This window comes from Ipomoea nil, unplaced genomic scaffold, assembly GCF_001879475.1.
Source record: "Ipomoea nil cultivar Tokyo-kokei standard unplaced genomic scaffold, Asagao_1.1 scaffold0176, whole genome shotgun sequence".
Lineage (NCBI taxonomy): Eukaryota > Viridiplantae > Streptophyta > Magnoliopsida > Solanales > Convolvulaceae > Ipomoea > Ipomoea nil.
The window spans coordinates 1,524,827-1,596,915 of NW_017616604.1; the positions used below are offsets into that span (position 1 = coordinate 1,524,827).

At 31.3% G+C, this 72,089-nt stretch overlaps 5 protein-coding genes and 2 long non-coding RNA genes across 7 annotated transcripts; 3 read left to right on the top strand and 4 right to left on the bottom strand.

The window, feature by feature from the left end:
- The first annotated feature begins 16,934 nt into the window (after positions 1-16,934).
- On the top strand, positions 16,935-18,768 carry LOC109177926. Its single transcript, XM_019327428.1, has 3 exons — positions 16,935-17,331; positions 17,435-18,652; positions 18,743-18,768. The coding sequence occupies exons 1-3, from the start codon at positions 16,935-16,937 to the stop codon at positions 18,766-18,768; spliced, it is 1,641 nt and encodes a 546-aa protein (XP_019182973.1).
- A 42-nt stretch (positions 18,769-18,810) lies between these two features.
- On the top strand, positions 18,811-19,755 carry LOC109177935 (ATP-dependent DNA helicase pif1-like). Its single transcript, XM_019327440.1, has one exon. It carries the CDS (start codon positions 18,811-18,813, stop codon positions 19,753-19,755), a length of 945 nt encoding a protein of 314 aa, XP_019182985.1.
- Positions 19,756-26,177: 6,422 nt separating this feature from the next.
- On the bottom strand, positions 26,178-28,936 carry LOC109176934. The gene is made up of 3 exons (XR_002053488.1): positions 28,926-28,936; positions 27,638-27,641; positions 26,178-26,324 (listed from the first exon to the last, which is right to left on the bottom strand). It is a non-coding gene; the product is annotated as an uncharacterized LOC109176934 (long non-coding RNA).
- Positions 26,514-39,190, top strand: LOC109176925. Its single transcript, XR_002053487.1, has 3 exons — positions 26,514-26,591; positions 31,376-31,386; positions 39,179-39,190. It is a non-coding gene; the product is annotated as an uncharacterized LOC109176925 (long non-coding RNA).
- Positions 39,191-39,469: 279 nt separating this feature from the next.
- Positions 39,470-40,093, bottom strand: LOC109177942. The gene has a single exon (XM_019327453.1). The coding sequence runs from the start codon at positions 40,091-40,093 to the stop codon at positions 39,470-39,472; it is 624 nt and encodes a 207-aa protein (XP_019182998.1).
- Positions 40,094-41,571: 1,478 nt separating this feature from the next.
- On the bottom strand, positions 41,572-42,290 carry LOC109176916 (defensin-like protein 4). Its single transcript, XM_019326329.1, has 2 exons — positions 42,146-42,290; positions 41,572-42,044 (listed from the first exon to the last, which is right to left on the bottom strand). Exons 1-2 carry the CDS (start codon positions 42,210-42,212, stop codon positions 41,842-41,844), a joined length of 270 nt encoding a protein of 89 aa, XP_019181874.1. The 5' UTR covers positions 42,213-42,290; the 3' UTR covers positions 41,572-41,841.
- Positions 42,291-67,091: 24,801 nt separating this feature from the next.
- Positions 67,092-67,825, bottom strand: LOC109176907 (defensin-like protein 4). The gene is made up of 2 exons (XM_019326319.1): positions 67,669-67,825; positions 67,092-67,573 (listed from the first exon to the last, which is right to left on the bottom strand). Exons 1-2 carry the CDS (start codon positions 67,745-67,747, stop codon positions 67,362-67,364), a joined length of 291 nt encoding a protein of 96 aa, XP_019181864.1. The 5' UTR covers positions 67,748-67,825; the 3' UTR covers positions 67,092-67,361.
- Positions 67,826-72,089: the final 4,264 nt, after the last annotated feature.

A 72,089-nucleotide genomic window follows, 5' to 3' on the forward strand; every position in this document is an offset into this window, starting at 1 on the left:
TCATCGACTGCATGCTATCATGTTGTTCTGGCTTGTATGGTGAGGAAGAAGACAATCCAAGTAATGAAAGGACAACTTTACCCCTAAAATTAACATCTAAATAAGGCTGAGATAACGGAAGGACCAATGGTGGAAAGATTTTGATAGTCAAGTGTCAAATTTATCCAAATTAAAAGACAAGGACTAAATTTGGAAAATCACTATAGTCGGAGGACCTTTGCTGGAATTAACACAAGAAATAATTCTATGGAATGCAATTTTTGCAGAAGTTTAGGATGAAGAAGACTGCAACTTTTCAGAATATATGTTTATTTGATTCACTCATTCGCATCCACACAACACTTTCTAGAATAAATTGCATCCACAATAATTGTTCCCAACTTATACAACCATTTTTACCCTAAAATTGCATTGATTTTTAATTTAATTTTCAAAAAAAAATTACAATTATATATTAAAAATTGTACATTAAATATTGCTTATTTCAACAAAAATAATAATTTTTTTTTTTAAAAAGACACTTTTTCTCATGAATTATATGAATATAGCGCCTTTCCCCCATAAATTATATATGCAATGAAGGTATAAAAGTATAATTACATAATATTAGTATAATTACCTAATAATTATTATGTTAATTAAAATATTAATTGCACAAATATTAGTATAGTCAATTAATAATCTATCAATATAATAAAGTAGTAACTTTCTACTACAACTATTATCCCGCCCAAACAATACGGCACCGTTTAGAGTATGCAGATTAGAGTGTGCGAATCGATGGTGTTCAAGTAACGTTTGGATTTCCAATGACAATTAAACGGCTAATATGTTATGCTACCAAGGATATTCAATAGACTTCTAACTATGTAAGACTTCTAATCATAACCTATATAAAATCTATTTCCAAGATTGCTTGAATCGATTTAAATATATACACGTAAAGACCTTAAGATACACACATACAGATTTAAAAATGTATTTAAAATAAATGCTTCCAAAAAATCTGCATGATTATTGAGATTAAATTCTTGGAAACTCAAAGGTTTCCATCAATATTCCGGCAGCAAATAATGGCAGGTTCAACTTTCGAATTCCACTTCTTCAGCCTATATAAACCTCACTGTCAAGCTTTTTTCACCCACCATTGTTCCAAATCAGCCTTTAAGCAGTAAACCAATTTGTAAACCCCTGCATATTTTAAGATGCCAAGTCAATATATTTTGGTTAAAGATGTTGTCCCTCTAAATAGAGAGAGGGCCATTCTAATTAGGTGTGTCAGAGTTTATGAAATACCTGAAAGGAGAAGTGCGAAACAGATGAAGAGTAGAGAGCTTGTGGTATGCGATGAAGAGGTAAGCACTATTTCGTACACACTGTTACATTTTCCTTTCTTTGTTTTCACACTATAAAATCTGTTCACTATTCTATCATGAAATACAGGGAACATTTATTCATGTAAACATGCAAAACTCGGATGTAGACAAGTACAAGAATGTGTTCAAGGAAGGGAAGCTATATTCTCTAAAAAATTTTCTGGTGTTCAGTCAGTACTATATGTATAGGACTTGTGACCATAAGTATATGATAAGGTTGAACTACAATACTCAGGTCAAGGCAATCAAATCCAGAGGGTTTCCTACCAACATGTTTCAGCTTAAACCCTATCAATGTCTTAAAGATCCAACATTAGTGAATGACAAAGTCATGTTTGGTAAGTAATTTTTGCAGATTTCATTTTTTTACTTTGCAGATTTCATTTTTTAACTTTGCAGATTCAACTTTGCAGATTTCATTTTTTAAGCTATATAATCTTCTATTGTTGTATTACAGATGTTATAGGCAGAGTCATTGAGATTCATGCACCATTAGACAAAATAATAGGGGGGAAACCAGCCAAACTAATAGATTTCAAGATAGCAGACAATGAGTAAGTTTCATACACTCTATAACGTAAGTTAATTCCATCTTATTTCCATTTTACTAACTCATTTCAATACAGGGGAAATCAGTTGAAATGCATGTTTGGGATAACCATGTAGCTTCCATGCTACCATTCTACAATTCAGATCTCAAAGAACCAGTTGTTGTGGTTATTCAGCTATGCAGGGCAAAAATTGTAAATGGTAAGATGTTTAATTATTCCTAATATATATTAGATTTATATAAATAATGGTAAGACTTCTCTGACTTTTTTTTTTATGTTGTTTTATTAGGTGAAGTCAGGATCTCAAGTTCCTATGATGCTACTGAGCTTTACTTGAATGCCTCTTATCAGGAAGTTGAAGATTTCAAAGCCAAGTAAGTTTCTATTATTTTTGTGTAACATTGAAAAACTGCACTGTGTTGTATTTTTTTTTTTTTTTTTGGTTACAGTGCTGTATTAAATCATTTTTTGGGTCTACACTGATGTATTAATTTATTTTTTGGGTTTCTGTAGGATAACAACAGTTCATAGTCCTTTGAGAAGTATTACCACAAGTGCAGTTATGTCCCAGTCCACTGGCATTTCAGAATTCAGGAGTGGATCTCTGACTGTCACCTCAGTTGGTGATTTATTGGAAAGCAAACAGGTTTAAGTTGTTCTACTATTCTTATATTTTTAGATTTCTTACCAGTGATACTAATTAATGGCCAATGCTACTAAACAATTTCTTTGTTCAATGCAGGATGGAGATTTTTATGTTCCAGCACAAATTGTAGGAATTGAAGGTTCATTTGGTTGGATGTACATATCTTGCATGACCTCAGGTTGCAACAGAAAACTGAACCCAGATGGTGAGGATCTAATTTGTTCTAATTGTGATAAAAAGTTCAAGGAAGGAATGGCAAGATTTAAGGTAATTGTGAGGGTTATGGATAAAGGATTATCAGATGCTCCCTTCCTTTTATGGGATAGGGAGTGTTCAGACATGGTAGGAATCCCTGCTAACCTCCTCTACAAGAAATATAACATGGTAACCTCACTATCCTAAAGACATATCTTTCTTATAAAAAAGCTAATACATCCACACTATATTTCTATTTTAACATTTCCTAATATGTATTTGTTTTGGTTATAGGTTTCAGATATTTCCAAAGAGTTGGAATCACTTATTGGATTGTCAATGATATTTAAGATAACATTGAAAATCAATCAAATGAGGGGAGCAAATCCAGCTTATCCTGTGATGAGATTGTTGAGGGATGAACTATTGGTTTCTACCTACTGTTCAAAGCTGAAAGACAACCAAGAGAAGGATCTTATATCTAAGATGATTGATGAAGATGAAGAGGAGGATGATGAATCTGACCAGGTACTACTATTTATTTTAGTACGCATTTATTTTTTTTAGATCTTTTGCCTAACTATGTGTAACACCCCGTGTTACGACCCCTAAAACCAATTAATCAGTTAACCAATTATCCAAAGAAAGAATTAAATTACAATAATTAATTAGGAAAAGTCCCACCATAGTCCGTGGGCCCTCATCTCTAAACCCAACCCCTAGTCCTAAAAGGAATAGAGTTAGCAAGCCCATAGTATTTGGACCCTAATTAAGACTCTTAGATATATAAATAGGGGACATATGAGGCACCTAGAACCCACACCACAATAATCCCTCACCACACAAGGAGCTCCAAGAATTCCCCTAGGAGAAATCAAGAAAGAAGGAAGACTTAGAAAAAGATCCTTCATAGCCAAGGAAATTAGTTAAGGCTAAGAGGTAACCCATGTCTCAACAAAACCTATTTTCTTAGCTATGATCTCCCGCTAGGCATCCCTCTACATTCTTGTGTATTGATGATTCGTTTACGATATTGATTGTGTGATCTTGATAATTGATGTTATGATTTCTTGGGTAATCTTGATAATCTTGATGATGGAAAGAGATTCTTGATGATTGTGTGATATTCTTGATAAACCTAGATTCCTAATGATTGTGTGATATTCTTGATAAATCACATTGTTGCTTAATGTTTAAAGATGAATAACGTTCTTAATAATTTGAATATGATTAGAGCCCTAGGATGTATCGTGAAACTCGTATGGTGTTATTCTTGTTATATTGGGTGGGAATTCGCATGTTTGGGTGTTAATTATGTTTAGAAAGCATGATAGGATATGTGCGGTATGTTTCTTGCTTTTGATCAGCTAATTGTCTACGTGTTGTCATCAATTGTGTTTAAAGGTGTCTAAGCATGGTTTCGGGTTCCACAAAGGTTCCCGGGGCGTTATTTGTGAAAAAGAGTCAGTGGGGGGTAGGGGACCCGCCACCTACCCGCGGCCAGAATGGACGTTGCCGGCAGCGGGCAGCCGGCGGCCGAAAATTTGTCGCCGGCGGGTTTACCCTTCACCCACCGGCTACCCGCTGGAAATAGTCCCACTTCGGGATCCCGGCTTCCCCGTTTGATGTTCCCCCGACCCCCGTGGTGTCCCAACGGACGTCTATTGTGCCTATGTCTAGTTTGATGTTTCGGGTGCCATTCGTAGGATGAATGAGTCTTATATATTACATGCTAGTTGAATTGGTATCCCGTTGGCCTAGGTGTAAGAAGTATGAACCCCTTAGGATTATTCTTAGTATGTGGATGATCACGCATAGGTTTCGTTATACGATTTCTCCCCCTTCCCAATGTGTCAATGTGGGTTGCATGTGTTTGCTATGTGTTATGTGTGCATGATACCCCAATTTGGTTGCGATCAAATTGGTTATTCCTGATCTGCGGTTCAGAAGCTGGCTGCGGTCAGATTTACACTCTCGGGCTGCGGTCCACCGTTTGGTTGCGATCAAACGTTTTACATGAGCTGCGGTTCATATTCCTGGCTGCGGTCAGATGACTACTCTTGGGCTGCGGTCCACTGTTTGGTTGCGATCAAACATTATGATGAGCTGCGGTTCATCGGTCGGTTGCGATCGACCCCTCCGTGTTGCGATACGGGGCAGGGTGCTGCGGGGCCGTGTCAGAGCTATATGCGCTGACCCTCATGTATGGGTATGCGATTGGTCCTGTGGCGCCATCAAAGTGTGCTATGTGACGAGATATGGATGGTTTGATGTTACGAATGTTATGAAAGCGTGACCATAGGATACATGCAAGCAAACCGTATATGCTTGGTTATGACTATTGGCTGTGCTTATCTCTATCTGTCGAGTCTGTTCCCTATGCTTGTGAATTATATGACTGTGGACTGTGCTTATCTCTATCTGCCGAGTCTATTCCCTGTTTTTAAAAGCTAGAGTCTCTTAGGATATATCTTCATGCTTCGAAACGGTTTTTCTTATATCTATATATATGCCTATATGCATTGTATTTCAATGCGTTGGAGTGGGTTACCAGCATCTCTCGCTGAACAGATATATTTGGCTTTCAGGCACAGAGGAGTAGACACTGGAGCGCGCTAGAGTCTTGGAGCGCAGAAGTAGATAGTTTCCCTTTCGGCCTGCGTGCCACGCTTATGCATTTACATTATTGAGGATATTAGTTAGTTAGCCTGTGCACCTGAGTTCTCTAGCTCAGGTATGGCATAGCACCCCGTACTCTTTATATTATGTTTTGGGATTTAACGATAATTTACCTTTATTATATAAGTCTTAAAAGTTGAAAAATTTCGGGGTGTTACACTATGAACACTAAATATCTGCTTCCATTTGCAGGAAGCCTCAAATGGTGAAAATGAGGTGAACAGCCCAAGTACTGGTCAGCAGACTCAGAGCCTGTGGTTGATTTGGAGCAATGCACTGTGGTTAAGAGTTCACTACTTGATGAGTTCTCTTCTTCTGGCAAGGTTAAGAAGCCTAACGTTGGTCTGTAAAACAAAACAATTTGATATTCATGCTCTGTTGGTTTGTAATGGATAAAGTTTTAAGACAATTGACCACCTTGGTGTGGTTTTGGATATGGCTTTTGGACAATCAGTTTTTGAACTAACTTTTTATGAGTAATTTCGTTTTTTTTTTTGGTATTTTGGTATTGTATTGTGTAAGTGACTTTATGCAGGTTGAATATCAAGAACCAGCAATGAAGGTTACCAGTTTTCAAGGAATCAGCTAAGAGCACAATCATATATTGTATTTCGTATGTAACTGTCTGAGTGTGTTGTATTTTTACCAAGTCTTTTGTAGTTGGAAGTCTTTTGTAGTTGTAATTTTTTTTTAGTATTCTTAAGATTTTTAATAGACTTGGATCTTATATATAGAAGTTTGTGGAATTATAAAGTGGGATCTTATATATAAAAGATTGTGGAATTTAGTCAACTACATTTACCTAAAACAAATGCTTAACATACCAAAAAGTTGATGAAAGGTTAAACTACAACAATTCTTAGTTAAACAAAAGCTAAAAGAAAAACAAACACTGCTGCAAGTTCTCTGTAACATCCAACCACACAATTATTATCTAAAATAAACCTTAGTTGACTAAATATTTTCAGATCAAATTAGCTACTGTTAATGTTTTTTTTTTTTTTTAAACCTAGAGGAAAAACAGAAGTGATGTATGCAAGTTTTCTGTCACATCAAGGACAATTATTATCTAAAATAGACTATAGTGCACTAAATATTATTAATTTTCAGATGAAATAAATCTAAAGTTAAAATATGTTACAACCATCATTTGCAAATAAAATCAAGAGGTAAGAAACAGATCTGTACTCATCATTTGCAAATAAAAGAACTAACTCTGGAAAGTATACAACCATCATTTGCAAATAAAATAACTAAGTGTGGAAATACGACTGGCTCCTATAAGTGAATTTAAACAATCCTGGATTTAAACAGTCATAGAAATGGACTAATAAGAGACTTACATTATACTGTAAATCCCTAAAGCCTAAAAAAAACAAACGACAATTACTAATCTAAGAAAAAGAAAGTGAAAACATTTTGGCATAAGGTTTGTAACATCAGTAGTTGCCTATCCAAAAAACTGATTAGTAATACCACTTTTAAAATTTCATATAAAGGAACTCATATAAAGAATTTAAAGTCATTTTAAAAAGACATTTGTTATACAATTATAACAAACAGATGTATCTGTTATCTAAGAAACAGATATTTAATTGTATAACACTTGGCATCAGAGTGTGAATATCATCATTTGCCTATAAAACTAAGCAATTAGTAATACCACTTATACCAATTTAACATCATTTTAACATCAGCCAATTCATATGATAAACCAGACAAGTAATACCAATTTATACATTAATATCAAATTCAACTGTTCCCAAGAAAAACTCAACAGTCATACTAATCAATTACCGCTTAAGCATTTGGCACACAGAACACCCTTTTTGAGACAAACAACACAATCAAATAAATGATTGTGATATAAAACCTGAAATTAAACACACCCAGACAGTTAAAATATTTGCAGTTTCAGTTTTACCACACAAAACAAATTCACTCAGCAATCATGCGGAAAATTCTAAGTTCTACGATTATAGGTAGCAAAAGGAAGCAGCCAATTAATACTCCAGGTAACCTACGCACATTAATATTTGAGTTTCAGAATTACCTTTCGCAAATGTTGTTGTATGTACACTGTTGAGACAACTTTTACACCAAAACGCCGTTGTTATCATTAATCTTGCTGTTATTGTTCTAGAAATTCCTGAAACCAAAATGACGATTAAAAATTCTTTCAAACCCTAACTGATTTTGTATGTATAACTAATCTATACACTAAGTAAAAGTGAAACTAATAATTTACACAGATTAAAGTATAAAAACACAAAATGGATCAAAATTTTACCTGTATATTAGGTTTTCACACAACCGGTAGAATTCACAGTTAGGGTTTTTCAATCATCTCTAACCACTTAGTCTAAAACAACATAAATGATTCTTAAACAGTAGATCGAACAAAAATTTGTGAGTTCGAACATTGTAAATGAGGTTGGTGTATAGACGAAACAATGGCTTTCTGTTAATAGCGATAGTAGGCGGTCACAATCAAATTGTGATAGAAATAGAGTAGATGTAACACCCCAGATTTTCAAGACATTTTAAGCTTATATAATAAAGGTAATATCTCATTACATCCCAAAGTATATCATAAGTGTACGGGGTGCTATGCCACACCTGGGCTAGAGAACCCAGGTGCGCAGGTTGTCTAACTAATATCCATTGAAACACAATGCATAATATGGCACGCAGGCCGAAAGGGAAACTAATCTACTTCTACGCTCCAGTTCTAGCGCGCTCCAGTGCTCTAGTCCTCTGTGCCTGAAAGCCAAATATATCTGTTCAGCGAGAGATGCTGGTAACCCACTCCAACGCGTTGAAATACAATACATATAGAGATATATATAGATATACGAAAACCATTTTGAGCATGAAGATATATCCTACGAACTCTAGCTTTAAAACCGGGAATGACTCGACAGATAAGGCCCGACACAAGCGACAGGTATAACGAGCATATGCATTTCACAACAGATAAGGCAGATAAGGCAAAGCATAAACAATAATCATAACCCAACATGAACAATCCCCAATATAAATCCCATAGTCACATCCCCCAAGACACTCGTAATCACAACTCGTCCATGTCACAACACATAACACACTTTGTTGGCGCCACAGGACCAATCGCATGCCCATACATGAGGGTCAGCGCATATAGCTCTGACACGGCCCCGCAGCACCCTGCCCCGTATCGCAACACGGAGGGGTCGATCGCAACCGACCGATGAACCGCAGCTCATCATAGTGTTTGATCGCAACCAAACAGTGGACCGCAGCCCAAGAGAATGTCATCTGACCGCAGCCAGGAAAGAGGACGAACCGCAGCTCGTATAGAAACATTTGATCGCAACCAAACGGTGGACCGCAGCCCAAGAGTATCAATCTGACCGCAGCCAGCTTCTGAACCGCAGCTCAGGATAACCAATCCGATCGCAACCGAATTGGGGTAACACCCACACATAACACAAAGCAAGCACATGCAACCCATATTACACATTGGGAAGGGGGAGAAAGCGCATAACAAAACCTATGCGTGATCCATCACATACTAAGAATAGTCCTAAGGGGTTCATACACTACAAGAAAAATAACGAATCGCGACGGAAACATCACGACGGAATGTAATCCGTTGTCGATTTGCGATGGTTTTTTCTACGGAATGTGTTCCGTCACGATTTTGCGTCGGAAATGGTGACGGAATTCATTTCCGTAGGGATTTTTGGCGCAAAGTGAGAAAAAAACCTTGGAAATTTTGGCGCCCATATTTTGATGACGGATTTTGCGACAGAATTATGTTCTGTCACCACAACGGCGACGGAAAAGGCAACGACCGATGGTTCCATCGTCGTTTTGCGACAAAATCGGCGACGATAATCAATTCTGTTGCGATATTTTGGGTAAAGTGGAAAATATTCTCATGTAATCTTTGCACCAATGAATTGACGACAGAAGCTGACGACGGAAATTGCGATGATTTTTTTTTCTGTCGCGAAAATAATTAAAATTTGAAGTAAAATTTAGTTTTGCTACAAAAAGGGATGGCAGAATCAATTCCGTCGCCAATATGTTGACACATTGGCGACAGAAAATACGACGCCCTACATGCTTGTCGCGCTATGGTGATGAAATCGACAACAGAAATTAATTCTGTTGCGATGTTTGGCTCAAAGATAGATTTGACGTTTGAGGTTGGCGACGGAACTTGCGACGATCGTTCTTTCCGTCACTAAAATATTTAATTTTTAAAGTAAATTTTATTTTTGCTACAGAATGAGATGACGAAATCGATTCTGTCGCCAATATGTTAATATATTGGCTGTAGAAAATCCACGCCCCATATGTGTGTCGCACTATGGCGATGGAATCAGCAAATAAAATTAATTTTGTTGCGATGTTTGGCGCAACGATAGATTTGAAGTTTGAGGTTAGTGATGGAACTTGCGAAGATTGTTCTTTCCGTCACTAAAATATTTATTTATGTTTTAAAGTAAAGTTTATTTTTGCTACAGAATGAGACAGCAGAATCGATTCAGTCGCCAATATGTTAACACATTGGCGACAGAAAAAGTGACACCCCACATGTCCGTCGTGTTACGGCGATGGAGTCAACAATGGAAATTAATTTTATTGCGAAGGTTTGATTGCGCAAAGATATATTTGACTTTTGAGTTTGGCGACGGTACATGCGACGATCGTTTTTTCCGTCGCAAGAATATTTAATTTTTAAGTAAAATTTATAATTTTTTTATGGTCGAATTTTGCACTTAGACTTGGTATTACAATTTACAAGAAGTAAATTTTCAAAATTTAATTTAAAATTGAAATTGCATATGAATTATTAAAAATTATTAATCTTATTAAATTTTATATGTAAAAATGAAATATGAAGTTTATTTATTTATAAAGTTTTTTGTTTAATAATTATATTGATTTGCTAAGATAAAGTTACGGACATAAATATTTGAAATTACAATAAGAATTGATATTTAAAATGGGTAATTACTAAAAATAATGAAATATATTAAATCATTAAAACAATGTATTTAAAATTTCAAAATTTTAAGAATTCCTTAGTAAATTAAGTTGGTAGTTAAATTACAATTTGTGAAATCATCACAAAATAAAAAATTGAGACTCTTTTTGGCAAAATATATAAAATAATTATATAACTGAAATTTAATTTGATCTAGCAAAATAATTATACTCGGACAATGAATTCATATGCTATAACTAAATTGCATAACTCTTTTGTCACTACTCCCTCCATCCTATTTTACTTGTCTTACTTTCCTTTTTAGTTTGTCACGAAATAGTGTCTTCTTCCCAAAATTGAACATAACTATTATTTTACATTTTCCGATTTTTCAATTTGTCCTTTTGACTTGTTCAAATTTCTTGACAATTAATGAGACAAGTACAATTGTACTTTGTACAAATGACACCTACTTTTGAACCGCAAAATTAAAAAATTAGAAACATTTATTTTGTTGCATTAAAAACCATGCATAAAAAAATAAATGTGACAAGATATTATGGACCTGTGGATTATTTCACAACATCAGTAAACTTATTAGAGTAATTTCACTTTTAACATATATTAAGTTGAGTTTTACTGTCTAATCAATACTGCATTAAGAAAATTTAAATTATTTTAATATGAAAAATTGTTAGAATGTCATTTTTATTATCAATTATAACTATGTACAACAATAATCATCTTTACTACTACTTTTTACTACAAGTTTAAAAAACTCTTTTTAATTATATCGAAAATAATCATTTTTTATTTTATATTAATTATTTAACATTTAAAAATTATTCTAAATATTTACATATTTTAATTTGTGTGTTGGATATCAATTTTTAACGCACAATATATGCATGATAACAATATATATAATCGTGCAAAAGGAACCATCGTCGTAGAATTTTTAAAATTATTTTAAATATAAATACATATAATATGTCAGGTTTTGTAATCCACCGTATTATTATTATTATTATTATTATTATTATTATTATTATTATTATTATTATTATTATTATTATTATTATTATTTAACAAAACATGAAATAATAAACCGGCAACGTCGGTTCCATAAAGAACCCACATCTTAGGTTTAATTTAAAAAAAAAAAAAAACGACATCGTATATATGATTAAGATAAAATATAATATATTTTTAAAAAATTTATATACATATGTGTTTTAAAAAAAACTTATTATTATATACATATGTATTTTTAAAAAAATTATCATAAGGCATACATCTAAGTTATTTTTTTTTTCAAAATATTTGTTTATATATTTTTATGTTTTTATTGAATTTTAATAAGGTATATAACGTTTGTTTTTGAAAAGATTTGATTTAATATTTTATTATATATATATATATATATATATATATATATATATATATATATATATATATATATATATATATATATATATATATATATATATATATATATATATATTCATATTTTATTTTTATTATATGGTATATAACATAGGTTAAAAAACATAAAATCTTATATATTGTATAACATCATTTTATTATTCGAATTGATTAGAATTGATTTTATAACTTCAATTATATATATTAAAAAATTCCCTCCAAACTTAAATCCAAATTCCCCCCAAACTTAAATCCAAAACCTTCCAAAAATCTTACAGTTTCTCCCAGACCTAAACCTAAACCAAAACCCTCTTCATCAATCGCCACAGGAACCCAAGTTGCCGCAGTCTTCGCTACTTGCCAACGCCTCCGTCACCATCAGCCGCCGTCGCCGTCAGCCGCCTTCCCCGTGAGCCGTCAGCCGCTGCATAGAGTCTCTGGTCATCTTCTCCGATCGCCTCCGAGAAGGCCTCTGTAGAGTCTCCCCAGATCTGAACAGGTTCCCTCGCCCTCCTCTCATTTCTCCGTTTATTTTGTTTTCTTTTAGGTTTCTCTCTCGTCTGTGCTATTCTGGTGTATTATGTCGATCGTCCAGTGGCCATGAATTTCTGCCGGCGTGGTCAGAAATGTGCCGTCGTTTGTCGTCTCTCGGTTGCTTGTTGAGAAAATTAATTTGTTAGTGTAATAGGAGAATTACACTGCCGTCCCAAAAAAATTAATTATTTAATCTGTTAGTGTAAATGTGAAATAGGTGTCTACTCCTATATCTATTTGTATTGTAACCAGAACTGGAATATGTAATGGGAATGTATATATATGGTTTTGTCAATGTTGCATTCTGAAGGTTTTATATGGATAGCTCAGGTTCAGGTAGTTACTATATATCTTTGTTTAAGAGCTGATTATATGTATATATACAATGTTGCAAAAAACGTTAGGCGCCCCCTAGGCGCCAAGGGGGCGCCCGCGCCTAGGGCGCCTAGGCGTCGATTTTTTATTTTGTTTTTATTTTTTTTTTATTTTTTTTAATTAAAAAAAATTTTAAAATTAAAAGTTTTCAAAATTTAGTACTAAAACATAAGGTTTTCATAGTTATTTCTTAGAAACTATTTACAAAAGTGGTTGTAAGATTGTTTAAAAAATTGTTTAAATCATCTAAATAAATAAAAAAAAAAACTAAAATTAAGAGCTAAAGAAGCATTTTTTTGAGAAATTAGTGGACCAAACTGCCTTCGGCTGTTTGCGGTGTATAGATCTTGAAAAAATACGCGATTTAAAAAAAAATTGTCCAAATCGGACAACCGAGTCAAAAGTTATGCCTTCCGAAACTTTTCCGACATTAAAAAATAAAAAAATAAAAATTTACCGAACTGCCGAACCGACTGGCCGCTTAGGAGGCCGCCGAGACCATTCCTCGCGGTGGCCTCCTAGAGCCTAGCGCCTAGGCGCGATTTTTGCAACCCTATATATATATATATATTCCTCATGAATGCTTGAAATTGATTATGATTGCTACTGCAGATTGCACAACATAGTTTGTACGTTCTGCATGTATGTCCTTGCATGATTGATATTGATTTATAGGGAAACGTATAATTCTAATTCTCCATTTCTAATGTTAAATATTGTAGGATTTATCTCTTAGCCTCTCATATCATATTAGATCGTAGTTGTTATAGCTTTTTTGTTTTTGAAAAACGTAGTTGTTATAGCTTGTTTAAGGAAATAACTAATAAAAAAGTGATTAGGTTCAAGTAAATTTGTAAATTTATAATCTTTACATATAGAATAGTTAAGTTGTTTTCTTGACTTCTTCCCAAGAGTCTTAATCATTTTTTTTTTTTTAAATCAGGACTATGTTGCGGTTGGCGGGCATGATAAGTATAGAAGAGTTTATAGGCTAATATGGTAGCATCATTTGTGGTCCAATTAATGCTAACACAATAGCTTTTCTATGCTTCAGTAAAGATTGGATCTCTTGAATGTGAGAGAGCTGGTACTTCATCATCACCCTCATCACAAGTGGATTAGACTTGATATTCATATTTTATGGATTATTGGATTATTATATTGTTGTTTAGACATGAATTTCATATTAAGTACACCATTAAATTTGTGAATTATAAAGCACTATTACTTTTATATTACAAATTATATTGTATTTTAGTTTTAATAGTGCTTTTGTTTATAAATATAATTGCATATTAACATTTTATATACTCACCTTTGAATTTTAACATAATAATAATAATTACTGAAATATTAAAAAATTAATAATTTAGAAGAATAGCAATTAAATGTGATTTTAGCAATAGAATATTCGTTGTCGTTGTGACCACGAAATTGGTGACGAGAAGATTACTGTCGCCCAAAATGTAATGAAATTGCGACAGTAATTAGTTTTATTACTTTATTACGACGAAATGTCGGAATGGAAAACAAATTTTGCGACAAAATATCTAGCGATGGAATTGCGACGACAGTTTGTTATGTTGTTTTGTTACGGCGGAATTTCGTGACGGAATACAAAATTTACAACGGAAAGGTTAGCGATGGAATCGCGATGACAATTATTTTCGTTGTTATATTTCACGACGATGTGCGACGGAATATGAGTTTCGCGACGGAATATTTTCTCACACGATGGCGACGGAAGGAAAGATTTCCGTTACCAAAATCGCGACAGACTCACGACGGAATGATTTTCGTAGCCAACTTCACGACGGAAAATTCCGTTGCTGTTTTCTGTCGCCACCGCTTGTGACGGATTATTTCCGTCACGGAATGGAATACTACAAGCCTGGAGACTACGGAATGAATTCCGTTGCGAAAATGCAAAATTCTGTTGCAAAACGCGATTCGCGACGGAAAAATTCCGTCGCAAATCGAGATTTTTCTTGTAGTGATACTCCTTCCACCAAGGTCAACGGGATACCAATTCAACTAGCATGCAATATAATAGACTCATAAACCTACGAACGGTACCCGAAACATCAAACTAGACATAGGCACGATAAACGGAGTCCGTTGGGACACCACGGGGAACAGGGGAACATCAAACGGGGAAGCCGGGAACCCAAGGTGGGGGAAATTCCAGCGGGTAGCCGGTGGGTGGGGGCCACCCGCCGGCTGCCCGCCGGAAAGTACTGTTCCGGGCAGCGGGTCGCCGGCGGGCAGCTGCCCGCCCGCCGGCTACCCGCTGCCGGGCGGTGTTTCACGGCCGTGGGTAGGTGGCGGGTCCCCTACGCCCCCACCTACCCCCCACTGACTCTTTTCATCATTTTTGCGCCCCGGGAACCATTGTGGAACCCGAAACCATGCTTAGACACCTTACAACGCAATTAACGACAACACGTAGATAATTAACGGATCAAATACGAGGAACGAACGGCACATAACCTATCATGCTTTTCTAGACATAATCAACACCCAAACATGCGATTTCCCCACCCCACAATCCAAGAATCATAACATACGATACAACCTAGGGTTCTAATCACTTTTATATCAACAAGGATACGATTCGTCTTCTAATTGCAAGATTCGGTAAGAATAACACATAACCATCAAGAGCATCACACAATTATCAAGAACAACACATAATCATCAAGAACTCCATATAATCATCAAGAACTCCATAATTATCAAGAATCTCCCAATATCAAGATTATCAAGATCCCTCATGGGATCATCACATCAAACATCAATAATTATCATCATATCTCGCCAATCACAATAATATGGGGGAAACCCTAAGGGTGAATCATAGCTATGAAAATAGGTTTTGTTGAGACATGGGTTACCTCTTAGCCTTAATTAATTCCTTGGCTATGAAGGATCTTTAAGCTTTCTTGATTTCTTGATTTCTCCTAGGGGAATTCTTGGAGCTCTTTGGGTGGTGAGAGATTATTGTGGTGGGGATTCTAGGTGCCTCCTAAGTTCCCTATTTATAGATCTAGGGATCTTATTTAGAGCCTAATCCTATTGGGATTAGGGGTTGGGTTTAGATATGAGGGCCCACAGACTATGGTGGGCCTTTTTCCCTAATTAATCATTATAATTTATTCTTTCTCTTGGGCTATTGATTAGTTAACTAATTGGTTTTAGGGGCCGTAACACGGGGTGTTACAGTAGAAAACCTAAAGAATAGAGCAAAATGAACAAGATCGGAGTGTTTAGGAGCGATTTTACAGAGCGTTAAACACAGAGAGAGCTGAGGGAGTATGTCTGCGAGCAGAGTGAGTGTTAGAGAGAGAGAGAGCTAAGAGGTTAGAGATGGTGTTCTAGGATGTCCGAATGCGTAAGTCCGGATAGTCAAAGGGAGAAGCGGGTCGGGTATAAGGAAATGTTAACGGGTCTGGGTTGTAGGGTCGGGTTTGGGCTGAGTGAATCTGGGCTTATTAATTTATAGATATTTTGTTCTACATTGGCTAAGTAGGTATTATGTGTCTATTACAATGGGCTAAGTATATATTAAAAGATTGATATAACTGGGCTAAGTATGGTCCAAGTAAATGTATACTCATCACAAAATTATGGTACATTTAGCCATGGGGATGTACATTATGGTTGCATTGAGTATACATTATATTAGGTAATGTACATTAAGTACAAAATTAATGTACATGTAATATATTTTAAATGTATTTTTGTTATGGTCCACATAACATTGTGTGGACCATGGTGTTTTACATTATTTTTGTTCTTATTCCGTACATTATATTAAGTAATGTACGTTAACTATAAAGTGTATGTACATTAGCTATATATTAAAAATGTATTTTGTTTATGTTCCACGTAACCATGTGTGGACCATGGTCCACACAATAATTTGTCGTATTTTGTCATGTGAACTAAACCCAGCGTACTTACCAATGCAATACCCGTTATTGTTTCCTTATGGTGAGGACGGTTATAGGGAAGACATCCAGTTCTCAACATTAAAAGGAAACAGTTCAGGTGCTCGTCAGAGGATTAGTCCGCGGGAATACTTCTCATACCTCATCCAGTCAAGAGTGACGTAGCTTTCTACTTTACTGCATGCAAAAAGGATTTTCCAACAATTTTTGGTCGATGCCTACACAATGGTGGAGTCAGGCAGGTTGATCTATATAAGGACCCACCAAAAAAGTTTGAGGTGCGAAACATATAATTGCTTGAATGATGCAATAACACGCGGTGAAGTGGATCCTCGGACTCAAGGGAAGAGAATAATATTGCCTTCAAGTTTTACTGGTGGTGCTAGATACATGATACAGAATTACCAGGACGCTCTGTCTATATGTAGATGGGTTGGATACTCGGATCTCTTTATCACATTCACATGCAATCCAAAGTGGCCGGAGGTTAAAAGCTTCTTGACTGATCGTAATTTAAAACCGGAAGACCGGCCTGACTTAATATGCAGACTATTCAAGATGAAGTTGGATGCTTTAATTTCTGAATGCAGGAAGAACAAGTTGTTTGGACCCGTCATTGGAGGTACTTAACTATTTGTTTATGCCTATGAACTTATCAAAGTAAGCAATCTGTTGTATAACGTTGTTTATATTCTAACTGAAAACCCATTTTTCCATGTTAATAGTTATCTATACCATCGAATTTCAAAAGCGTGGTCTACCGCACGCTCATATACTTTTATTTCTGGATAAGCAACAACAAGCATCACATGGGATACATTTGGACAACATAATTTCTGCTGAGTTACCTGATCCAATACAAGATCCAGAATACTTCAAATTAGTGGATGAGTATATGATGCACGGTCCTTGCGGTAGAGCTCGGTTGAATTCTCCATGCATGGCTAAGGGTAAATGTACTAAACACTTTCCCAAAAAGTTTGTTAATGTTTCTAATTTTGACGATGATGGTTATCCTATTTATCAAAGACGTGACAATGGTCGTTCTGTGGTGAGAAATGGGATTAATTTGGACAATCGCTATGTGGTGCCACACAATAGGCATTTGTTGCTAAAGTATAGAGGTCATATTAATGTGGAATGGTGCAACCAATCCCGTTCAATAAAGTACCTGTTCAAATACGTCAACAAGGGTCACGACAGGGTGACCGCAGAGTTCTACCGTAGCAACAGCGAGGGAGATGAACCGCAAGTGATTGATGAGATAAGTATGTATTATGATTGTAGGTACATATCTCCATGTGAAGCTGCCTGGCGTTTATTTGGTTTTGAAATACAGTTAAGAACACCAGCGGTTGAACGGTTAAGCTTTCACTTACCCAATCAACAGAGTGTAGTTTTTGCAGATGATGATCCGGTTGATAACATACTCAGTCGACCAACTATATTACAAAGCATGTTTTTGGAATGGTTTGAGGCAAACAAAACATACCCAGAAGCAAGGAAACTGACATATGCTGAAATGCCAACGAAGTTTGTATGGAAAAAGGATATTAGAAAATGTCATCCAAGGAAAAGAGGGTTTTCAATAGGTAGAGTTTTCTATGTGCCGCCTGGCAGTGGCGAGATATTCTATTTGCAGTGTCTTTTGAATAAAGTTCAAGGGCCTACAAGTTTTGCAGATATCAGAACAGTAAATGGTGTGCAGTACGAATCCTTTAGGGACGCGTGTTCAGCTAGAGGATTAGTAGACGACGATAAAGAGTATGTTCATGCTACTGAAGAAGCAGGTCAGTGGGCCACATCTGCTAATTTGAGAAGATTGTTTGTGACTTTGTTGATGTCCAACTCAATGTCAAAACCTGAAGTGGTGTGGGAAGCTACGTGGAACTATTTGACTGAAGATGCAGAATTCCATATTAGACAACAGACGGGACTTGGAGGTATTCAATTTTTGTTAATGTCTTTCTTCATGTTATGCAATATGTTTTTATAAGCACACTTATACTATTTTTTGGATAATGATACCACAGATTTAATTTTATCTGAGGATCAATAAAAGAATTATGCACTTTCGGAGATCAAACTACTTCTGACAACTATGGGAAAGAGTTTGAAAGACTTTCCTTCAATTCCCTCTCCTGATTTACAGCTTCTGGACAGATCAACCAATAGGTTAATACAAGAGGAATTGTCATATGACATTAATGCAATGAAGGCAGAGAATGATAGTTTGGTGGACCAACTCACTGAAGAGCAAAAGGCAATATATGATAACGTATTGGACGATGTTGAGAATGAGTTGGGGGGATTGTTTTTTGTGTACGGATATGGTGGTACGGGTAAAACCTTCTTGTGGAGAGCATTGTCTTCCGCTTTGAGGTCAAAGGGTGAGATTGTTTTAAATGTTGCATCGAGTGGCATAGCTTCTCTATTATTACCAGGGGGAAGAACAGCGCATTCAAGGTTTGCAATACCAATCGCTGTTAATGAAGATTCTACTTGCAATATCAGTCAAAGTAGTCCGTTGGCACACTTGATAATGCAAAGTCGGTTGATCATTTGGGGTGAGGCACCAATGATGCAGAAATTTTTCTTTGAAGCTTTGGACCGAACTATGCGAGATCTACTGCGTGTTCAAAATCCAAGAAGCTTTGAAATGACGTTTGGTGGGAAAACCGTTGTGTTAGGTGGAGACTTCAGACAAATTTTACCAGTAATTCCAAAGGGGACCAGGCAAGATATAGTGGGTGCAAGTATAAATTCATCATATCTTTGGAGAAGCTGTAAAGTATTTAGGCTTACAAAGAATCTGCGGCTTAGAGCATTGCAATCAGAGTCTGGAGTTCAAGATATTGAAGAATATGCAAAGTGGATTGCTAATATAGGTGACAAAACTATTGGTGATTCGTTGGATGGTGAATGTGAGATCAACATTCCAGAAAAATTCTTACTCAGGTCGGTGGAGGATCCTATTTCTACGATTGTTGATAGAATATTCCCGGGCCGGGGTTTCGTAATGGAATTCGAGATGTCAAATATCTAAAAGATTGTGCAATTTTGGCACCAACTTTGGACGTGGTAGATAACATCAATGAATACATGAATGAATTTAATACTGCCGAAGGAATGACATATCTAAGCTGTGATTCGGTGTACAAATCGGATTCCAATGTTGACATGCTTGCTGATCTACACACACCGGAGTTTTTAAATGGATTACGATGTTCTGGAGTGCCAAATCACTCATTGACTTTAAAAGTTGGATCACCCGTTATGCTATTGAGAAATATTGATCACTCATTGGGGTTGTGCAATGGTACAAGAATGATCATTTCAAAGTTGGCTACACATGTTTTAGAAGCGCAAATATTGACCGGAACAATGGCTGGTACAAAGGTTTTAATACCAAGGATGTCCTTAACACCGTCAGATCCTATATTGCCTTTTAAGTTTCAAATAAAACAATTTCCGCTAATGTTGTCATATGCCATGACAATAAACAAAAGTCAGGGTCAAACATTGTCAAGCGTCGGTTTATTTTTAAAGAGGCCGGTATTTAATCACGGACAACTATATGTAGCGGTGTCAAGGGTTAGTAATCCTAGCGGATTAAAAATGTTGATTTGTGATGAAAATGTACAATCCAAAAATATGACTACAAATGTCGTATATAAAGAAGTTTTCAATAATGTGTAATAAAAATAGCAGTTCATACTATTACTTTTAATTGTAAGGCATTACGTATTACTTCTTAGATTTATAACCGTGCATCGCACGGGTGCAAATACTAGTTAGTATGTTAATTAAACTAATAATTACAAGGATATTAGTATAAACATGGGTTGTTGAATTTTTTTTATATAATAATTACAATTAATCCACACACACACACACACACACACACACATATATATATATGTGTGTGTGTGTGTGTGTGTGGGGAAGAAAAAAAAAAGTAAAGGCGATATGGTGAAAAGGAATATACTTAAAGTATAAAAGTATAATTGAACAGATATTAGTATAATTGATTAATAATAATTATGATAATTAAGTTAAAATGGATCATTAGAGTTATTTTTATAATAATTATAATTAAATTATTTATACTTTTTAGTCCTATTTATTTTAGTAATAATATAATTACATAAATCATACTACATATCGATTTTTTAAAGATAATTGCAGACAAACGAATCATATATTATTCAATTAATTGAGTGATATTTTTACACTTATCTTATAATCAAATAAATGTACATTTTTGAATATTAAAATTGTTTATAGTTTCATCTTTAATTTTATTATCTAAATACATAATAAAAATTTTATTCGTGCATCGCATGGGTAATTGGGCAATTATTTGCTTGAATTCTAGCAATGATAACATAAAAAAAAAAAAAAAAAAAAAAAAAAAAAAACATAATTGATCCAACCCATTTAATCAATTTCACAATATAACATTTGTTATTATAATCTATATCATTGTTATCGATTCAAATATTTGTAAATATTATAACAAATCAATTTCGCGCAACGCAAGTGTGAAAATACTAAAATTTTAAGAATATTTGAATCAATATACAATTATATAAATTATAACAACACCAGGATTATGTGGTCTAATGGTATCCGGGTTGGACTTTCATTTGGAAGATTATGAGTTCGAGCCTAAGTGGAGGCGTTATTGGTTCTTTGTGTTTCAGTAGGTTGAGAAAGTATATGAACAGATACTACAATGTAATAGAGCCAGTAGCATTCAAAAAAAAAATATAAATTATAACAACAAATAATATATTTAATATTAAAATTCATATTCCTATTTTTCTATCACTATTCAATATTGAATCGATGATATTTATTTTACTCCAATCTATTAATTCGACTTTCTGTCAGATAAAAAATAGTTTGCTTTGGTGGTGTTGGAGAAGTTGCTATCTTTGTAGGGGAAGAGCGTGAAAGACTTTTCAGAAATGCCAATTCCAGACGAAACTAGCATAGGTTTGAGTGAAAGCATGTTGATAGCTGAAGAGTTGGCTATGACAAAGAATCATTAAAGACAAAGCATGAAACATTGATAACACAATTGACCGACGAGTAAAAGAATGTTTACGACTCTGTGATGAATGATATTGATTCCAATGGAGGTGGATTGTTCTTTGTGTATGGTTACGGAAGAACATGCAAGACGTTCGTGTGGAGAATGCTATCGTCAAAGATAAGGAGCCACGATGATATTCTTTTGAATGTTGCTTCCAGTGGAATAGCATCTTTGCTCCTGGCCGGGAGGCAGGACGGCGCATTCTAGATTTGCTATATCACTCTCTTTGAAAGAAGATTCCATCCCATGCGCAATATATCACAAGGCAGTGACCTTGCTGAGCTTATAATAAGGATCGGAGCAAATTGATAATATGGGATGAAACACTGATGACGCACAAAAACTATTTTGAGGCTTTGGACAAAACCATGCATGAGGGATCTATTGAGGTTTGCCATACCAGGTAGTGCTAAAAATACTTTTGGTGGAAAGATAATAGTTTTGGGCTGCGATTTTAAACATATCCTACCTGTTATTTCGAAAGCAACTAGACCAGTAGTTGTCAAAGAAAATATTAATTCTTCATACCTGTGGACAAATTGCAAGGTATTAAGACTTTCCAAGAACTTGAGACTACGGACCTTAGCTTTAGAGGAAGATATAGACATACAGTTGATTGGTTTTCAAAATGGATTGCAGACATCGGAGATGGGATTACAAGGGTTGTAAATAGCGGTTCATTTGAGATCAATATTCTGAGAAAAATTTTGTTGAAGTGTCGACACAATCTCATAGCAACTATAGTGGAAAGCACATTCCCAAGCTCGAGATATGACATGCTTGATGAGTCGCAGGTAGAAGGCTGAGCGATCGTCTCACCGACTTTAGATGTGGTTGATCAAATTAATCAGTACATGTGCGACATGAATACTGAAGAAGGACGAATATATTTAAGTTCTGACTCTTTGTGTAAGGCAGAATCAGACAATGAAAATCTATCAGAAGTACACACTCTTGAATTCTTAAATAGTTTGAGATTGTCGGGTTTTCATAATCATTCATTGACATTAAAGGTCGGTGCACCTGTTATGTTATTGCGGAACATAGACCACTCTCTTGATTTTTGTAACGGGACACGACTCATCATCACAAGATTGGTAGATCATATTGTCGAAACAATAATAGTTAATGGGACACATGAAGGAACCAAAGTTCTTATCCCACAAATGTCTCTAACTCCTTTTGATACGAGATTTCCCTTCAAGTCAAGTGTAAACAATTCTCGTTGATTCTTGCATATGCCATGACTATCAACAAAAGCCAAGGTCAAACACTAACTCATGTTAGGTTATTGCTAAACAAAAACTGGTCTTTAATAATCACAGACAATTGTACGTGGCTTCCTCCCAAGTCACTCATCATGATGGCCTGAAGGTGTTAGCTCTAGACAATGATTGACAATATTGTGTTGCGACTACCAATGTCGTCTACAAAGAGGCTTTCAATAATGTGTAAATACAATCGAAGATATTATGTTTTTTTTTTTTTCAAAATGACAAAATTTCTATATATCTAGACAAAAAATATATCCTTTATACAAATGAATTAGGATAGCAATTGATTACTATAATTAAGTTGCTAGAGAACGAGCACATTTGACAAATTTATAAAAATCCTAAACAATGATATATAAAAATCTTTAAAGTTACAGCAGCACATGCGTACATCTACACATTAACTATTAATTTAAGCAATTACTTGCTCGAATTCAAGCAATGATAACATCAACAAACATAAACGATCCAAATCATATCTTCAATTGCACTATATAATACTCCGTATTTGATGATATAATTTAAATAATTGTATATCGATCCAAATATTCTTAATATATTATAACAAATTCATTCCGTGCATCGCACACGTGAAAATAGTAGTTATTTTAAAAGTGATGGATTTTCCTCTTTTATGTTAAATTGACATTTTTACTCTTAAAAAGAAGTATTTTATTTATTTTTTTCTTCAACAAATTATTGCTTATATATAATAATCAGAATAAATGTAAAAAAGAACTTACACCATTTTCAAATATTATAATCATATGCAATGGATATCCTCCTTGATGCAAGACTTGCAGGTTAATTTGTCGAAACCAGTTGCATTGTTCTGTGATAATAAGTCAGCTATCTCCATAGCTGAAAATCACATCTTCCACAAGTGCACAAAGCACATTGAAATCAACTGTCACATAGTCCGTGAAAAGATCACATAGGGTCTGATCAAGTTGTTACCTATTCCCTCGGCGAGCCAGAACGCAAACGGCTTCACTAAAGCCTTTCCCACATCTCTCTTCCAATCATTCCTCTATAAGCTGGGTACTCAATCTTCATACTCCATCTTACGAGGGTTGTTGGAGCACTACTGGAAATTATGAAATTTCGACCACCTGAAAATGATCTTAAATCAAGTCAAAAGCTTTGTTCCGACCACTTTTGGTATCCGGAAAAACCTTTGTTGCTATTTCCGACCACTTTTGGTATCCGGAAAAACCTTTGTTGCTATTTCCGACCACTTTTTGGTATCAACTTGATTTAAGATCACTTTCAGGTGGTCGGAAATTTCCATAAATTCCACTAGTGGAGGGAACTATATCTTCAGTGTATAGTAGTACGTAAGGAACGAAGAAGGCAGCAAAGGGCATTAAAGTCTTTACATGCTTAGTTGTAACCACTTTTCCCTCCATGCTAGCATGGATATAAGTTGTCTTCTTTTTCTATAACTGACAATGAGCATTCTTCCACCATGAATAATATCTCAGTTCTTCTACCTTGCGTTAACCTTGCGTACTAGCCCTTTCCCGTCAATTCGTGGTATACATTAAAAAAAAAAAAAAAAAAAAAAAAAAAAAAAAAGTATTCTCTAATAGAGTGGGCTGAACTTTAATCTCTAAGCAAATTTTTTTTTTTTTTTTGTTGGAACAAAAGCTTTTATTAGAATCAGATGAAATCCATCTTCAAGCTGTCTAAAATGACAGGAGGAGTCAAGTTCTAACTAGAGCAATCAGACATAGACCAAGCTGCTTGAGCTAATCTGTGGGTTACTTTGTTCGCTAATTGTTCGACTAAAGAGAAAAATACATTGAGATTTCTAATTAACAATTTGATATCATTGACAATCAAGCCTGATGGGGCATAACTGCATAAACAGGTTCGGCCTTCAATTCAGTTCTTGAAACACAACTTGAGCATCCATTTCAATTTGAAACTGATCAATCCCTATACTTGCTCTTTGATCCAACTAATTGCTTCACGAACTCCCAGAGCTTCGGCTTCTTTCACTTTGTACCTCCCCTTCAATGGAATGCATCTGGCAGCTATGAAATCACCTTCCGCATTACGAATGACGCAATTAAGCTAATAACACATACATTAAAAACAAAAACAAAAAGAAAACTTACTCATTATGAAAGTATAAAGGGAGCACAACATCCACCTTAAGAGCCATAGTTTGATGCGAGCTAAAGCCACGGCTGAAAATCCCAACTGAAAAACGAAACATCATCACTATCTAATTAAGGTTTTTAAAATTAAGGAAATTAAAGATTAAAAAATTAATATATTTTTTTTATTGAAAAACATAATTAAGGTAGGTAGCTCGAAATTTGACCTTGAAATTTCAACAACAAATGTGTCGTTTCCATACTCTTGCTTCTCTTCTCGAATACGCTCAGCAGATGATATTAGTGATTTTGAGCAATCAAATAACTGGATTGATTTGAGAGTAGTTATATATACAAAATCACTAGGAATTTCTTTAAAATCTGCTGCATTAAGGAAAAGATGTTCAAGTACAGGAAAATGATCGGTAGTGGCTTCCCAGCATTGTAGACCATGCCCGCTTATATTCAACAACTTTAATCTCCAAAATCCTCCATCTTTGGGTTCCCATTTTCTTCGGTCATCAACAACACCATTATTGCACAATTTGAGGTCCTCAAGCTTAAACAACATACTGACAACATCTATATCCTTCCATTTCAAAAATGTATCAAAGAGTTCCAACTTCTCAAGATTAGGTAAAAAATTCTCTAGACTCTGCATCCCCATAAAATGAATAGTTCGAAACTTCCCATGAAGATGTTTTCGTCCAACCACTAGTTCTTCCAGATTATGTAAATAGACAAGGCTTTCAAACTTGGGAGCTTTGGATTTTTTATTAATTATTGTATGATTGGTAGTAACTTCCAATGTCCTTAGATTTGGGATTCCCAAAAATAACTCCTTTGTACAACTCCTATAATCCAAACTTCTAATGCTCTCCAAATTATGATAAATTGATCTTGGAGGAACTACTGTAAGGACCCACTAACAAAGAGATACTTTAGTTGAGGTAATCCCCATGCCACATATCAAGGGGTTCACATGATGAATAACTATAAACTTCTAGTTTCTGTAGATTCCGCAACATGAACAAAAGCAGACAATGAATATTCAACCCACAACGAATAGTTAACCATCTCAGATGCACTAGACCCACAATCTCCAAAAAAAAATATTATGGACATAGTTTATGTCCTCATCTACTTTCAATACCCTTAAAAACTTAAAATGTGCATGCTTGCACCCGCCGCACCTGTCTTTTAGTGATGTCCATTAGCGAAGATGTGTTGCTAGTACGAGTTATACCATTGTAACTGCAAATTCTTGATTGAGATATGCAATAGTTTATTGGTTGATGAATTCTCCTATACCTCAAACTTATGTCACATCATGCATTTGATATAATCCATCATTTCCCTCTCCACAAATTAGAACAAGATTTCTATCTACAAGATCTTGTAAGTTCCTTGTTGGTCCCGGTAGTAACCAAAGAGAGTCTAGAGGGAGGTGTGACAACCCAAAAATTTAATTTTTTAAATTCGGTTTTAAGAAGTCCCAAAATAGTCATTTTTCACTCTATAAAATTTTTAGAATTGAATCGGTGATTGAATAAATTATTTTGAGCCACTTTTAAGTAAATTCAACACCGAAACCTGTTTTGAAACAAAAATCCTAGATTCTCGGGTACATTGCGTGCCAAGTTTTGAACTGAAAATTCAATCTGAGTGAAACCGGGAGAAATCTGAGAAGCCTAAATCAAGTGACCATTTAGAAATCATTTTTGGGAAATTCATTTTCAACCCCAAACTACTTTTAATATCCTGATTTTGGACCATGGACCATGAAGCATGGTGAACCACACCACTCGAAGAGCTTGTCTGATGCAACTTTATTGCCAACCCTTTACACTTTTGCCCTCCTCCAATCATGAGAGATCTTCCTAGGGTTTTGTGCTACTATATATTGAGCTATTCTCACACCTTTGCCTCTTGATTCCACTCTTTGCTTCCCCAACCATTTTTGCTCTGCAAAACGCTAGTCACAGTAAGTTTTCTCCAAACACTAGCCTTCCAATTTTTAAGCTTCCTTCTATTCTATGTCTGAGAACTTGGTAGTAAGTGGTTGTGTGATTTGTTTGAGATGTTTAGGAGGTGAAGGAGGGTGTAGCTAGCTTGGGAAAAAGGTGGAATCCCAGCCAAGAGAAGAAGTCTACAAAGGTATAACCCCATGGACTCCCAAATCTATTTTGACTATGTGAAGTCATTGTTTGTGCTTAGAAATGAGTATAAATGCTAGAATAATGTGTGTTTGAGCTAGTAGAATGTGCTATTGCTAAGCTTTGATGTGTTGTTGATGTTTTGGGAGTGGTTATCTGCCTGAAAATGTCTTACAGGTGAAGAACAAGCTCACTGGTGAACAAAACAGTGTGCAACAGATGAGAGGCGGGACTAGCCAATGGCCCTAGGAGGGAGCCGTTGGCTAGGGCCGTGGAGGAGCGGCCCTAGGACACGGCTCTAGGAAAGTGCCGTGGCCCTAGGCCTCCGCTTGGCGGCTCTAGGCGGCGGGGCTCCTCAAGCCCCGCCACAAGTCCCGCTGAGCAGGTGCTGTGTAGTGGCTGGGCTCTTGCGGCTCAGCTACATGTCGTTTTAGACCGGGACTCGCGTGCTCTTGAGGCTCGGACACTCGGGGCCGTTACGATGCACGTTTAGAAATTGATTTCATGGAATTTGGAGTTGAAATGAGCATTTTGTGATAGAATTTGTGAAGGAGAATGCTATAGAATTGTCTGAGAGTAATTACAATGAAGGAAATGTAGAGTGTTTGGTCTTGGCTATTTATGTCAGAAACATGAAAATTATATGGAATTAGATAATGAAATGTGATCAATATTTGTTAAGTTTTTGCTAGAAATGCATGCCTAGATGTCTCTGATGACTTGTTGAGAATTTTGCCAAGAATGTTAAGTCTACAGAGCATGATCACAGTAAATAAGAATATGTTGAGCATTTTGAAATCAAGAGCATGTTGAATACTTGCTAAGTGTTTGCCAATGAAAATTTGCTAAATTATGATTTTATGAGCATGATTAAGTAATTGTTGAGAGTTCACAGTGTAAGAAGTTTTGAAGCATATTCTACGTAAAGTGCATATTTGAGCATACCATGTTTTAAAATGCATAAGGGGCCAAAGTGAGCCTAAGTATTATTTTCAAAAACTCATATCTATTCTAGAAAGTCATCTTCTTGTTGCATTGAGAAATTTCTAAGAAGTTATGTGCATAAATTGCATAAATAAAGAAATTGCATGAGATATATATGCTATCTATTGTGAGGCAAATAGTATTTTGGAGGCACGTTAGGACTATGTCCTTTCGGAAGAAAAGAGCAAGATCGGTTAAAAACCGGCAATATTAAAAGAAAGAAAGCAAAGCAAGATCGTTTAAAAACCGGCAAGAAACGAATATTGCGATTCGATATGAAGTAACGAGGTAGATATTCCCGAGTTACTAGGTTGGAAACTGCCCGCCGGGCTTGGAATCATGGTCAGGGGGTGTGCACGCTGAAAGTTCGATACCTAATTCCACAGATTTTGAGAAAAGAACCAAGAGAGTGGTTCTACGGACAAGATGAGTATTAGGCCGGCTAGATGCCGAGCCCAGATAGGTCTATCCACCTTATGGTGAAGTCGTACCTCGCCTATGATTAAAGAAAGCAATCGAGTCAAGAGACTCAAGAGAAAGCAATCGAGTCAAGAGACTCAAGAGAAAGAAAGCGAGTCATTGTGACTCTAAGAAACCTCCACAAGAAAAAAGTCTTCTTTACAAAAGAGAGTTTATATATATATCTATTCTTATACTAAAAGTATCATGTTCATTTTTATTGCATAATGAGTATGATTGCACTAGATTGCATAATGAGTATGATTGCACGAGATTGCATAATGAGTATGATTGCATGAGATTGCATAATGAGTATGACTGCACGAGATTGCATAATGTGTATGATTGCACTAGATTGTATAATGAGTATGATTGCACGAGATTGCATATTGGATATTTAATAATATGAGATTGCTTAGAGATTGAATGACTGCATGAGATTGCATGATGAGTATATGTTAGCATGAGATTGATTTGAGATTATATGATAACACAAGATTGCTTATTGAGTTATGTGTTAGCATGTGATTGCTACTGAGTTATTATATAGACTTGAGATTATTGATAAGTTAAGTATGTGATAGTATGAGCTAGATAATTGTGAAAGCATGCCTATTTGGTGATTAGGTTGTAAGCATGTTTAAGTGATGTCTAAGTGAATGTGAATGTTTGACCTAAGTATGTGAAACAAATGTTTTCCAAAATTATATAATGTAGTACTTTACAGGGTTGAGTAGAGTTATACTTAGCTTCGTGCTAACGGGTTTGTTTTGTAATTGTTGTTTGTTAACCCCTTTCAGGTGGGCCAGGTCGTGAGAGAAAGAGTACGAGTTAGACTAGAATAGCATTAGATAGCTTGTGTAGTCTAAAACTCTTGATGTTCATTTACTCTTTTGAGACCTGTAGATGTCTACCCTATGTTTTGATGGTGCTGGACACCAGAGTTTATCCCCTAGTTCGTTTGATGTTTAGTAAGACTTTTTAATGATTTAGTTCGTTATCCTTAGACTGTGCAATCACCGTGTAGGGTGATTGTGGCGGTGACACCTCTAATTAAGTTGTTAAGTATGTTTATTCCGCTGCTTTAACTTACCTTTCAAGGTTAAGTTTGTTAATTAAGTTTAAGAAAAGTGGGGTGTTACAGGGGGGGGGGGGTGAATAGACTCTACTCGATTTTTGAAACTTTCTTGAAAGAGCAATGCACATCGGAAATTATGCGTTTCTTTTAATATTCTTTGCACGTTTTTCTTTCGAAGAAGTTTAACGTAGATGGATGAGTATGCAATGCAAGGCAGTTAAGTAGCGATAAGTAAAGAGGGAGAGAGGGATTTTTATAGTGGTTCGGTTATTAACAAAGCCTACTCCACTCTTCTTTCACAACTCGTGAAAGGGTTGCATTATCACTCCTAGTACAAACTAAGCCAAGCTTGCTTCCTTGATCACTAAGTCGGACAACAACATGCTAGGTTTTTCAACTCCTTCCGAGTTTACTCTGCCTCTATCAAATTCTTTTTCAGAGTTGAGGGTTGGAAACAGTTTGATGGATTTCCAACTTGAAATATTGACTTTGATGAAGCTTGATCTTCCTATAAACTGTGCAAGATTTCTTTGATGTTGTGAAGATTTAGATAGCTAGATGATCTTTTAGAAGAATCTTCACAACTACACACTGGTTAGGAAAGCAGAAAGCTTGTAAGAAATTGGACGATTTGAAAGCTTTTCTGATAGCAAAGAGTGATAAAAACCAGCACCTTCTTAATGTGATGAAGAGGGGTATTTATAGGGTGAAAAATTCATCCGTTGGAGGGAGATGAAATTTCAAACCGATTAACCGACGTGTAATAACCACTGGGCAAGGAGACTTTAATGTGGCTGTACTGTGTAGCTGTTGGCTTCAAAATGTGACCTACATTTTTGTCCTTTTGTACTGACAAAAGTACCAATCATTTAATGCTCCTTGATATTTGAAATATCATTCCTAGGACACCATTTATCTAGAATGATTTACCTAGCATTGAGACTTGGACAAATATGCTTCTGAATAATCATATGGAAGTTGTATGATCAAGTCAGCCTTTGACTCATAGTCTCGGGTTCTGGTAACGAACGATTGACCTTATCCTTCGTTATCTTCCTGGATTAAATGATTTTTCTTTATATTTGATAGTTACATGAGAGATAAACCCTTCCAGGTTTCAGTCTTAGCTGATCTCTCGATCTTCTCTTGATCTTATCTTCTCTTCAATCTGTCTCAGCTGACTACTAAGTGCTCTAATTCGAGTATACAATCTGCTAAGCAAGAATCATGAAATGAGCACGGACAACTTTCGCCTAACACGAAAGGTACAAAATAACGAGAGTAAAAGAAGGGTCTAAATTCCTAGTGAGTTTGGTATCATCAAAATCTAAGTACACTTGTTTCTAACAATTTTCCCCTTTTTGATGATGCCAAAATCTATACTCTAACTAAAAGGCTGAAATTATCCAGAAAGGATTATCATTACAAAACAACCATATAGTTGAGTTTACAAGAGAAGTCTAAGTAATTTAAAGAAATAAAAACTCAACACAACCCGCAGAAAGATAGATTTCATTCATGTTAAATTCATTTTACAAAAAGGAAATGAAACAAGTAGCTATTACATGTTTACCAATTTCTCTATCGGTAGAGCTTCTTATCTTTGGGCCTATTTATCTTTGGCTTCTTGATCTTTTATCATCTTCTGATAGTCAAGCTCATCATTTATGAGTTTTCTGAATGCTCGGATATCTTTATCTCGGGCCACTTCCGCACACTTAGCAGACAAGGTGTAGCTCATATAGTTGTTGTAAGCTTCTAAAATTTTTCGGCCTGGAATGACTCCATTGTTCCACCAGAAAACAAGTTCTATGGAGTTCAATCCTTCGACATAGCTTTTACATGATTCTTCATGGATTTTGAATACAGCACTATGCTTAGCAGCCAGATCAGCATCTTTTCCAATAGCTCTAAGATCTTTTATCTTTTCCTGCGCTTCTTGAAAGTATGCGAGGTCTTGTTCTCTCTTCCTCTTGATTTCTTCTTCCTCAAGATGTTGTTTTTCATTTTTCCCCACTACAAGAATTAAGACATTTAGTGACAAATTTTTTGTGACACTTTGTAATTTAGTCATAAATAATACTCTTTTTGTGACTAAAAAAATGTTCAACACTATTGCTTATGATAATTGTGACAACTATTTTTTTGGTCACAGATAGTATAGTAATTGTGACAAGTAAGTATTTGTTACAAATATGTTGTCACTATTATTAGAATGATAGTGTCGTAACCTAAGTTGTCACTATTTGTTGTCACTAAATGTATGTGTCTTTTGGCGGCAATATAATTATAGTGGGAACAGAAGTAATTGTGACAAAATATAGTGTAACACACAAATTTTGGTACTTTTTTGTGACAAATTGTTGTTGGTCACTTTGTTTTATATATTTGTGACAACTCTTTTTGTCAATAAAAATACACTTAGAAATGAGATACGATTGTGAGAAAAAAAATTATTGTCACTCATATTGTCATTTTTTTATGAAATTGTTACAAATATTTAATTTGTGACGCTCTATTATTTCCTAAACAAAAATTACTAAATTGTAACAATAATTATGTTGAATTCAAGTTTTGTCACTAATGTTATGATAATTGTGATAAGTAATTATTTATTACAATGATTTTGTCACTATAATTAAATAGAAGAATATTGTGTGAAGTTATGTTGTAGTCAATGTTTGCCACTAAAATTGCATTCAAGTTGGTGCCAAAGTAATTTGTTGTGAACTAAATATTAAATATTATGGTCAATTAAATGCAACTAGTTAGTGATTCTTAAAATAAATGTAATTGTGAAAATTAAATACATTTTGTAATCGCTCATTTTTTTTACTTTCTTTTTTTTGTGACATATAAGTTCATTATCATTTACGGAAGCTATTTAACAAACAATTTCGCAAGTTAAACTGTTCCAATTCATTTTATTACAAATGTTAAAAAGCTCATACTTATCACTAATTAGCTTTAAGAAGGATATGACAACAGACAACCAAAGAACTCCAAAGTTAAGCGTGCTTGACTTACAGGATATATCAATTGGTATTAGAGTTGAGGTCACAGGTACGAATTGATCCAAATGGGTTGGGCGTAGGTCGAGCCATGTCTAGTCCCGGGGCAGGGTGGGGGGTGCTGGATTGTTGGGGGTCCATCGGGTTGACCCCGAGTTCAGCCTATTAATTGGTTACTACCTTTTAGGTCACTAATAACAATAAAATAATTAATTGCAACGATTTTAGTTGTCACTAGAACAATATTTTGTAATAACATATTTGGTCACAAATTATACATTTATTCTGATAACTATCGTTATCACTCAAATACTACTTGTAGTGAAAGTAAATATTGTCACAAAATAGTGAGTAATTGTGACAACTTTTCAAAAGTCGTCACTACTACAATAGTGATGGAGGATATAGTGACGACAGGTGACGACTTCAAAAAATGGTCACTAATTTCAATAGTGACCAAAATTGATAGTTTCAGTGACAACTTCTGTTGTCACTAAATGTGAAATTTCTTGTAATGCCCTCTGATCTCTTTGTTTCTGGATCTTTGGTATTCTTGTCTGGCTTGATTGTCTCTACCTTTCAGATGGATTGGCATATTGCAACCTTCAAAGCGCTTGCCACTTCCTACTATGTAGGGTTCAAAGGAGAGGAAGTTTCCTTCTACATCAATTGTTACGGATTTGTCACGCATCCACTTCTAACAAAGTTGCTGTCTTTGCTTTTGATTTGCTCTGTAAGTGTCTCGAGATGGCTGAGGATAGACAGGTCGATTGTTTTTGTCTGTGACAGGAGGTAGCATAGGTCTATTGGAATTGTTTCCTCCTTGACTCGAGTTACATCTGTCTTTCCTTTCGTCTCTTTCTTCCATGTCTCTACTTTCCCCCCTTTTTGGCATCATCTGGTGCCGAGTTTAAGGTTTGAGTAAGAGTCTGAAGAAAAAGTGAGATGTCTTTGACATAATTTAAAGTGGCCATCTGGTTTTCACCAACTCGAAACAGGTCATCATGAACCATATCCAGCTTTGTGCAAGCAAAGTCGACCCTTTCCTTTAGATTGAAATTGGAGTGCTTCATGTTGTGATGTTCTTTTAGAATCTTCTCTTGATTCTCTTCAAACTTGAGTTGATTGGACTGAACTAACATCATGTCTTGAAGCAGATTCTCCATTGATTTGGAAAGACCAGTTATCACAGAATGTGTGGAATTTAGAGAATTGATTGTGGCTTGCTCAAAGGAAATATCCCGTGCAGGGATTCTCAATGTTTGGTTAATTAGCTTTTTGTAACTCCAAAATGTTAAAATTCAAAAAAAATGCACAAAACAACTTTTTCAATTAGCTTTTTGAAAAAAAGAATTTATACCAAACAACTAACAACTAATTTACCAAACACTTTTCTACAATTAGCTAATGTGATCAACTAGTTATACCTCCTAATTAACCCAATCAACTAACAGCTAATGAGGTTCGAATCTCACCTCATTGTTTTTGGAAGGAATCTCATTCGTGCTGCATGGAGTTACGTTGCATGAGAAGTCGCTGGTGGTAACTTGGACCAGTTCGTGTTGACTTTTTTGATTGGCCCACTAATGTGGGCTAACTGTGTGCACGGGCTGGGCTAAAATTGTTCCTATTGACTTGTGTTTATTTTATTTTGGCTCATATGTTTTCCCGTCCATCTCTCGGGATCGTTATACCCTGCACCACGACGTGCGTAGCACTATGCGCACCGCGCCTCCCAAAATGACGTCGTTTTGGGAGGCGCGGTAGGGAGTTGACGTGATTATGTGTATTTGTTTATACAATTATGTGTATTTTTTATTATGTACATTTTTTATGCAATTATGTACATTTTATTTATACAATTTTGTATATCCGAATCAGGAAATTTTTGTATATTATGTTAAGAGCTGATGTGTATTATGTTAAAAGTTTATGTTTATTATGTATTATGTTAGATTATGTGTATTATCTTTTAAAAAAGAGTATGTGTATTTTGTTATACAATTATGTACATTCATGTATACAATTATGTGTATTCTAGTATAAAATTATATAATTTTTTAACATGAGAATTTTTTTAAAGAAAATTAACCGCCAACAGAGAGCAGCGAAATTTCGAAAAAAAAAAAAAAAAAAAAAAAAAAAAAAAAAAAAAAAACTGAAACGACGTCGTTTTGCATCAGGGCGCACAATGCAATGCGCGCCCTGGTGCAGGATATAAATTGCCCCATCTCTCGTCACAACCCTTTGTATGATGGGCTCTGGATTAAATACAAATAAATAATGATTAATCCTTAGCCTATCCTGACGAGAGTTTGGATCTCCACGGAATTAACCTCTCGTTTTGACTTTTGAGATGGTTTTCTGCGTTTGTATTTAGGGGTATGTCCCGATATCACATGTATTTAGATTTTTTATTTAATTTTCATTTTTGATTTTAACTAACAACAAATAGCTATCAGCTAACAACTATTTATCAAATAGGGCCAAAGACTTTTGGATATTTGATACATTTTTCTTGATTAATTTAGAGTTACTTTATTTACCCTCTGTCACATTTTACATGTCATATTTATTAGGCTCATTTACTACTTCAATTCGAAGTGCTCAATTCTCACCACGAACTAAAATATAGTCTAAATAATTACACTTACAAGCTAAATTTGTTCGATTGACTTTTTTCGCAGGTTGCTAACCAGTTGCCTATCTAGCTGGTTGACGTGAAAAATAATATTGTGGGAAAAATTGTAAAAAATGCCCATTTATAATATGTCAATTATCAATGTCACCCATAAATTATGAGTGGTGTAAATGTTGTCCCTCAATTATCAAAACGATGCACATATAGCCCCTCTTATAACAGACCTGTGGTTCCCCACCACTGTCCATCGCTGGTACTTCGAATCAATAGAGAGAAAAAACAACAAAATTACATATTTACTCTAACTTAACGATGTCGTACACTAACGGGGAACTACGTGTCTGTTATGGGAGGGGCTATATGTGCACCGTTTTAATAATTGAGGGGCAACATTTACACCACTCATAATTCAGGGGTGATATTGATAATTGGCATATTATAGAGAGACGTTTTTTACAATTTTCTCTAATATTGTTAATGACATGGGATATATTTGCTCAAAACCCAATATGTCATTCGTTCCTTCTCCTCAGTTCACAGACGTGCTCAAATTAGCTCTCCATTCTTCAATCTTCAATTGCCATAGCTCTCCATTTCTTCTGGGCTTCGTCAACAGTGTTGCGTTTCATCAACAAAGCTAGTATGGGCTTCGTCAAACTGCATTATTTTTGTATTGAATATACATTATAAACAATAATTCACTTTTAGTATTTAAATAATGTAATTTTCCTGAATACAAAGTATATTTTTAATATACTAAAAGTACATTATTTTATAACATACAAAATATGATCCATACAGCTTGTGTGAACCATGGTCCACACAATAATGATTGCAAACAGGACCAATATTCTTCTTTATTATCACTACTGGAAATTATGGAATTTCCGACCCCCTAAAAGTAATCTTAAATCAAGTCGAAAGCAAAAAGTGGTCGGAAATAGCAACAAAGGTTTTTCCAGATACCAAAAGTGGTCGGAACAAGACTTTCGACTTGATTTAAGATCACTTTCAGGTGGTCGGAAATTCCATAATTTTTAACAGTAATTAAATAGTAATTCTATTACAATTTCAAATTGTTGGTCACAAAATCGAACTCTGCTGATTAACATACACTATCTTGTATAGAAGTATAGAACCATGAGTGTTGCTAAAAAAATATTACTGTAGTAATTATTAATTAAAAAATATTTATTTTCATTAACCATTATATTTGTGAATATATTGATCTCATTATAAATTAATAAATAGTTCATACAATAATCAAATATAAAAGGTATATAATAAAACAATAAATAAATAATGTAATTAATATTATATAGTAATTTTCATAAGAGCAACATTATCAGTTGGGGATATGAGGGGGAGAATGTAAGAATGATTAAGAAAGAGAATGTGAGATAAGGTTGAGACTAAAAAGAAAAAAAATAATAAAAAGCAAAAAGAATGCTGCAAATTGACAAAAACATAATGCTTCTTTCTCCACCCCTCTTTTTCATGTTGACACTTTTATCCTTTAAAACTGTGAAATATACACTGATGTAGATGTTCTAAGAAATATAAGCATTTGCCATTAAAATTCAATGTTTACTGTTTTAAACGTGTCATAATAGGGGTTTGTACACATTCTTTGGTGGTATTGGGGGTAAGCATTAATGGGTGAATTGGATGCTTTCAAATTCGATTAAGGGGGGACCATTTGATGGGTTTGTTTGTTTGAATTAAATGTTGTCAGTGTTGTGTTCATTTCGTAAGATAATGTTTGTCACAAATTCAATTGAATTGGATGAGATCCAACTTCACCACAATAAATAATTGGAGTGAATGGACCACACTCCTTAATTTAATCATATCCTCTATATGCTCTCCACTGCCACCATATTATCTCATTTCTAAAACGTGGCATTCCATCTGTATTTTTTTGTTGGTGAGAAGCTGCTTTAATTTGAAGATTGAAAATTAACTGTTAGAAATTGAAATATTTTTTATATAGATAATTAAAATTAAAAATATTTGATAAAAGTTGTTGTTGAGTGAGTTGATAAGTTTTTCACATAGTTATTCTTTCCAACTTTCACTTCTATGACCAGTTGAGCTACTCATGCGAGCATATCTATTACATTATTATTCAAATTTTGAATTTCTTTTGATTAGAAGTCATACTAGTTTTGAATATTAATTGTATATTTTGATGTCATTGCTCATATTAAAAATTGTTTTCAGTTATGCAATTTATTTGAAATATATGAGTTTATTATTTAATTGTATGTATATCTGTTCTAAGCATAACATTTTATTTTAAATTATGGGATTTATTATGCCTTTAGAAATCATAGTTTGAGAATGGATATAGTTTCTTATTAAGTTGAACTTTATGCATAAAATTAGTTGGGGTACTGCCTGAATTTAAGCACGTTTAGTTCGTTAATTTAGTTCATCAATTTAAAGTTGTATTCATGGTTGAACCTACAATCTTATAGATCTCCCAAACGATTTACTTCAAACATGAGAGCGCACGACTTAAGGAAGTTTCTTGGGGAGGAATACTAGTTCTATGGCCCTAGCTTAAAAGTCTTGTTGCTACTAGTCCCCTTGCAACGCTACTCTGTCTTAATTTGCCCACAGGGATTGAGAAAAGGAACATGATCTCTTAAGTTTTTATCATAATGGTTGTAATGAATCTAATTGAATTAAAACTTTAGCCTACAGACAAGTTTTATGTCACTTGATTCTTCAACTCATTTGATAATTGTTTCATCATAAAATTTCAGTTGGATCTAATTGAGTAAAACTTTAGCCCACAAGCAAGTTTTAGGCAAATTATTGTATGGACCATGGTTCACACAGTGTTATGTGGACCATAACAAAAAATATATTTTTAATATACTAAATGTACATTATTTTTGTACTGAGTGTACATTATACAATATAATGTACACTCAGTACAAAAATAATGTACATCCCCTGAATACAATATACATTATTTTTGTGTTGAGTGTACATTATTTTTGTACTGAATGTACATTATTTTAGTATATAAAATATGGTCCACACAACTTGTATGGACCATGGTCCACACAATAATGATTGCAAGTTTTATGTCACTAAATTCTTCTGGCTCTGTAGTAATTGAGATTAAAATATTATCATAATGATTTCATAATTGGATTTAATAGATCGAATTAAAACTTTAGCCCACATGCAAGTTTTATATCAATAAATTCATCAACCCATTAGATAATAATTTTATCTCAATTTCTTAGAATTTATAAATTTAGTTCAATTATAATTTTAAGTTTCATGGTTTGCATTGACAAAACATGTATTTAGTTACTTTCCAAAATTTAAGCATCTTTTATTAATTATATTGTTTCACGAAGCTTACTTGGCTATTTGGACTAGCTATAGTAAGTTGCATGGTATGATATATACCACTTTTGGATTCCAATAATAAAATGTATCTTTTGAGCCAGATTTCAACTTGGTTTTGGGAGGCGTATTTTATTATTTTAGTATGTCCAACTATGGTGGAGAATTATGTCATCAATAGTTATTCCTTTAGTTGGACTATAATTAGAACCAAATATTGATTATTTAGTATGCCCAACTAATGGTGGGGAATTATATCCTCATTATTTAGTTGGTCAAATCAATTATGAGTGCTACATCTTTAATAGTTTGGCTAAAAAATATCAAATATCTTAATCAGTGGGAGTGATCATTTAGAAAAAAGGTCATTAAAATACTCTACTAAAGCTAATTTTTTTTTTTAAAGAACGACTTTATTCAAACTTAACCGATAAATTGTTCAATACATGGAGGAATCGAAGAAAACCAAGTAACATGACCAGAATGAACATTAGCAGCTCTAGCTAAAGCATGAGCACATGTGTTCGCTGATCGAGAAATAAACTCAATAGACACTGCTTCAAAGTGTCGTTTTAGAACCCGTCATTGATTGATAATATTGCCTGCATATGAGGAATCCGGGAGATCATGATTAATAAACCTGCAAACCATCTGACAATCCGAATGGATAATAACTTTTCGCCAGCCTTGTGAGAGTATCCAAGATAGAGCTTCCTTGATAGCCATGGCTTCAGCAAGATGGGGGTCTTTCAAACAGCGGATAAGACCACTTTTGGCTGCCACATATCTCCCGCCATCATCAAAGACCACAACCCCGTAGAAACCAATATCACCATTCTGCTGTAGAGATGCATCCACCTTCACTACCCAAGTCAGAGGCGGAACTACTAAACTGCTACTCAATGTCGTATGATTGCTGATTTTGGGGGATGAGGCTGCACTGTACGACTGCCATTCCAACACGCAACTATCCACCGATTGCTTCAGCATTTCCATCGACCACAGCCTCCTATTCCAAACCCATTCGTTGCGTCTTTTCCACACATTCCAGCATATCGCTAGACTTTTGCAAATTTTTGCGGCATCAGATTGTTCAAAGAGGGAGGAGAGCCACAATTCAAAACTTACTTGAGCTTGTAGTGAGAGGTCTAACGTGCCAAGCCAAACATCCTTTACCTCTGAACACTCAAAGAAGATATGATCCATAGTTTCAGGACCGGCGAGACAAATGGGACAACAGGGATCCACCACAAAGCTAATTGATTTAACTCTTCATACATTCTAAATTGAATTGTGCATTTAACAATAAGTCTAAAAGTTTCCACAAGTATTAATCTAAGTTTTGTTCTTATAATTCATAAGTTCAAATTTATTGAACGCTTGGTTGTGCAACATATTTATGAAAATGTTGTAATAATATTAAGGAATTCATTAGAACGAAAGCATTTAACTTGTGGTGAACTGTCAATTAATAAATTCTTTAGCAATTAATAGAGTCTTTAGTTTCTTCAAAATTGATCCTGGGTAGGACTCGTAATTTTACAAGACATATAAGTAGGACTCGTAATTTTAAGTTAATTTTGAGGTGGACCTTGAGATTATTTGGGAAGTTATGGTGTATGTTTAAGTTTCCAAATTTATGGATTTAGACTTTTGGTTTGTTGTCTAAGTTATTGGAATGCTTTGTGACTATCTTTTGGCTATTTTGATGAGTGGGAGTAACAGACATGTCAACTCCAAACTCATAGCCGTTAGAGGTAGTGTTTAAGTTAACTTATAAAGAAGTCATAGAATATAGTTAGCCTTATGCTAACATTAAGAGATCTCTATTTAATGCATTCTTTTTAAGGATCTTAAAGATCATACAATGTACTCTTTTGTAGAATTTGGATGGTTTCTTTTAGTTTCGCATATACATTTTTGAGAAACATCCATTAAGGAACTATGGTTTGTGTGTTTTGTTCTTTAATGATGGTTCTGCCAGTACTTGCACCTAGTAGGAGAATGTAATTATTTTCCTAAATATAGTATATTATAATATATTGTATTATTGGGTGGCTGTGGTGCAAGTAGGAGATTGAGTCAACTGGTGACTTAATCTATTAGGTAACTGAGGATATTCAGTGTGGCTTTAACTGAATATCTGCATATGTTGATGATATGTAGGCTTCTAAGTAAAATAGTCCTCCCACAGCTCCCGTGTTCAACATACACCACCATCAGGTATTCAGGAGAGAAGTGGTAGACAAACACTAACGTCTATTCTGCAAGTTTACCATCATGATCGGAAATTCCTACGACTATGATGAGGGATATTCAGAAGGTCCTAAAGCTTCCGCTAGCACGTGTCAGGTTCCTCGTTATTCAAGTTTATGTTAGTTCACACTAATATCTAACATTTCACCCCTTTTACTCTGTGTTTGCACTTTACCTTAGCTTGTTTTTGTCTCTTTTGTTCGTTTGCACCTATTTTGTATTTGTTTTTGAATATGTCTTAGTGTGTTGTTTCATTTGTTGGTTTGCTCTACTTGAAATTTTCATTACACTACTTTGAGTTGCAAAATCTTTCTCTTGTCATTGTGATTGTAGGTTGGTCCAATATGATGTATTCTCAAGCAAGATATCAACAAGAGGATTACTGAAGACCAAGAAGGATATAGGCAACCAAGGGGAAGCTATAATGCTCAACACTGTACTATATGTATAAAAATAACATATTAGAAAACACAGATTAGAAATTGCATAACTTCAAACGATCGAAACACACTACATACAAACAACGTAACATGAGAGAATCAGAGCATGGCAGCTACCAAAGAACTGAAATCCCGAAGACAAACTCCAGGTACCATGCATGCACATGCATGTTTGGATTATATTATTTGGGACATTTATTTAGCTATATATATAAAAACACTGATCGAATTGAAGTTGAAGCAAGCAATGTTGGTTATTTAGCAATGGCAAGGCATGAAGCAGCTGCAGATGCGCCTTGCCTGAGCGGTAATGGTGCAATCCCCGGAGGTAAACCCCTCTGTATCCCTGCAAATTCTATTGCAGTTGTTGCGGGAATTTTGGTTGATTAAAAGACAATTCCCCCTGTAGTGTTCACTCTGCGACGTGCACATTCTGGTACCGGCAGCCATTGTTCCCATCCCTGCAGAATTAGATCAGATCCGATAATTGGCACTCATATCAATCATCAAAAAATAATAATAATAATAATAATGGAGAAAATCAGAAAGTGAGAGAGCAAACCAGAGGCCATGAAGAGCATCACCAAGAGTGAGGCAATTGCAACCAAACGAACAGAAGAAGAAGCCATCGTAAGTAGTTGAGAACAAAAGAGGGTTTTTGCTTATTTAGGAGAAATAATGGGAATGCTGTATGTCACTATATCATCAGTAACTGAAGTATTTATAAGTGATTTTCCAGTGACTAAGATCACAAAGTATAGAGCTAGTTCCATTTGGAAGGTTGTAAGTTCGAGCCTCAGTGGAGGCGTTATTAGCTAGCTCTTTGTGTTTCAGTAGGTTGAGAAAGTATATGAACAGATACTACATTGTAATAGAGCTAGTAGCATTCAAAAAAGATCACAAAGTATGGTTTACTTCGTGTACACGATCAGGTGATGAATGCTAGTTATATAAATTACTGCAAAATAGTCTTTTGAACTAAGATCTTGTTTGCGAAATTAGCGGATTATATTAGCGTATAACAGTTTTTTTTTTTTTTGAATGCTACTAGCTCTATTACAATGTAGTATCTGTTCATATACTTTCTCAACCTACTGAAACACAAAGAGCTAATAACGTCTCCACTGAGGCTCGAGCTAATAACAGTTAATAATGGTACTATTTTTACTGATTTAGATGTTAACTTTCTGGCCTAATGTTAATGTAATTCACTATTATCAAACACTAATTTCACTGATTTACTTGACAAATTTGTCACAATTGGTCCCGTAATTTAATTGACAACTCTGTCAAAATTGGTCCCATAATTTAATTGACAAATCTGTCACAATCGGTCCAATATTTTAATTGACAAATCAGTCAAAATTGGTCCAGTAATTTGACAAATCACTCAAAATTGGTCCAGTAATTTAACTCTTTTAAAATTAGACAATTAATAGAATCATGTTTTAAAAGTTGGTTTTTTTTTTTTTTAAATGAAGTAAAAATTTTTAATTGTGTATTGATTGGTCATTGGTCTTGGCTGATCTTTTTTTTTTTAATAAGATCATTGGTCTTTAATGATTTTTATATTTGTGATTGTATTAAAAATATTTCTTAAATAGTTTAATTTTAATTAATAAATTATACACATTATTTTAATAAAAAATAATAAAAGAATAAATCAAAGTGCGTGCATGCATGCATGGCAATCAACATCAACACAATAAATAATTGGAGTGAATGGACCACGCTCCTTAATGAATAGCGATGGCGGTGTGCTTAATTTAATCATATCCTTTATATGCTCTCCCCGCCACCATATTATCTCATTTCTAAAACGTGGCATTCCATTTCTGTTTTTTTGTTGGTGATCAAGTTTTGTGTTGGTGAAAAGCTGCTTTAATTTGAAGATTGAAAAATTAACTGTTAGAAATAATTGAAATATTTTTTTTATATAGATAATTAAAATTAAAAATATTTGATAAAAGTTGTTGTTGAGTGAGTTGATATAGGCAAAACAACATAAGACAACATCTACTATATACTATATATCTACTATACTAATAAGATCTACTATATCTACTATATCTACTATATTAATAAGAGCCCAAGAGAGTTAGGCCTATAATGGGTAGAAAAAATGGCGGTCACAGATTTTAATCAAATGAATGGCTCAGATTGATTAAAAGATTGATCAGATTTAAATTTTACACTAAAATTTCCGAAAATACCCACACACCGTTACTAATTCCGTTAAAATTTTAAGAATAGCCGTTAGTTCACCGTTAACTTACTCATTGATTTCAATAAAAAAAAAAAAAAAAACAAAACAAAAAAAAACAAAACAAAAAAGTCTTAGGTTCGAACCTCATCCCAATCAAAGTTGGCATAATTAGTACTCTATTTTACTCTTATTAAATCTATCTATCTATCTATCTATCTATATATAAAAGTAAAATCCTCCTAACAAATTTTCCCCCCAAAACTTTTGTAGTAAAACTTATTTGGTAAGTAAATGTCAAATGGAAAATAAATAAATAAGTAAATAAATAAATAATAATAATAATGTTATTACCTTAAATAAATAAATTATTATACTTTCCCTTAAATAAATAAATTATTATACTTTCCTTTTGAATTAGTATTTTCTACCTATAAATACAATGGCTTCTTCAATCAAAGAATCTCAGACTCATCTCTCTGCTTTCTTTTTGTATGAATTTTCTACATTTTTCTAACTATATTCTCACATATTTCAATATGTTTTGCAGTTTATATCATCTGGTATGAGTTTGAAGATACTTAAGGAGGATCTGCTTCAACAAAAGGAAATTGAGGAGGAAGAGCATTTGTAACAGAACCCTATTGGTTTAGTTTTTATGGAAGATTGTAGAGATGCGATCGATCGAGGATGATAAAGACGGTAATTTTGATAATTTTGTAAGATTTTCTGAAACTTAGAGTTAGTATGTTGACTTCGAGATTTGTACATGTCATTCAAGTTTCTATGTTTTTTTTTTTTACCAAACAGAGTTCATTTTACAGCATTTCACAACATTTTTATATATATCATTTGAATAGAGTGTTTGTTTAACCTATTAAAAATCTCGCTATATTTGATTTTTTCTAAATTTTTGTAAAACACAAAAATAATGATTATTTAAAAAGAAGAAATAAATAACAAATACAATTTCAGATTTTGTGTTACTCCATTCACATATTAGTATAAATAAATAAATAAGTAATAAAATAAAATACAAAGGAAATATAAATTTTTAACCAAAAATTTAATTAGAGAAACCTCCCAAAAAAATCCACGTTGTACTGAACCCAAATAAAAAAATACTGGCAATGGCACAATCATAAGGATCAAAGGGAACAATGGAAGACCCAGAAATCTAGACATCATTGATGTACCAAACAGTGATGAGAGACTCAGAAATAGGAATATCATTATGAATGAAAACGGAGATTTTCTTGACACCCGAATTTAGTTTAAGGAGAAGTTTACTCTTCAGTACAAATGTCTCCTCAATGGATTTTGTATGGTCATAAAGAGTGTATTTGTACACCATGGATGAGTTCAAAATCGCATAATATTGAAATTATAAAATGGTAAGAGATCTCAAAAAAGGTAAAACTTTCAAATTTTCAGTTAATACAAAAAATGTTATAATCACCGATAATATATATCTTTAACTTTAGACAAAAATTAAAAATGAAATCATAAACAATTTTAATAATTGACTATTTCATTTCTATGTTTCTTGAAAAATGATGGGCATGAACAGGCTGACTCATCGTGAAATATAGTAATTAATGAATTACCATTAAAATTAGTATAGAAATGAAAGAATTATCATTTGTATGTTGACATTTCCCCCCGTTTATTACCATTCAAATGTTTGATACCAAAAATTATACTATATAGACACAAAATATGCATATATGGTAAATATGTAATTTATATATATATGCCCCTAAGTTTTGGGGATAAACTTGGTTAGGAGGATTTTACTTTTAAATATATATAGATATAGATTATTCTCATAATTTTTCTTTCCTTCTTTTGTGTTATTATTATGGTAATTTTATGATAATGTATTTAAATATTGAAAGAAAACAAATGTTATAATTAATGAAATTATTGTGGTAATTGCCACAATATTTGGTAATAATAATTAATATAATTAATGAAATTGAGAAATATATGATTTCTTCCGTAGACATATTTGTGACACTTTCATTAAATTATAATTAATAAAATATGAAATATAATTAAAGAAATAAAATTATAAAATTAACAAAACATGAATATTTATAATTTTTTTTTAAAATATACATACATATACTTTTTAAATTTCTAAATATAATTTTTTAAGTATAAATCTATCAATATAAATTATAATTAATGAAATTATATTATAGGAATTTCCTATATACATATTAATAAATATTATGTGTATATACAAAGTATTATACAATCATATAAGGATATGCGTCCGATTAGAATATTTATTTATTCATACAAAATTTAAAATTTACATTTTTTTTTATTGATTTCTAAGTACAATTCTCTTAGTTTTTATTATTCATATTTTTAAATTTCATATATACATATGAAATACAATTTGGAATAAATCAACTTAATTATATGAATTTTTTCTATAAATTTATCTAAATATGTACATGATTAGAGAATATATTAACCATACAAAATTTAAATTTTAATTTTGTATGTTATGAAATAAATACTTGACTAAATATATAAAAGTTCAACTATATTATTATATTGTACATTTTAACATCTTTTTATTTTTTCTATTTTTATTTTAAATTCATAATAACAAAAATAAAATTTCGTGTAATGCATGGATAAAACACTATATTTAAAAAATACAATTTGATAAATATCATAAATTAATTAGTAAAATATCATTTATGTTTATAATAATTAAATAAAAAATAAATAATTCAACTATGTGAACCAATAATAATAATAATAATAATAATAATAATAATAATAATAATAATAATAATAATAATAATAATAATAATAATTGGTAATATTATTGTTCAATATAATATTTTTTTTTAAAAAAAACTTATTTTAATTAGTAATGTATATTCTATATTAATCTATATTAATATTCTATATTAATTAATAAAAAAAATCATCCTTTACAAGCTCCCGCCTAAACAATTAATAATAATATGAAAAAAATGAAAAAGAATGGAAGGAAGTCGTACCCCCAAACAATTAATAATAATATTGGAAAGAAAATTAATAATAATATGTAAATATGGAAAATAATAGAATGAAATATTATTCATGTGAATGTTTTCTACACTCTGAAAAATGAAAAAGAATCAATAAGCAGTATAAGGAAAATATTCATTAAGATATTTTACTATTAATCTTTTACGGAAGATTTTGCGTAAAAAATAGAAAACGAATTGGTTATTACTAATTTAGTCTTATTTTACTATTAATCTTTATGAAAAATTCTGCGTAAAAAAATGTAATAAAATCGGTTATTAATAATTTAGCTTAATTTTACTACATTAATCTTTAAGAAAAATTCTGTGTAAAAAATGTAATAGAATCGGTTATTAATAATTTAGCTTTATTTTACTATTAATCTTTAAGGAAGATTTTGTTAAAAAATAAAATAGAATTAATTAATAATAATTTAAATTTAAATTAAAGTACATATATTTTTCTATCCGTAATACAATTTTACTTACTGTTTTACAAAATCTTCAAATAATAATTGGTAATATTATTGTTCAATTATAATAAAAATTTTAATTTTAATTGGTAATCTATATTCTATATTAATTAATAAAAACAATATCCTCATTTACAAGTTCCCGCCTAAATAATTAATAATAATATGAAAAAATAGAAATGAATGGAAGGAAGCCGTATGCCAAAACAATATAGAATAATATTGGGAAGGAAATTAATAATAATATGGAAAAATAGAAATGAATGGAAGAAAATGTTAGCCATGTGAATTTTTTCTACACTCTGAACAATGGAAAAGAATCAATAAGCAGTATAAGAAAAAGAATCATTAAGATACTATTAATATTTTAGGAAAGATTTTGCATAAAAATTGAGCCTTATTTTACTATATTAATCTTTAAGAAAAATTCTGCGTAAAAAAATGTAATAGAATCGGTTATTAATAAGTTAGTTTCATTTTACTATTAATCTTTAAGGAATATTTTGTTTAAAAAAATGAAATAGAATCAATTTATCTATATCTATATATAATTAAAAACAAAATCATCCTAATCCATTTTTCCCCCCAAACTTTTGTAGTAAAGCTTATTTGGTAAGTAAATCTCAAATGGAAATTAAATAAAATCTATTAATTCATAAATAATAATAATAATAATAATAATAATAATAATAATAATAATAATAATAAAATAATAATAATAATAATAATAATCCAAACAAAACTATATACAAATTAAAATTAAAATTTAAAAAAAAAAAAAGACAAAGGTGGCTCCCCTTTTTAAATGATGTGGGATCATTTTGATCCCACATTGAAAATGTTTAGAAAGAGGAGCTCTTGAGCTCCTCTATATAAGAGGATCATTGCTCCTCTTACAAACATATAATTGCTTGCCCATCAATGTGGGCAAGTATTGAGAAGTCCAAAGACTTTTTTTTTTTTTAGTATTATTGACTCGACAAATTATGCTGTGGCACCGTGTCCACCTTGCAAAGTAGACACAGTTTAAAAATTGTTCATAATTATGAATATATAGTTCTATAATTTGAATATATAATTCTATAATTATAAACATAGTGTTGTGAACATTATTATAAACATATAGTTATGTAATTATGAATATAGAGATTTAATAATTGTGAATATGAAATTCAAAAATTAGGAATATATATATATATCTAAACAAAACGATATACAAACATTTATTATTATAATAATAATAATAATAATAATAATAATAATAATAATAATAATAATAATAATAATAATAATAATCATCATCATCATCATCATCCAAACAAAACGATATACAAAATAAAATTAAAATTAAAAAAAAAAAAAAAAAAAAAAAAAAAAAAAGACAAAAAGGAGCCACATGCTCCCCTTTGTAAATGATGTTGGATCATTTTGATCCCACATTGGAAATGTTTGGAAAATGAGCTCTTGAGCTCCTCTATATAAGAGGGGCAATGCTCTTCTTACAAATATAATTGTTTGTCCATCAATGTGGACAAGTATTGAGAAGTCCAAAGGCAAATATTTTATTTTTTGAGTACTATTGACACGTCAAATTATGTTGTGGAGATTGTGTCCACCTAGCAAGGTAGACACGGTTCTAAAATTGCTCATAATTATATATATAGTTCAAAAATTATGAATATATAGTTCTAAAATTATGAATATAGTGTTGTGAACATATAGTTATGTAATTATGAATATAGAGACTCAATAATTGTGAATATGAAGTTTAAAAATTATGAATATATAGCTTTATAATTATTAACATATATTTTAGTAAGTATGAACATAGAGTTTTGTAATTGTGAATATAGAGTTCAATAATTATGAATATGAAGTTCAAAGATTCTGAATATTTAGCTTTATAATTATGAACATATAGTTCAGTAATTATGAACATAGAATTGTGTCCACCTTGCAAAGTGGACATGGTTCCACATCATAACTATTCGATTCACCGTGTTACATGTAGTATCTGTTCATATAGACTTACTCAACCTATTGAAGCCCAACGTTTCAAAAGGCTCTTATTTAAGAAACCTTATTTTAATGGTTTCTTATTTTAGTTTTTTTTTTTAAAATTTATTAGGGGGTTTGACTAAGATTAACCCAAAATGTATATGTGTTGTTTTTAGCAGTTTGGAGCAAATTGTTAAGTTATTAAATAATATTTTTGATGTTTTGATTAAATATAAAATGTTAAACAAGCGAATTTTTTAAAATTTTGGAGAATTCTCCAAATTATCAAATTACAATAACAACAACAACAATAACAATAACAATAACAATAACAATAACAATAACAATAACAACAACAACAACAACAATAATAATAATAATAATAATAATAATAATAATAATAATAATAATAATAATAATAATCCAAACAAAACTATATACAAAATAAAATTAAAATTAAAAAAAAAAAACAAGAAAAAACAAAGAGGAGTCACCGACTCATTTTGTAAATGATATGAGATCATTTTGATCACACATTGAAAATGTTTGAAACGAGAGAGCTTATGTATATAAGAGGAGCAAAACTCCTCTTACAAACATAATTACTTGCACATCAATGTGGGCAAGTATTGAGAAGTCAAAAGGTTTTTATTTAAGAAGCTTTAGCGTTGTCTTCTTATTTTAGTTTTTATTAATTTATTTATTTATTATTTGTGGGGGTTTGGATAGATTAACCCAAAATGTATGTGTTGTTTTAGTTTTTAGCAGTCTGGAGCAAATTGCTAAGTTATTAAATAATATTTTGATTTTTTGATTAAATATAAAATATTAAACAGACGAATTTCTTAAAATTTTGGTGAATTTGTCAAATAATCAAATTACAACAAAACAACAACAACAACAACAACAACAACAATAATAACAATAATAATAATAATAATAATAATAATAATAATAATAATAATAATAATAATAATAATAATAATAATAATAATAATAATAATAATCCAAACAAAACTATATACAAAATAAAATTAAAAGTAACATTAAAAAAAAAAAAAAAAAAAAAGGCAAAGGGGAGCCACATGCTCCCTTTGTAAATGATGTGTGTTCATTTTCATCCCAAATTGAGAATGTTTGAAAAGATGAGCTCCTGAGCTCTTCTATATAAGAGGTACAAATATAATTGTTTGCCCATCGATGTGGCGAGTATTGAGAAGTCAAAAGGTTTTTATTTAAGAAACATTAGCTTTGTCTTCTTATTTTAGTTTTATTTATTTATTATTTATTATTTATTATTGGGGGTTAGGAAAGATTAACTCAAAATATATGTATTGTTTTAGATTTTAGCAGTTTGGAGCAAATTACTTAGTTATTAAATAATAATTTTGGTGTTTTGATTAAAGATAAATTGTTAAAATGACGAATTTGTCAATAATAATAATAATAATAATAATAATAATAATAATAATAATAATAATAATAATAATAATAATAATAATAATAATAATAATAATAATAATAATAATAATCCAAACAAAATGATATACAAAATAAAATTAAAATTTTAAAAAAAATAAGAAGAAGACAAAAGGAAGTCACGGGCTCGCTTTGTAAATGATGTGGGATCATTTTGATATCACATTGAAAATGTTTGGAAAGAGGAGCAATGTTCCTCTTACAAACATAATTGCTTGCCCATCAATGTAGGCAAGTAACCTGAAGGGTGTGATTGAGTGTAAAGGATTCATCCATCCTTAACCAAAGGTCAAGGGTTCGATCCTTGGATTTGGGAATAGAGCAGCCTTAAACCTCTAAGCCAGCTGTCCCACCCAAAAGAGGTGCTTACAATTTAGCGAGCGGATTAGTCACTGTGTCCAACGGTGGAAACCCTGAGTTTACCCAAAAAAAAAAAAAAAATCAATGTGTGCAAGTATTGAGAAGTCCAAAGTCTTTTTTTTTTTTTTTTTTTGGTTAGAACTAAAGGAAAATTAAAAATGGAAAAGAAATATTTTAATAATAATATTTTACATTATCAAATAGTAAAGACATATTTTAAAAAATAGTAATGATAAATTAAAAATGGAACGAAAATATTTCATTAATAATATTTTACATCATCGAATTAAAATGGAACGAAAATTAGGTAAAAATATCACTGCATCTATATTCTAATTGACTGATTGATTGGAAATAAAAAAGAATAATTAACTGAAAATGAATCTAATATTACTAATTGACTGAAAATATAAAAGGAAATGAATATTAATAATTGACTGCAAATAAAAAATGATCTATAATTGACTAAAAAATGGTAAGATCATTGCATTTTAATTAAAAATGGAATGAAAATTAAAAATTCGAAGAAAATATTTCAATAATAATATTCTACATTATCAATAGTAAATGCATATTTTAAACAATAGTAAAGGTAAATTAAAAATGGAACGGAAGTTAGGTAAAAATATCACTGCATTTGATATTCTAATTGATTGAAAATAAAAAAGAATAATTGGCTGAAAATGAATATGATATTACGAATTGACTGAAAATATAAAAGGATAACTAATTGAGTGATATTCTACCATTATATATTTTCACCCAAGTAACCCGTCCTGATGGAGAAGATGTTAGCTCTAGACGAAGATGAACAAGATTGTGTTGTCACTACCAATGTCGTCTACAAAGAGGTTTCAATAATGCGTAAATATAATCGATGATATTAATTTTTTTTTAAATGAAAAAATTGCTATATATCTAGACAATATATATATATATATATATATATATATATATATATATATATATATATATATATATATATATATATATATATATATATATATATATATATATATCTTCCATACAAATGAATATGGATAGCAATTCATTTCTATAACTGAGTTGTTAGAGAACAAGCACATTTACCTAATGTATGAAAATACTAAACAATGATAAATAAAATGTTCAAAATTATAGGACCGCATCCGTACATCTAGACATTAGCTATTAATTTGAGCAATTATTTGCACACATTCAAGCAATGATAACATCAAAATATATAAACGATTCAAATCATATCTTTAAGTGCACTATATAATATTTGATGTTCTAATTTAAATAATTATTTATCGATTCATATATTCTTAATATATTACAACATATTCATTCCGTGCATCGCACGGGTGCAAATACTAGTTATATAAATAATAATTTAGTAGTTACAACAAAAAATACTACATATGCATTTCTTTAATTTAGAATTATGTGTCCACAACGCCTTTATTCAAAAAAAAAATATTCATTATCAATAAATTAAATAAGAGAAATAATTTTATTAGTTATATTGTCTTTATTTTTCTTCAATATAAAAATTCTTTATATTCAAATTTATTAATTGATTATATTCGCTACATTATCCTTACAATGTCTTTATTCAGTGAAAAAAAAATTATTAATTATCAATAAATTAATTAAAAAAATATTTTCATTAGTTATATTGTCTTTATTTTTCTCAAATGTAAAAATTTTTACATTCAAATTCATCAATTGATTATATTTACTACATTATCTATTATCTTTTTTGTGCACTATTTTTCTAATTAAATATCAAAGTTATAATACAAAATAATGTTATATATTTATTTACCAAGTATTTTATTAATACCATGAAAAAATTAAAAAAATATAATTAATAAAGCGAACCATATTAACTACTTTGAGAGATTTTGTGACAAAGAGAGTATTCAAATCATACAACAAATTGAAGTGAGAACTACCTCGCAATGTCCTTGTTTGACAATCAGCAGTTAGCGGTTAGCGTTAGCGGATTATACTAGCAGATTTGACCAGCGAATTTATTTAATTATTAACATTGGGTAGAAAAAATGACCGCCAAATTATTAAATCAAATGAATGGTTCATATTGTTCAGGTTTTAATTTTTTTCTTTTAAGATTTTCTAATTTATCCTTAATTATATGATTATCTATTTAACTTTTCCGTTAATTCACCGTTAGTCTAATTCTAATATTAAAGTCTAATATAGAATTATAACTACACCATTAATCTAATTCTAATATTAAAGTCTTAATAGAACTTAACCACAAATCCTAATGTCGGAATCTCCTCAAACAATATTAGTATATATATTTAATATTTTATGCCCTAATTTTTATTTGTTCTCCCTTATGTCCCGTATTTGGTTTCAACTATACCTATACAATTATTTTATTGACAATTATAATCAATCTTGACTATATTATCTTGCATTTGTAAACTTAGAATTACCTATTTAACTCGCACGGGCTTAGCTCAATGGTTTAGTGGGTAGTATTTGGGAGAAGAGACTAAGGTTTGAACCTCGGTGGCGGCAATGCGGGAATTATGTCCAAAGTGGGCAGATTCCTTGTGCGTATCAGCATTTGGCCCTGTCTGCTGAACCATTGAGTCACCGTGATTTACAACTTCCCACAATGCTCTGTCGGGTCGGAATGTGGGGGGCCCTTGGGGTTGGGGACTCAACCTTTGGGAGAAGAATTACCTATTTAAATACGCAAATTCAACCCTCAATTATCTATGCATGAACAATTTCAATATAATCCTGCCTTAATATACTTTAAAGTACTTATTTAACAAAAAAGCATTGGGCATTATCCCAATCGCGCAATGCGCGTAAAAAACTAGTATACTAATAAGAGCCAAAAGAAGTTAGGCCTATAATAAGAGCCAAAAAAAAAAAAATGTTACCAAACCAAGGGGCAAATTACTGTGTGGACCATGGTCCACATAGTGTTGTATGAACCGTAAAAGAAAGTATATTTTAATATACTAAAAGTACATTATTTTTGTATTGGATGTAGATTATAAAAAATAATTCACTTGTAGTATTCAAATAATGTAATTTTCCTTAATACAAAGTGCATTTTTAATATACTAAAAGTACATTATTTTTGTATTAAATGAACATTATTCTTTAACATATAAAATATGATCCATACAGCTTGTGTGAAACATGGTCCACACAATAACGATTGCAAACAGGACCAATAATATTCTTCTTTATTAAATGGTAACTCTATTACAATTTTAAATTGGTGGTCACAAAATCGAACTCTGGTGATGAACATACACTATCTTGTATAGAAGTATAGAACAATGAGTGTTGCAAAAAAAATATTACTAATTATTAATTAAAAAATATTTATTTTCATTAATCATTTGTGAATATACTAATCTCATTATAAATTAATAAATAGTTCATACAATAATAAAAATATAAAATGGTACATAATAAAACAATAAGTAAATAATGTAATTAATATTATATAGCGATTTTCATAAGAAATATAACATGATGACTACTCACAAAGTACTTTCTTTTATCGAAATGTTAAAAAATTTCTTAATTATTAAAATATTAAATTATACACTCTACATTATTATGCATGGTACTTTTGGCAAAGAATAATATACAACTCTGTAAAGAACAAAAAATTACAATTTACAGCATTGTAAAATTTTCTATAGTTTTGAATATGACCATTTGCCATTAAAATTCAATGTTTACTGTTTTAAACGTGTCATAATAGGGGTTTGTACACATTCTTTGGTGGTATTGGGGGTAAGCATTAATGGGTGAATTGGATGCTTTCAAATTCGATTAAGGGGGGACCATTTGATGGGTTTGTTTGTTTGAATTAAATGTTGTCAGTGTTGTGTTCATTTCGTAAGATAATGTTTGTCACAAATTCAATTGAATTGGATGAGATCCAACTTCACCCCAATAAATAATTGGAGTGAATGGACCACACTCCTTAATGAATAGCGATGGTGATGGAATTAATTTAATCATATCCTTCTCCCAAATAAGACAACATTTTTATAATAAAAATATAATATCGAGTTAGTGATGATTATCTACTCTTTTTTTTTTTTTTTTTTTTTTTTTTTCAGAACATTCCCTTAACTTTAGTCTTAGTATTATTGTAGTATGATAATTTTTATCCTCTATTAACAAAACTGTTTAAATTTTGTAAAATACAATGGCTTTTAGGTCTTCAATTATGATTTTTTTGTTTAAAAAAAAAATATATTGGGTCAACCCACTTTGTATAAAAAAAGAGCTAGCTACAAGAAATATATATATATATATATATATATATATATATATATATATATATATATATATATATATATATATATATATATATATATATATATATATATATATATATATATATATATATATTGTGATGAAAAAAAAAAGAAAAAAAAAGTGAATAGTTTGGATTAGGTTGGAGGTACGATCGAAGATGTTCTGACTTCTGAGCAGTCGGGCTCGAACGCTGCCCCCTACTGGAGGCTCGGAGTTTGAGTAGTTGAGTCTCATGCATTCATCTGCACCATTTTCATCGGATCAACTTCTTTCTTTTTTTTTTTTTTTTTTTTTTTTTTTTTTTTTTTTTGATAATTCATAGGATCAACTTAGAGCATCCATAATAGTGGATATATTTTGTAGTTTTTAATGAGTTTTTTGTAAGTGTGATTAGGAAAGAGAATATGGGAGGGGAGAAAAAGAAGAGAAAAAAATAAAAGAAAACTGATTTTAAAAAAATAATAATAATAAAATAAAGAAAGTCGGGCGCGACATGCCACCGGGTGCGTGCGGTTGGCATTTGTTGTACGCCAACCGCGCACAGCTTCCATCCTTTGCTTTCACCTTGCCACTTCAAATTAATGTTCTAATATTTCAACCTTGCAAATGAACCCAATCCCTCTCTCTCCTACCCTCTCTCTCTCTCTCATTTTTCAGATTTTTTTCCGCTATAATCCCCTAAAAAAAACTACTGATATTAATGCTCTTATTAATCAAGTTCATCTGATTCGCTGACCACAAAATTAAATTTAAATTTGATTTTAGGTAAGAATTGCCTCTTAACTTTTTAATTTGAGTTAGTCAATTATAAAATGTTTAAATTGATTAATCTCTTTAGAGTCATTTACTGATTATGGTTAAAACACGAGTTTTAACTCAGAGCACATTTTCAAAAAATGCTTGTGTGCTTTCTTGTTAATCAAAATTATTGATACTCTCTAATATAGTAATATATGATCCCTATTTAATTGATAAATAGAATTATTTTTTAAAACATGAGATGAATTGATCAATTCATGATATATAATGAATAAAATTAGTAATTTTTTAATGAAAATCATACAAAAAAATGAATGACCTCATTGGTTTGACCTGATCAACAATATAATGAGAAACCTAAGTTGATTTACCTCATTATAATTCTCTGGTAACTAAGATTACAAGGTATTGTTTACTTCGTGTACACTCTCAGGTGGTCGGTGATTGCAAATTTTCTTGTTATTAAAAAAATGTTACGGACATATAATTTTCCACATTTGTATTGATTAATTAGTTAGGAGAGCGTATAGAAATGAAAACAATAATAATAATAATAATAATAATAATAATAATAATAATAATAATAATAATAATAATAATAATAATAATAACAACAACAACAACAACAACAATAACAACAATAATAACAATAATAACAATAAATAATAATAATAATAATAATAATAATAATAATAATAATAATAATAATAATAATAATAATAATAATAATAATAAACAACGCACCATCCTTTTAAAAATTAGGAAATGTGAAATTGTCAACTTTTGTTTTTAGTTCATTTTGGTAATTAACATTCAACTGGTATTTTCATCCGTGCGATGCATAGAATGGATTTGGTTTAATATATTAAAAATATTTGAATCGATATATAATTATTTAAAGTAGAACATCAAATATTATATACTAAAATTAAAGATATGGTTTGGATCGTTTATGTATTTTGATATTATCATTGTTTGAATTTGTGCAAATAATTACTCAAATTAATAGCTAATGTCTAGATGTACATATGCGGTGCTATAACTTTGAAGATTTTATTTATCATTGTTTAGTATTTTTATAAATTAGGAAATTGTGCCCGTTTTCTAACAACTTAGTTATAGGAATGAATTGCTATCCTAATTCATTTGTATGGAACATATATTTTTTGTCTAGACACATAGCAATTTTTCCATTTAAAAAAAAAACATAATATCACCAATTATATTTACACTAGTTTTTTACGCGCAATGACAATGCCCAATATTTTTTTTTAAATAAGTACTTTAAAGTATATCAAGGCAAGATTATATTGGAATTTTTTATGCATAGATAATTGAATGTTAAATTTACGTATTTAAATAGGCAATTCTTTTCTTCTTCTCCCAAATACTGCCCACTGAACCATTGAGTTAAGTCATTGCGGGCTTAAATAGGCAATTCTAAGTTTACAAATGCAAGATTGATTATAATTGTCAATAAAATAATTGTATAGGTATGATTGAAACCAAATACGGGACATAAGGGAGAGCAAATAAAAATTATTGCATAAAATATTAAAGATAAAATTGCATCTTTGATCCCCGAGTTATACCCAAGTTCCGATTCAGTCCCTGAGTTATGACTGTATCATTTTTTTAGTCCCTCAGTTATGAACGAAGTGGCGTATTTGGTCCCCGACCGTTAAAATTGACAGAAAAATTTAGTGAATAAGCTCCTAAATAAGCTCTGCCAAACAGAGCTAATGTAGTGAATATAATCAATTGATGAATTTGAATGTAAAGAATTTTTACATTGGAGAAAAATAAAGACTATAACTAATGAAATTATTTCTCTTAATTAATTTATTGATAATGAATAATTTTTTTTAATAAAGACATTGTAGGGACAATGTAGCGAATATAATCAATTGATGAATTTGAATTTTGAATGTAAATAATTTTTATATTGGAGAAAAATAAAGATAATATAACTAATGAAATTATTTCTCTTATTTAATTTATTGATAATGAATAATTTTTTTTTGAATAAAGACATTGTAGACACATAACTTCTAAATTAAAGAAATGCATATGTATTATTTTTTGTTGTAACTACTAAATTATTATTTCTATCTACTATATTAATAAGAGCCCAAGAGAGTTAGGCCTATAATCTACTATACTAATAAGAGCCCAAGAGAGTTAGGCCTATAATGGGTAGAGAAAATGGCGGTCACAGATTTTAATCAAATGAATGGCTCAAATTGATTGAAAGATTGATCAGATTTAAATTTTACACTAAAATTTCCTAAAATACCCACACACCGTTACTAATTCCGTTAAAATTTTAAGAAATGCTGTTAGTTCACCGTTAACTTACTCATTGATTTCAATAGAAAAATGTCTTAGGTTCGAATCTCATCCCAATCAAAGTTGGCATAATTAGTACTCTATTTTACTCTTATTAAATTATATAAATAATAATTTAGTAGTTACTAGGACTATGTGGTCCAATGGTACCCGGGTTGGACTTCTATTTGGAAGATTGTGAGTTCGAGCCTCAGTGGAGGCGTTATTAGCTCTTTGTGTTTCAGTAGGTTGAGAAAGTATATGAACAGATACTACATTGTAATAGAGCTAGTAGCATTCAAAAAAAAAAAAAAAAATTAGTAGTTACAACAAAAAATAATACATATGCATTTCTTTAATTTATAATTACGTGTCCACAATGCCTTTATTCAAAAAAAAAAAAATTATTCATTATCAATAAATTAACTAAGAGAAATAATTTTATTAGTTATATTATCTTTATTTTTCTTTAATATAAAAATTTTTTATATTCAAATTTATTAATTGATTTTATTCGCTACATTATCCTTACAATGTCTTTATTCAGTGAAAAAAATTATTAATTATCAATAAATTAATTAAAAGAAATATTTTCATTAGTTATATTGTCTTTATTTTTCTCAAATGTAAAAATTTTTACATTCAAATTCATCAAGTGATTATATTCACTACATTATCTATTATCTTTTTTGTGCACTATTTTTCTAATTAAATATCAAAGTTATAATACAAAATAATGCTATATATTTATTTACCAAGTATTTTATTAATACCATGAAAAAATTAAAAAAAAAATATAATTAATAAAGCCAACCATATTAACTACTTGAGAGATTTTGTGACAAAGAGAGTATTCAAATCACACAACAAATTGAAGTGAGAACTGCAATGTCCTTGTTTGACAATCAGCAGTTAGGGGTTAGCGTTAGCGGATTTGACTAGCAAATTTATTTAATTATTAACATTGGGTAGAAAAAATGACAGCCAAATTATTAAATCAAATGAATGGTTCAAATTGTTCAGGTTTTAATTTTTTTCTTTTAAGATTTTCTAATTTATCCTTAATTATATGATTATCCATTTAATTTTTCCGTTAATTCACCGTTATTAGTCTAATTCTAATATTAAAGTCTAATATAGAATTATAACTACACCATTAATCTAATTCTAATATTAAAGTCTTAATAGAACTTAACCACAAATCCTAATGTCGGAATCTCCTCAAACAATATTAGTATATATTTAATATTTTATGCCCTAATTTTTATTTGTTCTCCCTTATGTTCCGTATTTGGTTTCAACCATACCTATACAATTATTTTATTGACAATTATAATCAATCTTGACTATATTATCTTGCATTTGTAAACTTAGAATTACCTATTTAACCCGCACCGGCTTAGCTCAATGGTTTAGTGGATAGTATTTGGGAGAAGAGACCAAGGTTTGAACCTCGGCGGCGGCAGTGCAGGAATTATGTCCAAAGTGGGCAGATTCCTTGTGCGTATCAGCATTTACAACCTCTCACAATGCTGGTCGGAGTGTGAGGGGCCCTTGGGGTTGGAGACTCAACCTTTGGGAGAAGAATTACCTATTTAAATACGCAAATTCAACCTTCAATTATCTATGCAGGAACAATTTCAATATAATCCTACCTTAATATACTTTAAAGTACTTATTTTTTTTAAAAAAAATTGGGCATTATCCCAATCGCGCAATGCGCATAAAAAACTAGTAATTTAATAAGAGTAAAATAGATACTAATTATGCCAACTTTGATTGGGATGTGGTTCGAACCTAAGACCTTTCTTATCTTATTGAAATCAATGAGTAAGTTAACGGTGAACTAACAGAAATTAACGGGAAAGATAATATTTAACGGAAAAATTAACGGATAATCATATTCTTTAAGGATAAATTAGGAAATTTAAAGGAAAAATTAAAATCTGATCAATCTGAACCATTCATTTGATTAAAAATTTTGACCGCCATTTTTTCTACCCATTATAGGCCTAACTCTCTTGGGCTCTTATTAGTATAGTAGATATTATTGAAACCTCTTTGTAGACGACTTTGGTAGTGGTAACACAATTTTGTCTATCAGGACGGGTGACTCGGGTGAAAATATATAATGATAGCATATCACTCAATTAGTGATACTTTTATATTTTCAGTCAATTAGTAATATCATATTCATTTTCAGCCAATTATTCTTTTTTTATTTTCAGTCAATTATAAAATCAAATGCAGTGATATTTTTACCTAATTTTCGTTCCATTTTTATTTGATGATGTAGAATATTATTATTATTTAATTTCCATTTCTTTTTTTATTTTTGTTCCATTTTTAATTTACATTTACTATTTTTTAAAAATATGCATTTACGTACTATTGATGATATAGAATATTATTATTGAAATATTTTCCTTCCATTTTTAATTTTCCTTTACTTGATGATGTAGAATATTATTATTGAAATATTTCCGTTCTATTTTTAATTTTCGTTTCATTGTTTTAAATTGTTAAAGATTTATGCTATAATTGTGATTTGATTTATTCTACTGTGTAATATTGTTGTGAAAAATTAAAGTGCAATAATTTGACAATTTTTTAGTCAATTGTAGATCATTTTTTTTTCAGTCAATTATTAATATTCATTTCCTTTTCCAATTTACCTAAGTCATTTTTTAGCTTACCTTTACTATTGTTTGGGAAGGATTTTTTTTTTTTTTTGGACAGAAGTGATGAGAGCTAGCCAACATCGCCTCTACTGAGACTCGAACCCACAACCTCTCCTATAAAGGAGCAACTTAGTGCCATTAGACCACAAGGTCCTTGGCAAGATTTTGTTTTTAATTATAGTATAGTTATAGATATAGATTATTTATTATTATTATTATTATTATTATTATTATTATTATTATTATTATTATTATTATTATTATTATTATTATTATTTATTATTATTATTATTATTAAGTTAATTCCGTTTCCTTTTTCATTTTCCTTTTCTATTGTTTGGGAAGAAGTGTTTGGCAAGAATGAAAGAAGGATTTTGTTTTTAATAATAAGCATAGATAGATTATTAGCTTAGTTATCATAATAATTATTTGTCAATTATACTAAGGGTACATTTGGAAACTCGAAAAATGATTTCAAAAATCATTTTCCGGGTGTTCAGTGTTTGGCTTGAGAAGGGAATTTTCTGGAAAATGACTTTCTCTTTTTGAATGAAGTCATTTTCTGTTTGCAGATTTCCCAAAAACACAAAGACATTTTCTGATATATGAATCAAATACATAAAGAAAATTTTCTAATGTCAGCGAAACATTGAAAAGAAAAATGTTTTAAAAAAATTAACTCATTTTCCATAAATCAATTTCCTACTTTCCAAACGAATTTTAATATCTGTACACTTAATTTGTTAATTGTCATAATAATTATTGGAAAATGAACTTGTTTGATTATTGAAAAATTCGCCATTTTAACATTGTGTCTTTAATCAAAACAACAAAAATATTATTTGATAACTCGGAAAATTACACCAAACTGCTAAAAACTAAAACAACACATATACATTTTGGGGAAAAATTAATATTAATATTTTCCAAAACCCCCTAATAAATAAATAAATTTAAAAAAATATAAAATAATAAGCCATTAAGGTTTCTTAAAATTGATAAAAATTGCTCCTCCACTAAATACAACCAAAACTTATGTTTCATGAAATTTAAAATAATGTTATATTATAAACAAAACAATAATTTTTTTTTTTTTGGATATATAACAATTAAAATGTTTAAGTATACAATTCTACTCATTTTTCTGTTCATTTTCTGAAAAATGAACAAAATAGACAAAGACGTTTTCTGAAAAATGAATCAAAGATACAAAGACAATTTTCTGTTGTGCAACCAAACATTGAAAAGAAAAATATTTACTGAAAAATAACCCATTTTCTAGAAATCATTTTCCTACTTTCTAAACGAACATTAATATCTGTACAATTAATTTGTTAATTGCCATAATAATTATAAGATAATGGCCTTGTTTGATTATGACAAATTCACCAAACTTTTAACAAATTCGTCATTTTAACGTTTTGTCTTTAATCTAAGCACCAAAAATATTATTTGATAACTCATCAATTTGCTCCAAACTGCTAAAAACTAAAACAACACATATACATTTTGATAAAAGATTAAGATTAATCTTTTCCCAAAAACCCCTAATATAAATTTAAAAAAAAAAAAACTAAAATAAGAAGCCATTAAGCTAAGGCTTCTTAAATAAGAACCTTTTGGTTTCCCAATACTTGTCCACGTTGATAGCAAGCAATTATGTTTGGAAGATGAGCAATATAGAGGAGCTCAAAAGCTCATCTTTTCAAACATTTTTTATGTGGGTTCAAAATGATCCCACATCATTTACAAAGGGGAGCACGAGTCCCACACCCCCCCCCCCCCCCCCCCCCCTTTTTTTTTTTAATTTTAATTTTATTTTCTATATAATTTTGTTTGATAATTATTATTATATTATTAATATGATTACTACTGTAATTTTATTTTATTATTACATTATTATTTTATAATAATAATAATAATAATATAAATTTCCTTTTAGCTATACACTTATTATTACATAATTGTAATTATATTATTATTATTATGGAAATAATTAGCTTGATTAACATAATAATTATTAATCAATTATAATATTATGTGTGTAATTATTAGCTTTTTTTTTTTTTTTAATGCTACTGGCTCTATTACAATGTGTAATTATTAGCTTAATTACCATAATAATTATTAGATTCATATAGTAATAATTTGGGAGATATAAAAATATTTTTTTGGATATATAACAATTAAAATATTTAAGTATATACAATTCTACTCATTTTCTTGTTTATTTTCTGAAAAATGAACCAAATACACAAAGACATTTTCTGAAAAATGAATCAAATACACAAAGATAGTTTTATGCTGTGCAGCCAAACATTGAAAAAAAAAAATTTCTGAAAAATAACTCATTTTTCAGAAATCATTTTCATACTTTCCAAACGTACTTTAATATCTATATAATTACTTTATTAATTTCCATAATAATTATTAGATTTTTTTTTGAAAGCCATAATAATTATTAGATAATGTTTCACTATTGACAAATTCATCAAAATTTTAACAAATCCGTCATTTTTACATTTTGTCTTTAATCAAAACGCCAAAAATATTATTTAATAACTCAACAATATGTTCCAAACTGCTAAAACCAAAAACAACACATATACATTTTGGGAAAGATTAAGATTAATCTTTTCCCAAAACTTTTTTTTTTTTTTTTAAAAAACTTAAAATAAGAAGTCATTCAGACTTCTTAAAAAAGAGTCTTTTGGCTTCTGAATACTTACTCACGTTGATGGGCAAGCAATTAGCATTGCTCCTCTTATATAGAGGAGTTCAAGACCTCCTCTTTCCAAATATTTTAAAGGTGTGATCAAAATGATCTCACATCATTTACAAAGGGATCCACGCTCCCCTTTGTATTTTTTAATTTTAATTTTAATTTTATTTTGTATATAATTTTGTTTTGATTATTATTATATTATTTATATAATTATTATTGTAATTTAATTTTTTATTACATTATTACATAATAATAATGATAATAATAATAATAATAATAATAATAATAATATAAATTTCTTTTTAAACAATTTTCTGTTGTATAACTAAACATTTAAGAGAAAAAATATTTTCTGAAAAATAACTCATTTTCCTACTTTTCAAACAAACTTTAATATATGTACCACTAATTTGTTAAATGCCATAATAATTATTAGATAATGGCTTTTGATTATTGACAAATATGCCAAAATTTATACAAATCTCCCATTTTAACATTTTGTCTTTAATCAAAACATCAAAAATATTGCTCCAAACTACTAAAAACTAAAACAAAGCATATACATTGTGGTTTACTCTTTCCCAAACCCCCTAATAGCAATATTTTTTTTAAACTAAAATAAGAAGCCTTTAAGACTTCTAAATACGAGCTTTTTGGCTTCTCAATACTTGCCCGCGTTGATGTGCAAGCAATTATGTTTGAAAGATGAGCATTGCTCCTATTATATAGAGGAATTCAAGAGCTCCTCTTTCCAAACATTTTCGATGTGGAATATAAATGATCCACATCATTTACAAAGGGGAGCCCGTGCCAAACATTGGAAAAATAAATATTTTCTGAAAAATAACTCATTTTTCAGAAATCATTTTTCCACTTTTCAACGAATTTTAATATCTATACAATTAATTTGTTAATTGTCATAATAATTATTATATAATGGCCTTGTTTGATTATTGATAAATTCGCCAAAATTTTAACAAATCCGCCATTTTAATAATTATTATATAATGGCCTTATTTTAGTATGTTCAACTATGGTGGGGAATTATGTCCTCATTAGTTATTCCTTTAGTTGGACTATAATTAGAACCAAATATTGATTATTTAGTATGCCCAACTAATGGTGGGGAATTATATCCTCATTATTTAGTTGGTCAAATCAATTATGAGTGTTACATCTTTAATAATTTGGCTAAAGAATATCTTAATCAGGGAGTGATCATTTAGAAAAAGGTCATTAAAATACTCCACTAAAGCTAATTGATTTAATTGTCTTCATACATTCCAAATTGGATTGTGCATCTAACAATAAGTCTAAATGTTTCCACAAGTATTAATATAAGTTTTGTTCTTATAATTCATAAGTTCAAATTTATTGAACGCTTGGTTGTGCAACATATTTATGAAAATGTTGTAACAATATTAAAGAATTTATTAGAACGAAAGCATTTAACTTGTGGTGCACTGCCAATTAATAAATTCTTTAGCAATTAATAGAGTCTTTAGTTTCTTCAAAATTGATCCTAGGCCATTTTGATTTGTAAGGATCAAAATTAAACAATTTTGCAAGACATATAAGTAAGACTCGTAATGTTAAGTTAATTTTGAGGTGGACCTTGAGATTATTTGGGAAGTTATGGTGTATGTTTAAGTTTCCAAATTTATGGACTTACACTTTTGGTTTGTTGTCTAAGTTATTGGAATGCTTCTACGACTATCTTTTGGCTATTTTGATGAGTGGGAGTGACAGAAATGTCAACTCCAAACTCTTAGCCGTTAGAGGTAGTGTTTAAGCTAACTTATAAAGAACTCATAGAATATAGTTAGCTAGCATTATGCTAACATTAAGAAATCTCTATTTAAGGCATGCTTTTTAAGGATATTAGAGATCATACAATGTACTCTTTTGTAGAATTTGGATGGTTTCTTTTAGTTTCGCATATACATTTTTTAGAAATATCCATTAAGTGACTAAGAATAAATGTAGGGTTTGCTCATAATGAACCTAAGTTAGGGAATCTAGATGCATGTGATCATAGAAGATATTACTCACTTGATCAGTAAAGGACGTATTTCTATGGTTCCTGTGTTTTGTTCTTTAACAAAGGTTGTGTCAGTACTTGCACCAAGTGGGAGAATGTAAGTATTTTTCCTAAATATAATATATTGTATTATTGGGTGGCTGTGGTGCAAGTAGGGGATTGAGTTAATTGGTGACTTAATCTATTAGAGTATTAGGTAACTGAGGATATTCAATGTAGCTTTAAATGAATATCTGCCTATGTTGATGACATGTAGGCTTTTAAGCAAAATAGTCCTCCCAAAACTCCCGTGTTCAGCATGCACCACCATCAGGTATTCGGGAGAGAAGTGGTAGACAAAACACTAGCGTCTATTCTGCAAGTTTACCATCATGGCTGACAATTCCTACGACTATGGCGAGGGATATTCAGAAGGTCTTAAAGCTTCTGCTATCACGAGTCAGGTTCCTCGTTATTCAAGTTCATGTTAGTTCACGTTAATATCTAACCGTTCACCGCCCCGTTTTACTTTTTTTTTTTTTTTTTTTTTTTTTTTTTTTTTTTGCACTTTACCTTAGCTTGTTTTGTCTCTTTTGTTCGTTTGCACCTATTTTTTGTTTGTTTTAGTTGTCTTAGTGTGTTGTTTCATTTGTTGGTTTGCTCTACTTGAAATTTCCATTACACTACTTCTAGTTGCAAAATCTTTCTCTTATCGTTGTGATTGTAGGGTGGTCCAAGTTGATGTATTCTTAAGCAAGATATCAACAAGCTAGATGATTACTATGAGGACCAAGAAGGATATAGCAACCAAGGGGAAGCTATAATGCTCAACATTAATTTCTCACCCATATAGTTACGAACGAAGATGATATGGACTATAGAGCATAACATCAACCAAGAAGACCACCACCAAGGACATATGATGATAAGGCATATGATGAATATGATGATCCACTCAGAAGAAAATCACAAAAGCTTTAATTTATATTTTTTTTCTCATTTTATGTTAATCAACTAGCGTCGTATTCGAAGACTCTAATGAAATGTTTTTCTAACACCAAAGAAAAAAAAATTATATATTTGTACGTGCGTAGAGCAAAATATTAAAAATTATTTGTTGCAGTACGTGGGCAGTTTTCAACACTGTACTATATGTATAAAAATAACATATTAGAAAACACAGATTAGAAATTGCATAACTTCAAACGATTGAAACACACTACATGTTGATACATACATACACATATATATATGTAGCAACCAAATACAAACAACGTAACATGAGAGGATCGGAGCATCCCAGCTACCAAAGCATGTTTGGATTATATTATTTGGGACATTTATTTAGCTATATATATAAACACTGATCGAATTGAAGTTGAAGCAAGCAATGTTGGTTATTTATTGTAGCAGCTGCAAGGTCTGAAGCAGCTGCAGATGCGCCTTGCCTGACCGGTAATGGTGCAATCCCCGGAGGTAAACCCCTCTGTATCCCTGCAAATTCTATTGCAGTTGTTGCGGGAATTTTGGTTGATTAAAAGACAATTCCCCCTGTAGTGTTCACTCTCCGACGTGCACATTCTGGTACCGGCAGCCATTGTTCCCATTCCTGCAGAATTATATCAGATCCGATAATTAGCACTCACATCAATCATCAAAAAATAATAATAATAATGGAGAAAGTCAGAAAGGGAGAGAGCAAACCAGAGGCCATGAAGAGCATCACCAAGAGTGAAGCAATTGCAACCAAACGAACAGAAGAAGAAGAAGAAGAAGAAGCCATCGTTAGTAGTTGAGAACAAAAGAGGGTTTTTGCTTATTTAGGAGAAATAATGGGAATGCTGTGTGTCACTATATCATCAGTAAGTGAAGTATTTATAAGTCACAATTTTGAGACTCTACCATGCATGTTGACATCACTATACCAATCCATACAAAGGTTTAGACTATTGGCTTGTAACAAGGTTACAAGTTTCACTCAAGAGATCGAAATAATCTATTGACTTTCTTGAATTGGAATTACCTTATCAACAATATAATGAAAAAACTAGGTTGATTTACTTCATTGTGATTCTCCAGTGACTAAGATCACAAGGTATGGTTTACTTCGTATACACTATCAGGTGGTGAATGCGAGTTTTCTCGTTATTAAAAAAAAAAATTATGTGTAATTTCAAGGACATATAAGTTTCCACATTTGTATTAATTAGTTAGGAGTACGTATAGAAAATGAAAATAATAATAATAATAACATTAATAATAATAATAATAATAATAATAATAATAATAAAAAAAAAAAATTAAAAAAAAATGGTCCATCCTTTTAAAAAATTAGGAAATGCGAAATTGTCAACATTTGTTTTAGTTCATTTTTGTAATTAACATTCATAGAAAGTACAATCCCGGCCTTTACATTTTTAAGTTTTGTGAAATTTTCAAAAAATATATTACTTTACCTCAAAATATTTTTTAAACAAAACACTCCGTTAGCTTTTAGTACCAAACCATCGGTCTTATTACTCGATTGTTTTTTTTTTTTTTTTTTTTTTTTTTTTTTTTTTTTTTTTTGAAAACTACTAGCTCTATTACATTGTAGTATGTGTTCGTATACTTTCTTAACCTACTGAAACACAAAGAACCAATAACGCCTCCACTGAAGCTTGAACTCATAATCTTTCAAATGAAAATCCAACCCGGATACCATTAGACCACATAGTCCTGGTATTACTCGATTGTTAATTACATAGAAATTCTTAACTTTGTTTTTCAATTTTGTTTACAATAAATTTATATTTATTTAATAGTTCAAAAGACTATTTGAGAAAACTACAACATTTTCTTGTACTAAGTGCATTTTATTTTAATTAATAATTTTTTTCCTCATTGGTCATTTATTTAATCGCATATATAATGCATGATATTTAACTGTGTTATATAAATATAAATTAATAGTATAAATTACTGCAAAATAGTCTTTTGAACTAAGATCTTGTTTGCAAAATTAGCGGATTATATTAGCGTATAAGAGTTAATAATGATATTATTTTTACTGATTTAGATGGTTAACTTTCTTGTCTAATGTTAATGTAATTCACTATTATCAAACACTAATTTCACTGATTTACTTGACAAATCTATCAAAATTCGTCCAGTAATTTAATTGACAAATCTGTCACAATCGGTCCAGTATTTTAATTGACAAATCAGTCAAAATTGATCCAGTAATTTGACATATTTGTCAAAATTGGTCCAGTAATTTAATTGACAAATCTGTCACAATCGGTCCAGAATTGTAATTGACAAATCAGTCAAAATTGGTCCAGTAATTTGACAAATCAGTCAAAATTGGACCAGTAATTTAACTTTTTTAAAATTAGACAATTAATAGAATCATGTTTTAAAAGTTGTTTGTTTGTTTTTTTTTTTTTTTTTTTTTTTTTTTTTTTTTTTTTTTTTTTTTTTTTAAACGAAGTAAAAAATTTTAATTGTGTATTGATTGGTCATTGGTCTTGGCTGATCTTTTTTTTTTTTTAATAAGATCATTGGTCTTTAATGATTTTTATATTTGTGATTGTATTAAAAATATTCGTTAAATAGTTAAATTTTAATTAATAAATTATACACTTATTATTTTAATAAAAAATAAAGAATAAATCAAAGTGTGTGCATGCATGCATGCAGACGTTATGCCATGGAACCGTGTTCACCATTCATGGTGAACACGGTTCCAACGGTGTTAGTGCACCGTTATCTTTTTTTTTTTTTTTTTTTTTTTTTTTTTAATTAATTACGTGACTGCCTACACATTCACTTTGGAACCATGCCTACACATTCACTTTGGAACCATGAGATTATGAATTTTCTGTTATGAGATTATGAATTTTCTGTTATGAGATTATGAATTTTCAGTTATGAGATTATGAATTTTCTGTTATGCGATTATGAATTTTCTGTTATGAGATTATGAATTTTCATTACATTCATAATTTCGGAGTTTCGGACATTCATAAATTATGAATTCATGCATGCACATTCACTTTGGAACCATGCCTACATATTCCCGTCCGAAATCACGGACTTTCATAAATTATGAATCCATGCCTGCACATTCACTTTGGAACCATGCCTACATATTTACTTTGGAACCATGAGATTATGAATTTTCTGTTATAAGATTATGAATTTTCTGTTATGAGATTATGAATTTTCAGTTGTGAGATTATGAATTTTCTGTTATGCGATTATGAATTTTCATAAAATTCATAATCTCATAACAGAAAATTCATAATTTGATCAGTAACGCGCCGTTAACTCCACATTCGCGATTTTTTTTTTTTTTTGCTTAAAAACGACGTCGTTTTGACTTGTGTTCACGACATAATTTGCGGCATGCATGGCAATCAACATCAACACAATAAATAATTGGAGTGAATGGACCACGCTCCTTAATGAATAGTGATGGCAATGGGCTTAATTTAATCATATCCTCTATATGCTCTCCCTGCCACCGTATTATCTCTTTTCTAAAACGTGGCATTCCATCTGTGTTTTTTTGTTGGTGATCAAGTTTTGTGTTGGTGAAAAGCTGCTTTAATTTGAAGATTGAAAAATTAACTGTTAGAAATAATTGAAATATTTTTTTTATATCGATAATTAAAATTAAAAATATTTGATAAAATTTGTTGTTGAGTGAGTTGATATAGGCAAATCAACATAAGACAACATCTACTATATACTATACTAATAAGAGCCAAAAGAAGTTAGGCCTATAATAAGAGCCAAAGAAATAAATGTTACCAAACTAGGGGCAAATTATTGTGTGGACCATGAAAGAAAGTACATTTTAATATACTAAAAGTACATTATTTTTGTATTGAATGTAGATTATAAAAAATAATTCACTTTTTAGTATTCAAAAAATGTAATTTTCCTTAATACAAAGTACATTTTTAATATACTAAAAGTACATTATTTTGGTATTAAATGTACATTATTCTATAACATACAAAATATGATCCATACAGTTTGTGTGAACCATGGTCCACACAATAAGTCAATAACGATTGCAAATGGCAAACAGGACCAATATTCTTCTTTATTAAATGGTAACTCTATTACAATTTTAAATGGGTGGTCACAAAATCGAACTCTGGTGATGAACATACACAATCTTGTATAGAAGTATAGAACCATGAGTGTTGCAAAAAAATATTATTAATTATTAATTAAAAAATATTTATTTTCATTAACCATTTGTGAATATACTAATCTCATTATAAATTAATAAATAGTTCATAAAACAATCAAATATAAAAAGGTACATATTAAAACAATAGGTAAATAATGTAATTAACATTATATAGTGATTTTCATAAGAAATATAACCGGCCATTTGCCATTAAAATTCAATGTTTACTATTTTAAACGTGTCATAATAGGGGTTTGTACACATTCTTTGGTGGTATTGGGGGTAAGCATTAATGGGTGAATTGGATGCTTTCAAATTCGAATAAGGGGGACCATTTGATGGGTTTGTTTGTTTGAATTAAATGTTGTGTTCAATTGAATTGGATGAGATCCAACTTCACCCCAATAAATAATTGGAGTGAATGGATCACAGTCCTTAATGAATAAATAATGTAATTAATATTATATAGTAATTTTCATAAGAGCAACATTATGAGTTGGGGATATGAGGGGGAGAATGTAAGAATGATTAGGAAAGAGAATGTAAGAATGATTAGGAAAGAGAATGTGAGATAAGGTTGAGACTAAAAAGAAATAAAATAATAAAAAGCAAAAAGAATGCTGAAAATTGATAGAAACAGAATGCTTCTTTCTCCCCCCCCCCTCTTTTTCATGTTGACACTTTTATCCTTTAAAACTGTGAAATATACACTGATGTAGATGCTCTAAGAAATATAAGCATTTGCCATTAAAATTCAATGTTTACTGTTTTAAACGTGTCATACTAGGGGTTTGTACACATTCTTTAGGGGTATTGGGGGTAAGCATTAATGGGTGAATTGGATGCTTTGAAATTTGAATAAGGGGGAATCGATTTCATGACAGCTCGGGCCTCGGGGGGACCATTTGATGGGTTGGTTTGTTTGAATTAAATGTTG

Excerpts from the sequence above, each read along its gene's own strand:
- LOC109177926 (XM_019327428.1), top strand. The coding sequence starts at position 16,935 with ATGGTGGAGTCAGGCAGGTTGATCTATATAAGGACCCACCAAAAAAGT. Across the intron at positions 17,332-17,434 it reads GTTTGGACCCGTCATTGGAG|TTATCTATACCATCGAATTT; the intron begins GTACTTAACTAT and ends CCATGTTAATAG. Across the intron at positions 18,653-18,742 it reads ACAACAGACGGGACTTGGAG|ATTTAATTTTATCTGAGGAT; the intron begins GTATTCAATTTT and ends ATGATACCACAG.
- LOC109177942 (XM_019327453.1), bottom strand. The coding sequence starts at position 40,093 with ATGGATCATATCTTCTTTGAGTGTTCAGAGGTAAAGGATGTTTGGCTT.
- LOC109176907 (XM_019326319.1), bottom strand. The coding sequence starts at position 67,747 with ATGGCTTCTTCTTCTTCTTCTTCTTCTGTTCGTTTGGTTGCAATTGCT. Across the intron at positions 67,574-67,668 it reads GATGCTCTTCATGGCCTCTG|GAATGGGAACAATGGCTGCC; the intron begins GTTTGCTCTCTC and ends ATAATTCTGCAG.
- LOC109177935 (XM_019327440.1), top strand. The coding sequence starts at position 18,811 with ATGGGAAAGAGTTTGAAAGACTTTCCTTCAATTCCCTCTCCTGATTTA.
- LOC109176916 (XM_019326329.1), bottom strand. The coding sequence starts at position 42,212 with ATGGCTTCTTCTTCTGTTCGTTTGGTTGCAATTGCCTCACTCTTGGTG. Across the intron at positions 42,045-42,145 it reads GATGCTCTTCATGGCCTCTG|GGATGGGAACAATGGCTGCC; the intron begins GTTTGCTCTCTC and ends CTAATTCTGCAG.